This window comes from Bombina bombina, chromosome 1 (genome assembly GCF_027579735.1).
Source record: "Bombina bombina isolate aBomBom1 chromosome 1, aBomBom1.pri, whole genome shotgun sequence".
NCBI lineage: Eukaryota > Metazoa > Chordata > Amphibia > Anura > Bombinatoridae > Bombina > Bombina bombina.
The window spans coordinates 1576340523-1576412611 of NC_069499.1; the positions used below are offsets into that span (position 1 = coordinate 1576340523).

The following is a 72089-nucleotide window of genomic DNA, read 5'->3' on the forward strand; positions in this document are numbered from 1 at the left end:
ACCCCTCTACAAGACATGGTTTGTCCTCATAGACTGTCTTGTGACCCCTCTACATGACATGATTTGTCCTCATAGACTGTCATGTGACCAGTCTACAAGACATGATTTGTCCTCATAGACTGTCTTGTGACCCCTCTACATGACATGATTTGTCTTTATAGACTGTCATGTGACCCCTCTTCAATACATGATTTGTCCTCATAGACTGTCATGTGACCCCTCTACATAACATGATTTGTCCTCATAGACTGTCATGTGACCCCTCTACATAACATGATTTGTCCTCATAGACTGTCAAGTGACCTTCTACATAACATGATTTGTCCTCATAAACTGTCATGTGACGCTTCTACATGGCATGATTTGTCTACCCATTATCATGACATGATTTGTCCCCATAGACTGTCATGTGACCACTCTATATAACATGATTTGTCCCTATAAACTGTAATGTGACCCCTCTACAAGACATGATTTGTCCTCATAGACTGTCATGTGACCCCTCTACAGGACATGATTTGTCCACATAGACTGTCATGTGTCCCCTCTACAAGACATGATTTGTCCCCATAGACTTTCATGTGACCCCTCTACAAGACATGATTTGTCCCCATAGACTTTCATGTGACCCCTCTACATAACATGATTTGTCCCCATAGACTCTCATGTGACTCCTCTACATGACATGATTTGTCCCCATAGACTGTCATGTGACCCCTCTACATAACATGATTTGTCCCCATAGACTCTCATGTGACTCCTCTACATGACATGATTTGTCCCCATAGACTGTCATGTGACCCCTCTACATAACATGATTTGTCCCCATAGACTCTCATGTGACTCCTCTACATGACATGATTTGTCCCCATAGACTGTCAAGTGATCCCTCTACATGACATGATTTGTCTCCATAGACTTTCATGTGACCCCTCTAGATAACATGATTTGTCCCCATGTGACCCCTGTACATGACATGAGTAGTCCCCATAGACTGTCAAGTGACCCCTCTACATGACATTATTTGTCCTCATAGACTTTCATGTGACCCCTCTACATAACATGATTTGTCCCCATAGACTGTCAAGTGACCCCTCTACAAGACATTATTTGTCCCCATAGACTTTCATGTGACCCCTCTACATAACATGATTTGTCTGCATAGACTCTCGTGTGACCCCTCTACAAGAGATGATTTGTCGCCATAGTCTCTCAAATGATCCCTCTATAAGATATGATTTGTCCCCATAGACTGTCATGTGACTCCTCTACATGACATGATTTGTCCCCATAGATTGTCAAGTGACCCCTCTATATGACATGATTTGTCCCCATAGACTCTCATGTGACTCATCTACATAACATGATTTGTCCCCATAGACTGTAAAGTGACCCCTCTACAAGACATGATTTGTCCTCATAGACTGTCTTGTGACCCCTCTACATAACATGATTTGTCCCCATAGACTCTCATGCGACTCCTCTACATGACATGATTTGTCCCCATAGACTGTCAAGTGACCCCTCTATATGACATGATTTGTCCCCATAGACTCTCATGTGACTCCTCTACATGACATAATTTGTCCCCATAGACTGTCAAGTGACCCTCTACATGACATGATTTATCCCCATAGACTCTCATATGACCCCTCTAAAAGACATGGTTTGTCCTCATAGACTGTCTTGTGACCCCTCTACATGACATGCTTTGTCCCCATAGACTCTCATATGACCCCTCTACAAGACATGGTTTGTCCTCATAGACTGTCTTGTGACCCCTCTACATGACATGATTTGTCCTCATAGACTGTCATGTGACCCCTCTACAAGACATGCTTTGTCCTCATAGACTGCCTTGTGACCCCTCTACATGACATGATTTGTCTTTATAACCTGTCATGTGACCCCTCTTCAAGACATGATTTGTCCTCATAGACTGTCATGTGACCCCTCTACATAACATGATTTGTCCTCATAGACTGTCATGTGACCTTCTACATAACATGATTTGTCCTCATAGACTGTTATGTGACCCCTCTACATAACATGATTTGTCCTCATAGACTGTCAAGTGACCTTCTACATAACATGATTTGTCCTCATAAACTGTCATGTGACGCTTCTACATGGCATGATTTGTCCCCCCATTATCATGAAATGATTTGTCCCCATAGACTGTCATGTGACCACTCTACATAACATGATTTGTCCCCATAGACTGTAATGTGACCCCTCTACAAGACATCATTTGTCCTCATAGACTGTCATGTGACCCCTCTACAAGACATGATTTGTCCCCATAGACTGTCATGTGACCCCTCTACAAGACATGATTTGTCCCCATAGACTTTCATGTGACCCCTCTACAAGACATGATTTGTCCCCATAGACTTTCATGTGACCCCTCTACGTAACATGATTTGTCCCCATGATATGTCCCCATGTGACCCCTGTACATGACATGAGTAGTCCCCATAGACTGACATATGACCCCTTTACATACAATGATTTGTCCCCATAGACTCTCATGTGACTCCTCTACATGACATGATTTGTCTCCATAGACTTTCATGTGACCCCTCTAGATAACATGATTTGTCCCCATGTGACCCCTGTACATGACATGAGTAGTCCCCATAGACTGGCATATGACCCCTTTACATAACATGATTTGTCCCCATAGACTCTCATGTGACTCCTCTACATGACATGATTTGTCCCCATAGACTGCCATGTGACCCCTCTACATGACATGATTTGTCCCCATAGACTGTCAAGTGACCCCTCTACATGATATTATTTGTCCCCATAGACTTTCATGTGACCCCTTCTACATAACATGATTTGTCTGCATAGACTCTCGTGTGACCCCTCTACAAGAGATGATTTGTCCCCATAGACTCTCAAATGACCCCTCTATAAGACATGATTTGTCCCCATAGACTGTCATATGACCCCTCAACATAACAAGATTTGTCCCCATAGACTCTCATATGACCCCTCTAAAAGACATGATTTGTCCCCATAGATTCTCAAATGACCCATCTATAAGACATAATTTGTCCTCATAGACTGTCATGTGACCCCTCTAGAAGACATGATTTGTTCCCATAGACTGTCATGTGACCCTTCTACAAGACATGATTTGTCCTCATAGACTGTCATGTGACCCCCTCTACATGACATGATTTGTCCCCATAGACTGTCATGTGACCCCTCTACAAGACATGATTTGTCCCCATAGACTTTCATGTGACCCCTCTACATAACATGATTTGTCCCCATAGACTGTAAAGTGACCCCTCTACAAGACATGATTTGTCCTCATAGAATCTCATGTGACCCCTCTACAAGACATGATTTGTTCCCATAGACTGTCATGTGACCCTTCTACATAACATGATTTGTCCCCATGTGACCCCTGTACATGACATGATTTGTCCCCATAGACTGTCATGTGACCCCTCTACATGACATGATTTGTCCCCCTCTACATGACATGATTTGCCCCCATAGAATTTCATGTGACCCCTCTACATGACATGATTTGTCCCTCATTGGATCACTAGTTTTATTTTCATATGATCCAGACACTGATCACTTTCATGGGATCTCTTATAATACATCTCTAAAACAAACGTGCACAATTTGTCTTCAAATCATTATCTCAGCACAGCAGACATTATCCATTGTGAGAACATTAGACACTGATAGCTTTAACCTGTTATCTTTGCCACAAGCGTTTTGGTCCATGTAGTGGGTGGGTGGGGCAGCAAGTGGGTGACAGTATTGTGTCTTCTGGTGACCATGTAAACAGCAGCGTTCCTCATACTGAGGTCTAGAAGTCACATTCCTGAGCTGAATGAGTAACCCCCATTATATCCCACCCTGATCCCTTTCCTGCGTGTTATTTATAGGCAGAGTTCCCTGGTCTGTGTGTCAGGCCCACACCCAGCCACATAACGTCATGGGGCGTCAATCCTGCAAAAGGGAAACTTTATAGCTTCACACATACACGTTCCTAACCTCAAATAACTCAGCCTGGGACCAGGAGGGACATAAACACAGCTTGGATCTGTTTGTCTGTGAAGTGCTCATTGCTCTGCTGCCTTGTACAGGGAACCCCAGCCTTGGATATCACTAGAACTGAGTGAGTCCTGTCTGCAACTGGTACCAGAACCATAAAACATCTCTTCTGGTGATGGGAACCAGAACTCCTGCTCTCTATATATCATCTCATCTCTCTCTCTTACTATTATCTATTTATAATCTATCTATCATCTATCTATCTATTATCTATCAATAATATGTTATCAATCTATCTATCATTTATCTATATATCATCTATCTATATATCATCTATCAATAGTCTATTAGCTTACTGTATATCTAACATCTATCTATCTATATATCATCTATCAATAATCTATTATCTAACTGTATATCTAACATCTATCTATATATAATCTATTGTCAATCAATCTGTATATCTATCATCTATCAATAATATATTACCTAACTCTATATCAATCTATCTATATATCATCTATCAATAATCTATTATGTAACTGTATATCTATATCATCTATCATCTATCTATCTATATATCTATCATCTATCTATATGTCATCTATCAATAATCTATTATTTATCTTGTATATGTGTTTCTGCTCCCTTTATCTATCCACTTATACAATGTTTTATTTATCATAATTTTTCCTGCTGTTTTGTAATTGTGCAATTTTCGTTTTAAAATAACAGTTAAAAGTATCCTAAAACTACACGGTCTCTATTAAAGCAATTGGTAAAATTAAACGTATATGTGTTTGACTATGAGTTTACCTTGTGCTCAGCACTGGGGGTTTGCTACATTGGTAACATCTATATTGCTGATCTGCAATTACAGTTTAACCCTTCTAATGCCGTGCTGTGGTTAGTAGCTGCTGGGTGTGTCTGGGATGCCATATTTGGGAGGGGGTGCAGTGCTATAATTGCCTGGTATCAAGGGGTATGTTACCCCAGTTGGATTCACACTCTGTACAAAGGGCACATCACTATAAATGTGATAAACTGCTATTATGTTACAGGGGACTCCTAGGTGTTGCTTGACTGTAGACTTAGTACCTAGAAAAATGTTCAAGCTGGCCATATGTAGGTGGGTTATTAACCCCTAAAAATATATAAATACAGCATATGCATTGGTTTTCTTAGTTATAAAACCCCACTATTAAATTATGTCGCTTATTCATCAAAAATTAAATGTCCTCCAAAGCATATAAACAAAGATTTTAGTTGCACAAAATATGTAAATAAATACTCATATATATGATAGTTTTGTAGATTATATATATATATTGCCTATTAGGAATGGGGCCTTTTCATCTATTTATCACGTGCAGGCTGAGTGCTTTCAGGAATGCTCATGCTGGGATCTGCAGACACAAAATAATTGCCTTGCAGTAATTCATCCCATATGCCATTCATAAAAGAACCATGTGTAATAAAAAACATATATTTAATGAGCAGTAACTACAAGCAGCTGTGCATATGCAAAATATTGTTAAGTGGGAAACATTTATAATGATGTTTTTTTACAAACGTATCCAATTTGCAACCAGCAACACACTCCCTGTCCTCTAAAGAGTTAAAATAAAAGTATTAAAACTGTAACTTATTTCTATGCTAAAATGATACATTTGGGGCACTGGCTCCCCCTTGTGTTCAGTGGAATGAACTACACGGCAGACACACCCTTTTTTGGGACTAACTCCGCCACAGTCCCAGCCTCGAGTTTACTCTGCACTTAGCCTGGGAAGGACTAGCGCGGAGCTCTAACTGCTGTGCTTTATTGTTTCCTCTAGGAATACTCCAGACTTGACTGAAAATGCTCCTTTTATTATTGGGAATCATTGTGTTGCATGTGGCAGTCCTAGTGCTCCTGTTTGTGGCTACTATTGTTAGTGTAAGTAAAATATTCTTCTTTTTGTATCTAGTTATATAGCAATATGTGTGTTAGAGACCTATAGAACTGTACTAGCAATATGTGTGTTAGAGACCTATAGAACTGTACTAGCACTATGTGTGTTAGAGACCTATAGAACTGTACTAGCACTATGTGTGTTAGAGACCTATAGAACTGTACTAGCAATATGTGTGTTAGAGACCTATAGAACTGTACTAGCAATATGTGTGTTAGAGACCTATAGAACTGTACTAGCAATATGTGTGTTAGAGACCTATAGAACTATACTAGCAATATGTGTGTTAGAGACCTATAGAACTGTACTAGCAATAAGTGTGTTAGAGACCTATAGAACTGTACTAGCAATATGTGTGTTAGAGACCTATAGAACTGTACTAGCAATATGTGTGTTAGAGACCTATAGAACTGTACTAGCAATATGTGTGTTAGAGACCTATAGAACTGTGCTAGCAATATATGTGTTAGAGACCTATAGAACTGTACTAGCAATATGTGTGTTAGAGATCTATAGAACTGTACTAGAAATATGTGTGTTAGAGACCTATAGAACTATACTAGCAATATGTGTGTTAGAGACCTATAGAACTGTGCTAGCAATATGTGTGTTAGAGACCTATAGAACTGTACTAGCAATATGTGTGTTAGAGACCTATAGAACTATACTAGCAATATGTGTGTTAGAGACCTATAGAACTGTACTAGCAATATGTGTGTTAGAGATCTATAGAACTGTACTAGCAATATGTGTGTTAGAGACCTATAGAACTGTACTAGCAATATGTGTTTTAGAGACCTATAGAACTGTGCTAGCAATATGTGTGTTAGAGACCTATAGAACTGTACTAGCAATATGTGTGTTAGAGACCTATAGAACTGTACTAGCAATATGTGTGTTAGAGACCTATAGAACTGTACTAGCAATATGTGTGTTAGAGACCTATAGAACTGTGCTAGCAATATGTGTGTTAGAGACCTATAGAACTGTACTAGCAATATGTGTGTTAGAGACCTATAGAACTGTACTAGCAATATGAGTGTTAGAGACCTATAGAACTGTACTAGCAATATGTGTGTGTTAGAGACCTATAGAACTATACTAGCAATATGTGTGTTAGAGACCTATAGAACTGTACTAGCAATATGTGTGTTAGAGACCTATAGAACTGTGCTAGCAATATGTGTGTTAGAGACCTATAGAACTGTGCTAGCAATATATGTGTTAGAGACCTATAGAACTGTGCTAGCAATATGTGTGTTAGAGACCTATAGAACTGTGCTAGCAATATATGTGTTAGAGACCTATAGAACTGTGCTAGCAATATGTGTGTTAGAGACCTATATAACTGTACTAGCAATATGTGTGTTAGAGACCTATAGAACTGTACTAGCAATATGTGTGTTAGAGACCTATATGACTGTACTAGCAATATGTGTGTTAGAGACCTATAGAACTATACTAGCAATATGTGTGTTAGAGACCTATAGAACTGTACTAGCAATATGTGTGTTAGAGACCTATAGAACTGTACTAGCAATATGTGTGTTAGAGACCTATAGAACTATACTAGCAATATGTGTGTTAGAGACCTATAGAACTGTACTAGCAATATGTGTGTTAGAGATCTATATAACTGTACTAGCAATATGTGTGTTAGAGACCTATAGAATTGTGCTAGCAATATGTGTGTTAGAGACCTATAGAACTGTACTAGCAATATGTGTGTTAGATACCTATAGAACTTTACTAGCAATATGTGTGTTAGAGACCTATAGAACTGTACTAGCAATATGTGTGTTAGAGACCTATAGAACTGTACTAGCAACATGTGTGTTAGAGACCTATAGAACTGTACTAGCAATATGTGTGTTAGAGATCTATATAACTGTACTAGCAATATGTGTGTTAGAGACCTATAGAACTGTACTAGCAATATGTGTGTTAGAGACCTATAGAACTGTGCTAGCAATATGTGTGTTAGAGACCTATAGAACTGTACTAGCAATATGTGTGTTAGAGACCTATAGAACTGTACTAGCAATATGTGTGTTAGAGACCTATAGAACTGTACTAGCAATATGTGTGTTAGAGACCTATAGAACTGTGCTAGCAATATGTGTGTTAGAGACCTATAGAACTGTACTAGCAATATGTGTGTTAGAGACCTATAGAACTGTACTAGCAATATGAGTGTTAGAGACCTATAGAACTGTACTAGCAATATGTGTGTGTTAGAGACCTATAGAACTATACTAGCAATATGTGTGTTAGAGACCTATAGAACTGTACTAGCAATATGTGTGTTAGAGACCTATAGAACTGTGCTAGCAATATGTGTGTTAGAGACCTATAGAACTGTGCTAGCAATATATGTGTTAGAGACCTATAGAACTGTGCTAGCAATATGTGTGTTAGAGACCTATAGAACTGTGCTAGCAATATGTGTGTTAGAGACCTATATAACTGTACTAGCAATATGTGTGTTAGAGACCTATAGAACTGTACTAGCAATATGTGTGTTAGAGACCTATATGACTGTACTAGCAATATGTGTGTTAGAGACCTATAGAACTATACTAGCAATATGTGTGTTAGAGACCTATAGAACTGTACTAGCAATATGTGTGTTAGAGACCTATAGAACTGTACTAGCAATATGTGTGTTAGAGACCTATAGAACTGTACTAGCAATATGTGTGTTAGAGACCTATATAACTGTACTAGCAATATGTGTGTTAGAGACCTATAGAACTGTACTAGCAATATGTGTGTTAGCGACCTATAGAACTGTACTAGCAATATGTGTGTTAGAGACCTATAGAACTGTGCTAGCAATATGTGTGTTAGAGACCTATAGAGACCTATAGAACTGTACTAGCAATATGTGTGTTAGAGACCTATAGAACTGTACTAGCAATATGTGTGTTAGAGACCTATAGAACTGTACTAGCAATATGTGTGTTAGAGACCTATAGAACTGTACTAGCAATATGTGTGTTAGAGACCTATAGAACTGTACTAGCAATATGTGTGTTAGCGACCTATAGAACTGTACTAGCAATATGTGTGTTAGAGACCTATAGAACTGTGCTAGCAATATGTGTGTTAGAGACCTATATAACTGTAAAAGCAATATGTGTGTTAGAGACCTATAGAACTGTACTAGCAATATGTGTGTTAGAGACCTATAGAACTGTACTAGCAATATGTGTGTTAGAGACCTATAGAACTGTACTAGCAACATGTGTGTTAGAGACCTATAGAACTGTACTAGCAATATGTGTGTTAGAGACCTATAGAACTGTACTAGCAATATGTGTGTTAGAGACCTATAGAACTGTGCTAGCAATATGTGTGTTAGAGACCTATAGAACTGTACTAGCAATATGTGTGTTAGAGACCTATAGAACTGTACTAGCAATATGTGTGTTAGAGACCTATAGAACTGTACTAGCAATATGTGTGTTAGAGACTATAGAACTGTACTAGCAATATGTGTGTTAGAGACCTATAGAACTGTGCTAGCAATATGTGTGTTAGAGACCTATATAACTGTACTAGCAATATGTGTGTTAGAGACCTATAGAACTGTGCTAGCAATATGTGTGTTAGAGACCTATAGAACTGTGCTAGAAATATGTGTGTTAGAGACCTATAGAATTGTAAAAGCAATATGTGTGTTAGAGACCTATAGAACTGTACTAGCAATATGTGTGTTAGAGACCTATAGAACTGTACTAGCAATATGTGTGTTAGAGACCTATAGAACTGTACTAGCAATATGTGTGTTAGAGACCTATAGAACTGTACTAGCAATATGTGTGTTTGAGACCTATAGAACTATACTAGCAATATGTGTGTTAGAGACCTATAGAACTGTACTAGCAATATGTGTGTTAGAGACCTATAGAACTGTACTAGCAATATGTGTGTTAGAGACCTATAGAACTGTACTAGCAATATGTGTGTTAGAGACATATAGAACTGTACTAGCAATATGTGTGTTAGAGACCTATAGAACTGTACTAGCAATATGTGTGTTAGAGACCTATAGAACTGTACTAGCAATATGTGTGTTAGAGACCTATAGAACTGTACTAGCAATATGTGTGTTAGAGACCTATAGAACTGTACTAGCAATATGTGTGTTTGAGACCTATAGAACTATACTAGCAATATGTGTGTTAGAGACCTATAGAACTGTACTAGCAATATGTGTGTTAGAGACCTATAGAACTGTACTAGCAATATGTGTGTTAGAGACCTATAGAACTGTACTAGCAATATGTGTGTTAGAGACATATAGAACTGTACTAGCAATATGTGTGTTAGAGACCTATAGAACTGTACTAGCAATATGTGTGTGTTAGAGACCTATAGAACTGTGCTAGCAATATGTGTGTTAGAGACCTATAGAACTGTACTAGCACTATGTGTGTTAGAGACATATAGAATTGTACTAGCAATAAGTGTGTTAGAGACCTATAGAACTGTACTAGCAATATGTGTGTTAGAGACCTATAGAACTGTACTAGCAATATGTGTGTTAGAAACCTATAGAACTGTGCTAGCAATATGTGTGTTAGAGACCTATAGAACTGTACTAACAATATGTGTGTTAGAGATCTATATAACTGTACTAGCAATATGTGTGTTAGAGACCTATAGAATTGTGCTAGCAATATGTGTGTTAGAGACCTATAGAACTGTACTAGCAATATGTGTGTTAGAGACCTATAGAACTTTACTAGCAATATGTGTGTTAGAGACCTATAGAACTGTACTAGCAATATGTGTGTTAGAGACCTATAGAACTGTACTAGCAATATGTGTGTTAGAGACCTATAGAAAGCAATATGTGTGTTAGAGACATATAGAAAGCAATATGTGTGTTAGAGACCTATAGAACTGTACTAGCAATATATGTGTTAGAGACCTATAGAACAGTACTAGCAATATGTGTGTTAGAGACCTATAGAACTGTACTAGCAATATGTGTGTTAGAGACCTATACAACTGTACTAGCAATATGTGTGTTAGAGACCTATAGAACTGTGCTAGCAATTTGTGTGTTAGAGACCTATAGAACTGTACTAGCAATATGTGTGTTAGAGACCTATAGAACTGTACTAGCAATATGTGTGTTAGAGACCAATAGAACTATACTAGCAATATGTGTGTTAGAGACCTATACAACTGTACTAGCAATATGTGTGTTAGAGACCTATAGAACTGTGCTAGCAATATGTGTGTTAGAGACCTATAGAACTGTACTAGCAATATGTGGGTTAGAAAACTATAGAACTGTACTAGCAATATGTGTGTTAGAGACCTATAGAACTGTACTAGTAATATGTGTGTTAGAGACCTATAGAACTGTACTAGCAATATGTGTGTTAGAGACCTATAGAACTGTGCTAGCAATTTGTGTGTTAGAGACCTATAGAACTGTACTAGCAATATGTGTGTTAGAGACCTATAGAACTGTACTAGCAATATGTGTGTTAGAGACCTATAGAACTGTACTAGCAATATGTGTGTTAGAGACATATAGAACTGTACTAGCAATATGTGTGTTAGAGACCTATAGAACTGTACTAGCAATATGTGTGTGTTAGAGACCTATAGAACTGTGCTAGCAATATGTGTGTTAGAGACCTATAGAACTGTACTAGCACTATGTGTGTTAGAGACATATAGAATTGTACTAGCAATAAGTGTGTTAGAGACCTATAGAACTGTACTAGCAATATGTGTGTTAGAGACCTATAGAACTGTACTAGCAATATGTGTGTTAGAAACCTATAGAACTGTGCTAGCAATATGTGTGTTAGAGACCTATAGAACTGTACTAACAATATGTGTGTTAGAGATCTATATAACTGTACTAGCAATATGTGTGTTAGAGACCTATAGAATTGTGCTAGCAATATGTGTGTTAGAGACCTATAGAACTGTACTAGCAATATGTGTGTTAGAGACCTATAGAACTTTACTAGCAATATGTGTGTTAGAGACCTATAGAACTGTACTAGCAATATGTGTGTTAGAGACCTATAGAACTGTACTAGCAATATGTGTGTTAGAGACCTATAGAAAGCAATATGTGTGTTAGAGACATATAGAAAGCAATATGTGTGTTAGAGACCTATAGAACTGTACTAGCAATATATGTGTTAGAGACCTATAGAACAGTACTAGCAATATGTGTGTTAGAGACCTATAGAACTGTACTAGCAATATGTGTGTTAGAGACCTATACAACTGTACTAGCAATATGTGTGTTAGAGACCTATAGAACTGTGCTAGCAATTTGTGTGTTAGAGACCTATAGAACTGTACTAGCAATATGTGTGTTAGAGACCTATAGAACTGTACTAGCAATATGTGTGTTAGAGACCAATAGAACTATACTAGCAATATGTGTGTTAGAGACCTATACAACTGTACTAGCAATATGTGTGTTAGAGACCTATAGAACTGTGCTAGCAATATGTGTGTTAGAGACCTATAGAACTGTACTAGCAATATGTGGGTTAGAAAACTATAGAACTGTACTAGCAATATGTGTGTTAGAGACCTATAGAACTGTACTAGTAATATGTGTGTTAGAGACCTATAGAACTGTACTAGCAATATGTGTGTTAGAGACCTATAGAACTGTGCTAGCAATTTGTGTGTTAGAGACCTATAGAACTGTACTAGCAATATGTGTGTTAGAGACCTAGAGAACTGTCCTAGCAATATGTGTGTTAGAGACCTATAGAACTGTACTAGCAATAAGTGTGTTAGAGACCTATAGAACTGTGCTAGCAATTGATGTGTTAGAGACCTATAGAACTGTACTAGCAATATGTGTGTTAGAGACCTATAGAACTGTACTAGCAATATGTGTGTTAGAGACCTATATAACTGTACTAGCAATATGTGTGTTAGAGACCTATAGAACTGTACTAGCAATATGTGTGTTAGAGACCTATAGAACTGTACTAGCAATATGTGTGTGTTAGAGACCTATAGAACTGTACTAGCAATATGTGTGTGTTAGAGACCTATAGAACTGTACTAGCAATATGTGTGTTAGAGACCTATAGAACTGTACTAGCAATATGTGTGTTAGAGACCAATACAACTGTACTAGCAATATGTGTGTTAGAGACCTATAGAACTATAATAGCAATATGTGTATTAGAGACCTATAGAACTGTACTAGCAATATGTGTGTTGGAGACCTCTAGAACTGTACTAGCAATATGTGTGTTAGAGACCTATAAAACTATAGTAGCAATATGTGTGTTAGAGACCTATAGAACTGTGCTAGCAATATGTGTGTTACAGACCTATAGAACTGTACTAGCAATATGTGTGTTAGAGACCTATAGAACTGTAATAGCAATATGTGTGTTAGAGACCTATAGAACTGTACTAACAATATGTGTGTTAGAGACCTATAGAACTGTACTAGCAATATGTGTGTTAGAGACCTATAGAACTGTACTAGCAATATGTGTGTTAGAGACCTGTAGAACTGTGCTAGCAATATGTGTGTTAGAGACCTATAGAACTGTACTAGCAATATGTGTGTTAGAGACCTATAGAACTGTGCTAGCAATATGTGTGTTAGAGACCTATAGTACTGTGCTAGCAATATGTGTGTTAGAGACCTATAGAACTGTACTAGCAATATGTGTGTTAGAGACCTATAGAACTATACTAGCAATATGTGTGTTAGAGACCTATACAACTGTACTAGCAATATGTGTGTTAGAGACCTATAGAACTGTGCTAGCAATATGTGTGTTAGGGACCTATAGAACTGTGCTAGCAATATGTGTGTTAGAGACCTATAGAACTGTACTAGCAATATGTGTTTTAGAGACCTATAGAACTGTACTAGCAATATGTGTGTTAGAGTCCTATAGAACTGTACAAGCAATATGTGTGTTAGAGACCTATAGAACTATACTAGCAATATGTGTGATAGAGACCTATAGAACTGTGCTAGCAATATGTGTGTTAGAGACCTATAAAACTGTGCTAGCAATATGTGTGTTAGAGACCTATAGAACTGTACTAGCAATATGTGTGTTAGAGACCTATAGAACTGTACTAGCAATATGTGTGTTAGAGACCTATAGAACTGTACTAGTAATATGTGTGTTAGAGACCTATAGAACTATAATAGCAATGTGTGTATTAGAGACCTATAGAACTGTACTAGCAATATGTGTGTTAGAGACCTCTAGAACTGTACTAGCAATATGTGTGTTTGAGACCTATAGAACTATACTAGCAATATGTGTGTTAGAGACCTATAGAACTGTACTAGCAATATGTGTGTTAGAGACCTATAGAACTGTACTAGCAATATGTGTGTTAGAGACCTATAGAACTGTACTAGCAATATGTGTGTTAGAGACCTAAACAACTGTGCTAGAAATATGTGTGTTAGAGACCTATAGAACTGTACTAGCAATATGTGTGTTAGAGACCTATAGAACTGTGCTAGCAATATATGTGTTAGAGACCTATAGAACTGTGCTAGCAATATATGTGTGTTAGAGACCTATAGAACTGTACTAGCAATATGTGTGTTAGAGACCTATAGAACTGTACTAGCAATATGTGTGTTAGAGACCTATAGAACTGTACTAGCAATATGTGTGTTAGAGACCTATAGAATTGTGCTAGCAATATGTGTGTTAGAGACCTATAGAACTGTACTAGTAATATGTGTGTTAGAGACCTATAGAACTGTGCTAGCAATATATGTGTTAGAGACCTATAGAACTGTACTAGCAATATGTGTGTTAGAGACCTATAGAACTGTACTAGCAATATGTGTGTTAGAGACCTATATAACTGTACTAGCAATATGTGTGTTAGAGACCTATAGAACTGGGCTAGCAATATGTGTGTTAGAGACCTATAGAACTGTACTAGCAATATGTGTGTTAGAGACCTATAGAACTGTACTAGCAATATGTGTGTTAGAGACCTATAGACCTTTACTAGCAATATGTGTGTTAGAGACCTATAGAACTATATTAGCAATATGTGTGTTAGAGACCTATAGAACTGTGCTAGCAATATGTGTGTTAGAGACCTATAGAACCGTACTAGCAATATGTGTGTTAGAGACCTATAGAACTGTACTAGCAATATGTGTGTTGGAGACCTATAGAACTGTACTAGCAATATGTGTTTTAGAGACCTATAGAACTGTACTAGTAATATGTGTGTTAGAGACCTATAGAAGTGTACTAGCACTATGTGTGTTAGAGACCTATAGAACTGTACTAGCAATATGTGTGTTAGAGACCTATAGACCTTTACTAGCAATATGTGTGTTAGAGACCTATAGAACTATATTAGCAATATGTGTGTTAGAGACCTATAGAACTGTGCTAGCAATATGTGTGTTAGAGACCTATAGAACCGTACTAGCAATATGTGTGTTAGAGACCTATAGAACTGTACTAGCAATATGTGTGTTGGAGACCTATAGAACTGTACTAGCAATATGTGTGTTAGAGACCTATAGAACTGTACTAGTAATATGTGTGTTAGAGACCTATAGAAGTGTACTAGCACTATGTGTGTTAGAGACCTATAGAACTGTACTAGCAATATGTGTGTTAGAGACCTATAGAACTGTGCTAGCAATATGTGTGTTAGAGACCTATAGAACTGTGCTAGCAATATGTGTGTTAGAGACCTATAGAACTGTACTAGCAACATGTGTATTAGAGACCTAAAGAACTGTGCTAGCAATATGTGTGTTAGAGACCTATAGAACTGTACTAGCAATATGTGTGTTAGAGACCTATAGAACTGTGGTAGCAATATGTGTGTTAGAGACCTATAGAACTGTACTAGCAATATGTGTGTTAGAGACCTATAGAAATGTACTAGCAATATGTGTGTTAGAGACCTATAGAACTGTACTAGCAATATGTGTGTTAGGGACCTATAGAACTGTACTAGCAATATGTGTGTTAGAGACCTATAGAACTATACTAGCACTATGTGTGTTAGAGACCTATAGAACTGTACTAGCAATATGTGTGTTAGAGACCTATAGAACTGTACTAGCAATACCAGCACTATACAAGCTGCACATAGGTATATAACTGTACTAGCAATACCATCACTATACAAGCTGTACACAGGTATATAACTGTACTAGCAATACCAGCACTAAACACGCTGTACATAGGTATATAACTGTACTAGCAATACCAGCACTATACAAGCTGTACATAGGTATATAACTGTACTAGCAATACCATCACTATACACGCTGTACATAGGTATATAACTGTACTAGCAATACCATCACTATACAAGCTGTACACAGGTGTATAACTGTACTAGCAATACCAGCACTATACAAGCTGTACATAGATATATAACTGTACTAGCAATACCATCACTATACAAGCTGTACACAGGTATATAACTATACTAGCAATACCAGCACTATACAAGCTGTACATATGTATATAACTGTACTAGCAGTACCAGCACTATACAAGCTGTACATAGATATATAACTGTACTAGCAATACCAGCACTATACAAGCTGTACATAGGTATATAACTGTACTAGCAATACCAGCACTATACAAGCTGTACATAGGTATATAACTGTACTAGTAATACCATCACTATACAAGCTGTACACAGGTATATAACTGTACTAGCAATACCATCACTACAAGCTGTACATAGGTATATAACTGTACTAGCAATACCAGCACTATACAAGCTGTACATAGGTATATAACTGTACTAGCAATACCATCACTATACAAGCTGTACATAGGTATATAACTGTACTAGCAATACCATCACTATACAAGCTGTACATAGGTTTATAACTGTACTAGCAATACCAGCACTATACAAGCTGTACATAGGTATATAACTGTACTAGCAATACCATCACTACAAGCTGTACGTATGTATATAACTGTACTAACAATACCAGCACTATACAAGCTGTACATAGGTATATAACTGTACTAGCAATACCATCACTATACAAGCTGTACACATGTATATAACTGTACTAGCAATACCAGCACCATACAAGCTGTACATAGGTATATAACTTTACTAGCAATACCTTCACTATACAAGCTGTACATAGGTATATAACTGTACTAGCAATACCAGCACCATACAAGCTGTACATAGGTATATAACTTTACTAGCAATACCTTCACTATACAAGCTGTACATAGGTATATAACTGTACTAGCAATACCAGCACTATACAAGCTGTGCATAGGTATATAACTGTACTAGCAATACCATCACTATACAAGCTGTACACAGGTATATAACTGTACTAGCAATACCAGCACTATACAAGCTGTACATAGGTATATAACTGTACCAGCAATACCATCACTATACAAGCTGTACACAGGTATATAACTGTACTAGCAATACCATCACTATACAAGCTGTACATAGGTATATAACTGTACTAGCAATATGTGTGTTAGAGACCTATAGAACTATACTAGCAATATGTGTGTTAGAGACCTATAGAACTGTACTAGCAATATGTGTGTTAGAGATCTATATAACTGTACTAGCAATATGTGTGTTAGAGACCTATAGAATTGTGCTAGCAATATGTGTGTTAGAGACCTATAGAACTGTACTAGCAATATGTGTGTTAGAGACCTATAGAACTGTACTAGCAATATGTGTGTTAGAGACCTATAGAACTGTGCTAGCAATATGTGTGTTAGAGACCTATAGAACTGTGCTAGCAATATATGTGTTAGAGACCTATAGAACTGTACTAGCAATATGTGTGTTAGAGACCTATAGAACTGTACTAGCAATATGTGTGTTAGAGACCTATAGAACTGTACTAGCAATATGTGTGTTAGAGACCTATAGAATTGTGCTAGCAATATGTGTGTTAGAGACCTATAGAACTGTACTAGTAATATGTGTGTTAGAGACCTATAGAACTGTGCTAGCAATATATGTGTTAGAGACCTATATAACTGTACTAGCAATATGTGTGTTAGAGACCTATAGAACTGTACTAGCAATATGTGTGTTAGAGACCTATATAACTGTACTAGCAATATGTGTGTTAGAGACCTATAGAACTGTGCTAGCAATATGTGTGTTAGAGACCTATAGAACTGTACTAGCAATATGTGTGTTAGAGACCTATAGAACTGTACTAGCAATATGTGTGTTAGAGACCTATAGACCTTTACTAGCAATATGTGTGTTAGAGACCTATAGAACTATACTAGCAATATGTGTGTTGGAGACCTATAGAACTGTACTAGCAATATGTGTGTTAGAGACCTATAGAACTGTACTAGTAATATGTGTGTTAGAGACCTATAGAAGTGTACTAGCACTATGTGTGTTAGAGACCTATAGAACTGTACTAGCAATATGTGTGTTAGAGACCTATAGAACTGTGCTAGCAATATGTGTTAGAGACCTATAGAACTGTGCTAGCAATATGTGTGTTAGAGACCTATAGAACTGTACTAGCAACATGTGTATTAGAGACCTATAGAACTGTGCTAGCAATATGTGTGTTAGAGACCTATAGAACTGTACTAGCAATATGTGTGTTAGAGACCTATAGAACTGTGGTAGCAATATGTGTGTTAGAGACCTATAGAACTGTACTAGCAATATGTGTGTTAGAGACCTATAGAACTGTGCTAGCAATATGTGTGTTAGAGACCTATAGAACTGTACTAGCAATATGTGTGTTAGAGACCTATAGAACTATACTAGCATTATGTGTGTTAGAGATCTATAGAACTGTACTAGCAATATGTGTGTTAGAGACCTATAGAACTGTACTAGCAATATGTGTGTTAGAGACCTATAGAAATGTACTAGCAATATGTGTGTTAGGGACCTATAGAACTGTACTAGCAATATGTGTGTTAGAGACCTATAGAACTATACTAGCACTATGTGTGTTAGAGACCTATAGAACTGTACTAGCAATATGTGTGTTAGAGACCTATAGAACTGTACTAGCAATACCAGCACTATACAAGCTGCACATAGATATATAACTGTACTAGCAATACCATCACTATACAAGCTGTACACAGGTATATAACTGTACTAGCAATACCAGCACTAAACACGCTGTACATAGGTATATAACTGTACTAGCAATACCAGCACTATACAAGCTGTACATAGGTATATAACTGTACTAGCAATACCATCACTATACACGCTGTACATAGGTATATAACTGTACTAGCAATACCATCACTATACAAGCTGTACACAGGTGTATAACTGTACTAGCAATACCAGCACTATACAAGCTGTACATAGGTATATAACTGTACTAGCAATACCATCACTATACAAGCTGTACATAGGTATATAACTGTACTAGCAATACCATCACTATACAAGCTGTACACAGGTATATAACTATACTAGCAATACCAGCACTATACAAGCTGTACATATGTATATAACTGTACTAGCAGTACCAGCACTATACAAGCTGTACATAGATATATAACTGTACTAGCAATACCAGCACTATACAAGCTGTACATAGGTATATAACTGTACTAGCAATACCAGCACTATACAAGCTGTACATAGGTATATAACTGTACTAGTAATACCATCACTATACAAGCTGTACACAGGTATATAACTGTACTAGCAATACCATCACTACAAGCTGTACATAGGTATATAACTGTACTAGCAATACCAGCACTATACAAGCTGTACATAGGTATATAACTGTACTAGCAATACCATCACTATACAAGCTGTACATAGGTATATAACTGTACTAGCAATACCAGCACTATACTAGCTGTACATAGGTATATAACTGTACTAGCAATGCCATCACTATACAAGCTGTACATAGGTTTATAACTGTACTAGCAATACCAGCACTATACAAGCTGTACATAGGTATATAACTGTACTAGCAATACCATCACTACAAGCTGTACGTATGTATATAACTGTACTAACAATACCAGCACTATACAAGCTGTACATAGGTATATAACTGTACTAGCAATACCATCACTATACAAGCTGTACATAGGTATATAACTGTACTAGCAATACCAGCACTATACAAGCTGTACATAGGTATATAACTGTACCAGCAATACCATCACTATACAAGCTGTACACAGGTATATAACTGTACTAGCAATACCATCACTATACAAGCTGTACATAGTTATATAACTGTACCAGCAATACCATTACTATTCAAGCTGTACATAGGTATATAACTGTACTAGCAATACCAGCACTATACAAGCTGTACACAGGTATATAACTGTACTAGCAATACCATCACTACAAGCTGTACACAGGTATATAACTGTACTAGCAATACCATCACTATACAAGCTGTACACATGTATATAACTGTACTAGCAATAACATCACTATACAAGCTGTACACAGGTATATAACTGTACTAGCAATACCAGCACTATACAAGCTGTACACAGGTATATAACTGTACTAGCAATACCATCACTATACAAGCTGTACATAGGTTTATAACTGTACTAGCAATACCATCACTATACAAGCTGTACATAGGTATATAACTGTACTAGCAATACCAGCACTATACAAGCTGTACATAGGTATATAGCTGTACTAGCAATACCATAACTATACAAGCTGTACATAGGTATATAACTGTACTAGCAATACCAGAACTATACAAGCTGTACATAGGTATATAGCTGTACTAGCAATACCATAACTATACAAGCTGTACATAGGTATATAACTGTACTAGCAATACCAGCACTATACAAGCTGTACATAGGTATATAACTGTACTCGCAATACCATCACTATACAAGCTGTACATAGGTATATAACTGTACTAGCAATACCATCACTATACAAGCTGTGCACAGGTATATAACTGTACTAGCAATACCATCACTATACAAGCTGTGCACAGGTATATAACTATGCTAGCAATACCATCACTATACAAGCTGTACACAGGTATATAACTGTACTAGCAATACCATCACTATACAAGCTGTACATATGTATATAACTGTACTAGCAATACCATCACTATACAAGCTGTACATAGGTATAAAACTGTACTAGCAAGACCAGCACTATACAAGCTGTACACAGGTATATAACTGTACTAGCAATACCATCACTATACAAGCTGTACACAGGTATATAACTGTACTAGCAATACCATCACTATACAAGCTATACATAGGTATATAACTGTACTCGCAATACCATCAGTATACAAGCTGTACACAGGTATATAACTGTACTCGCAATACCATCAGTATACAAGCTGTACACAGGTATATAACTGTACTAGCAATACCATCACTATACAAGCTGTACACAGGTATATAACTGTACTAGCAATACCATCACTATTCAAGCTGTACATAGGTATATAACTGTACTAGCAATACCATCACTATACAAGCTGTACACAGGTATATAACTGTACTAGCAATACCAGCACTATACTAGCTGTACATAGGTATATAACTGTACTAGCAGTACCATCACTATACAAGCTGTACATAGGTATATAATTGTACTAGCAATACCAGCACTATACAAGCTGTACATAGGTATATAATTGTACTAGCAATACCAGCACTATACAAGCTGTACATAGGTATATAACTGTACTAGCAATACTATCACTATACAAGCTGTACATAGGTATATAACTGTACTAGCAATACCATCACTATACAAGCTGTACATATGTAAATAACTGTACTAGCAATAACATCACTATACAAGCTGTGCACAGGTATATAACTGTACTAGCAATACCATCACTATACAAGCTGTACACAGGTATATAACTGTACTAGCAATACCATCACTACAAGCTGTACATATGTATATAACTGTACTAACAATACCAGCACTATACAAGCTGTACATAGGTATATAACTGTACTAGCAATACCATCACTATACAAGCTGTACACATGTATATAACTGTACTAGCAATACCAGCACCATACAAGCTGTACATAGGTATATAACTGTACTAGCAATACCTTCACTATACAAGCTGTACATAGGTATATAACTGTACTAGCAATACCAGCACTATACAAGCTGTACATAGATATATAACTGTACTAGTAATACCATCACTATACAAGCTGTACACAGGTATATAACTGTACTAGCAATACCATCACTACAAGCTGTACATAGGTATATAACTGTACTAGCAATACCATCACTATACAAGCTGTACACAGGTGTATAACTGTACTAGCAATACCAGCACTATACAAGCTGTACATATGTATATAACTGTACTAGCAATAACATCACTATACAAGCTGTACACAGGTATATAACTGTACTAGCAATACCAGCACTATACAAGCTGTACACAGGTATATAACTGTACTAGCAATACCATCAATATACAAGCTGTACATAGGTTTATAACTGTACTAGCAATACCATCACTATACAAGCTGTACATAGGTATATAACTGTACTAGCAATACCAGCACTATACAAGCTGTACATAGGTATATAGCTGTACTAGCAATACCATAACTATACAAGCTGTACATAGGTATATAACTGTACTAGCAATACCAGCACTATACAAGCTGTACATAGGTATATAGCTGTACTAGCAATACCATAACTATACAAGCTGTACATAGGTATATAACTGTACTAGCAATACCATCACTATACAAGCTGTACATAGGTATATAACTGTACTAGCAATACCATCACTATACAAGCTGTACATAGGTATATAACTGTACTAGCAATACCATCACTATACAAGCTGTGCACAGGTATATAACTGTACTAGCAATACCATCACTATACAAGCTGTGCACAGGTATATAACTGTACTAGCAATACCATCACTATACAAGCTGTACACAGGTATATAACTGTACTAGCAATACCATCACTATACAAGCTGTACATAGGTATATAACTGTACTAGCAATACCATCACTATACAAGCTGTGCACAGGTATATAACTGTACTAGCAATACCATCACTATACAAGCTGTGCACAGGTATATAACTGTACTAGCAATACCATCACTATACAAGCTGTACACAGGTATATAACTGTACTAGCAATACCATCACTATACAAGCTGTACACAGGTATATAACTGTACTAGCAATACCATCATTATACAAGCTGTACATAGGTATATAACTGTACTAGCAATACCATCACTATACAAGCTGTACATAGGTATAAAACTGTACTAGCAAGACCAGCACTATACAAGCTGTACACAGGTATATAACTGTACTAGCAATACCATCACTATACCAGCTGTACATATGTATATAACTGTACTAGCAATACTATCACTATACAAGCTGTACACAGGTATATAACTGTACTAGCAATACCATCACTATACAAGCTGTACATAGGTATATAACTGTACTCGCAATACCATCAGTATACAAGCTGTACACAGGTATATAACTGTACTCGCAATACCATCAGTATACAAGCTGTACACAGGTATATAACTGTACTAGCAATACCATCACTATACAAGCTGTACACAGGTATATAACTGTACTAGCAATACCATCACTATACAAGCTGTACATAGGTATATAACTGTACTCGCAATACCATCACTATACAAGCTGTACACAGGTATATAACTGTACTAGCAATACCATCACTATACAAGCTGTACACAGGTATATAACTGTACTAGCAATACCAGCACTATACTAGCTGTACATAGGTATATAACTGTACTAGCAGTACCATCACTATACAAGCTGTACATAGGTATATAACTGTACTAGCAATACCATCACTATACAAGCTGTACATAGGTATATAACTGTACTAGCAATACCATCACTATACAAGCTGTACATAGGTATATAACTGTACTAGCAATACCATCACTATACAAGCTGTACATATGTATATAACTGTACTAGCAATACCAGCACTATACAAGCTGTACATATGTATATAACTGTACTAGCAATACCATCACTATACAAGCTGTACATAGGTATATAACTGTACTAGCAATACCATCACTATACAAGCTGTACATAGGTATATAACTGTACTAGCAATGCCATCACTATACAAGCTGTACATAGGTATATACCTGTACTAGCAATAGATACCAGCACTATACAAGCTGTACATAGGTATATAACTGTACTAGCAATACCATCACTATACAAGCTGTGCATAGGTATATAACTGAACCAGCAATACCATCACTATACAAGCTGTACACAGGTATATAACTGTACTAGCAATACCATCACTATACAAGCTGTACACAGGTATATAATTGTACTAGCAATACCAGCACTATACAAGCTGTACATATGTATATAACTGTACTAGCAATACCATCACTATACAAGCTGTACATATGTATATAACTGTACTAGCAATATCATCACTATACAAGCTGTACATAGGTATATAACTGTACTAGCAATACCATCACTATACAAGCTGTACATAGGTATATAACTGTACTAGCAATACCAGCACTATACAAGCTGTACATAGGTATATAACTGTACTAGCAATACCATCACTATACAAGCTGTACATAGGTATATAACTGTACTAGCAATACCAGCACTATACAAGCTGTACATAGGTATATAACTGTACTAGCAATACCATCACTATACAAGCTGTACACAGGTATATAACTGTACTAGCAATACCAGCACTATACAAGCTGTACACAGGTATATAACTGTACTAGCAATACCAGCACTATACAAGCTGTACACAGGTATATTACTGTACTAGCAATACCAGCACTATACAAGCTGTACACAGGTATATAACTGTACTAGCAATACCATCACTACAAGCTGTACATAGGTATATAACTGTACTAGCAATACCAGCACTATACAAGCTGTGCACAGGTATATAACTGTACTAGCAATACCATCACTATACAAGCTGTACATAGGTATATAACTGTACTAGCAATACCATCACTATACAAGCTGTACACAGGTATATAACTGTACTAGCAATACCATCACTATACAAGCTGTACATAGGTATATAACTGTACTAGCAATACCATCACTATACAAGCTGTACATAGGTATATAACTGTACTAGCAATACCAGCACTATACAAACTGTACATAGGTATATAACTGTACTAGCAATACCATCACTATACAAGCTGTACACAGGTATATAACTGTACTAGCAATACCATCACTATACAAGCTGTACACAGGTATATTACTGTACTAGCAATAACAGCACTATACAAGCTGTACACAGGTATATAACTGTACTAGCAATACCATCACTATACAAGCTGTGCATAGGTATATAACTGTACTAGCAGTACCATCACTATACAAGCTGTACATAGGTATATAACTGTACTAGCAATACCATCACTATACAAGCTGTACACAGGTATATAACTGTACTAGCAATACCAGCACTAAACACGCTGTACATAGGTATATAACTGTACTAGCAATACCAGCACTATACAAGCTGTACATAGGTATATAACTGTACTAGCAATACCATCACTATACAAGCTGTACATATGTATATAACTGTACTAGCAATAACATCACTATACAAGCTGTGCACAGGTATATAACTCTACTAGCAATACCATCACTATACAAGCTGTACATAGGTATATAACTGTACTAGCAATACCATCACTATGCAAGCTGTACATAGGTATATAATTGTACTAGCAATACCATCACTATACCAGCTGTACATAGGTATATAACTGTACTAGCAATACCAGCACTATACAAGCTGTACATAGGTATATAACTGTACTAGCAATACCAGCACTATACAAGCTGTACATATGTATATAACTGTACTAGCAATACCATCACTATACAAGCTGTACACAGGTATATAACTGTACTAGCAATACTATCACTATACAAGCTGTACATAGGTATATAACTGTATTAGCAATACCAGCACTATACAAGCTGTACATAGGTATATAACTGTACTAGCAATACCATCACTATACAAGCTGTACATAGGTATATAACTGTACTAGCAATACCATCACTATACAAGCTGTGCATAGGTATATAACTGTACTAGCAATACCATCACTATACAAGCTGTGCATAGGTATATAACTGTACTAGCAATACCATTTCTATACAAGCTGTACACAGGTATATAACTGTACTAGCAATACCAGCACAATACAAGCTGTACACAGGTATATTACTGTACTAGCAATACCATCACTATACAAGCTGTACACAGATATATAACTGTACTAGCAATACCATCACTACAAGCTGTACATATATATATATCTGTACTAGCAATAACATCACTATACAAGCTGTACACAGGTATATAACTGTACTAGCAATACCATCACTACAAGCTGTACATATATATATATCTGTACTAGCAATAACATCACTATACAAGCTGTACACAGGTATATAACTGTACTAGCAATACCAGCACTATACAACCTGTACATAGGTATATAACTGTACTAGCAATACCATCACTATACAAGCTGTACATAGGTATATAACTGTACTAGCAATACCATCACTATACAAGCTGTACATATGTATATAACTGTACTAGCAATACCAGCACTATACAAGCTGTAGATAGGTATATAACTGTACTAGCAATACCATCAATATACAAGCTGTACATAGGTATATAACTGTACTAGCAATACCATCACTATACAAGCTGTACATAGGTATATAACTGTACTATCAATACCAGCACTATACAAGCTGTACATAGGTATATAACTGTACTAGCAATACTATCACTATACAAGCTGTACATAGGTATATAACTGTACTAGCAATACCAGCACTATACAAGCTGTACATAGGTATATAACTGTACCAGCAATACCAGCACTATACAAGCTGTACATATGTATATAACTGTACTAGCAATACCATCACTATACAAGCTGTACATAGGTATATAACTGTACTAGCAATACCATCACTATACAAGCTGTACATAGGTATATAACTGTACTAGCAATACCATCACTATACAAGCTGTACATAGGTATATAACTGTACTAGCAATACCAGCACTATACAAGCTGTACATAGGTATATAACTGTACCAGCAATACCATCACTATACCAGTTGTACATAGGTATATAACTGTACTAGCAATACCATCACTATACAAGCTGTACATAGGTATATAACTGTACTAGCAATACCATCACTATACAAGCTGTACATAGGTATATAACTGTACTAGCAATACCATCACTATACAAGCTGTACATATGTATATAACTGTACTAGCAATACCAGCACTATACAAGCTGTACATAGGTATATAACTGTACTAGCAATACCATCACTATACAAGCTGTACATAGGTATATAACTGTACTAGCAATGCCATCACTATACAAGCTGTACACAGGTATATAACTGTACTAGCAATACCATCACTATACAAGCTGTACATAGGTATATAACTGTGCTAGCAATACCAGCACTATACAAGCTGTAGATATGTATATAACTGTACTAGCAATACCAGCACTATACAAGCTGTACATATGCATATAACTGTACTAGCAATACCAGCACTATACAAGCTGAACATAGGTATATAACTGTACTAGCAATACCAGCACTATACAAGCTGTACATATGTATATAACTGTACTAGCAATACCATCACTATACAAGCTGTACACATGTATATAACTGTACTAGCAATACCATCACTATACAAGCTGTACATATGTATATAACTGTACTAGCAATACCATCACTATACAAGCTGTACATAGGTATATAACTGTACTAGCAATACCATCACTATACAAGCTGTACATATGTATATAACTGTACTAGTAATACCAGCACTATACAAGCTGTACATTGGTTTATAACTGTACTAGCAATACCATCACTATACAAGCTGTACATAGGTATATAACTGTACTAGCAATACCATCACTATACAAGCTGTACATAGGTATATAACTGTACTAGCAATACCAGCACTATACAAGCTGTACATAGGTATATAACTGTACTAGCAATACTATCACTATACAAGCTGTACATAGGTATATAACTGTACTAGCAATACCAGCACTATGCAAGCTGTACATAGGTATATAACTGTACCAGCAATACCATCACTATACCAGCTGTGCATAGGTATATAACTGTACTAGCAATACCATCACTATACAAGCTGTACATAGGTATATAACTGTACTAGCAATACCATCACTATACAAGCTGTACATAGGTATATAACTGTACTAGCAATACCAGCACTATACAAGCTGTACATAGGTATATAACTGTACTAGCAATACCATCACTATACAAGCTGTACATAGGTATATAACTGTACTGCAATACCATCACTATACAAGCTGTACATAGGTATATAACTGTACTAGCAATACCAGCACTATACAAGCTGTACATAGGTATATAACTGTACTAGCAATACCATCACTATACAAGCTGTACATAGGTATATAACTGTACTAGCAATACCAGCACTATACAAGCTGTACATAGGTATATAACTGTACCAGCAATACCATTACTATACCAGCTGTACATAGGTATATAACTGTACTAGCAATACCATCACTACACAAGCTGTACATAGGTACATAACTGTACTAGCAATACCATCACTATACAAGCTGTACACAGGTATATAACTGTACTAGCAATACCAGCACTATACAAGCTGTACATAGGTATATAACTGTACCAGCAATACCATCACTATACCAGCTGTACATAGGTATATAACTATACTAGCAATACCATCACTATACAAGCTGTACATAGGTATATAACTGTACTAGCAATACCATCACTATACAAGCTGTACATAGGTATATAACTGTACTAGCAATACCATCACTATACAAGCTGTACATATGTATATAACTGTACTAGCAATACCAGCACTATACAAGCTGTACATATGTATATAACTGTACTAGCAATACCATCACTATACAAGCTGTACATAGGTATATAACTGTACTAGCAATACCAGCACTATACAAACTGTACATAGGTATATAACTGTACTAGCAATACCATCACTATACAAGCTGTACATAGGTATATAACTGTACTAGCAATGCCATCACTATACAAGCTGTACATAGGTATATAATTGTACTAGCAATACCAGCACTATACAAGCTGTACATAGGTATATAACTGTACTAGCAATACCAGTACTATACAAGCTGTACACAGGTATATAACTGTACTAGCAATACCATCACTATACAAGCTGTACATAGGTATATAACTGTACTAGCAATACCATCAGTATACAAGCTGTACATAGATATATAACTGTACTAGCAATACCATCACTATACAAGCTGTACACAGGTATATAACTGTACTAGTAATACCATCACTATACAAGCTGTACACAGGTATATAACTGTACTAGCAATACCAGCACTATACAAGCTGTGCATAGGTATATAACTGTACTAGCAATACCAGCACTATACAAACTGTACACAGGTATATAACTGTACTAGCAATACCATCACTACAAGCTGTACATAGGTATATAATTGTACTAGCAATACCATCACTATACAAGCTGTACATAGGTATATAACTGTACTAGCAATACTATCACTATACCAGCTGTGCATAGGTATATAACTGTACTAGCAATACCATCACTATACAAACTGTACATAGGTATATAACTGTACCAGCAATACCATCACTATACCAGCTGTACATAGGTTTATAACTGTACTAGCAATACCAGCACTATACAAGCTGTACATAGGTATATAACTGTACTAGCAATACCATCACTATACAAACTGTACATAGGTTTATAACTGTACTAGCAATACCAGCACTATACAAACTGTACACAGGTATATAACTGTACTAGCAATACCATCACTATACAAGCTGTACATATGTATATAACTGTACTAGCAATACCATCACTATACAAGCTGTACATAGGTATATAACTGTACTAGCAATACCATCACTATACAAGCTGTACACAGGTATATAACTGTACTAGCAATACCATCACTATACAAGCTGTACATAGATATATAACTGTACTAGCAATACCATCACTATACAAGCTGTACATAGGTATATAACTGTACTAGCAATACCATAACTATACAAGCTGTACACAGGTATATAACTGTACCAGCAATACCATCACTATACAAGCTGTACACAGGTATATAACTGTACTAGCAATACCAGCACTATACAAGTTGTACATATGTATAACTGTACTAGCAATACCATCACTATACAAGCTGTACATAGATATATAACTGTACTAGCAATACCATCACTATACAAGCTGTACATAGGTATATAACTGTACCAGCAATACCATCACTATACAAGCTGTACATAGATATATAACTGTACTAGCAATGCCATCACTATACAAGCTGTACATATGTATATAACTGTACTAGCAATACCAGCACTATACAAGCTGTACATAGGTATATAACTGTACTAGCAATAGATACCAGCACTATACAAGCTGTACACATGTATATAACTGTACTAGCAATAGATACCAGCACTATACAAGCTGTACATAGGTATATAACTGTACTAGCAATAGATACCAGCACTATACAAGCTGTACATAGGTATATAACTGTACTAGCAATAGATACCAGCACTATACAAGCTGTACATAGGTATATAACTGTACTAGCAATAACATCACTATACAAGCTGTACATAGGTATATAACTGTACTAGCAATAGATACCAGCACTATACAAGCTGTACACACAAATATATAACTGTCACACATGACACTTATTAGGAATTGGGATTTGACAATATTAATTTACAAGAAAACAATGAGGACTTCTTAAAGGGACACTAAACCCGAAAAAATTATTTCATGATTCAGATAGAGAATACAATTTTAAACAACATTCCAATTTGCTTCTATTATCTAATTTGCTTCATTCTTTAGATATCCTTTGTTAAAGAAATAGCAATGCACATGGGTGAGACAATCATACGAGGCATGTATGTGCAGCAACCAATCAGCAGTTACTGAGCATATCTAGATATGCTTTTCGGCAAAGTATATCAAGAGAATGAAGCAAATTAGACAATAGAAGTAAATTAAAAAGTTGTTTAAAATGGCATGCTCTATCTAAATCATGAAAGAAAAAAATTGGGTTTAATGTCCCTTTAATCTGGTAGAAATCCCCACTGTCTGCTATAGTCATCAGCTAGTAAAAGAATTCAGGAGACTAGTAAACATTAGAGTTGATTAGTAACTTTGTATTCTCTTGACTAGTAATTTTTTTCAGCATGAAAAGTAAACTTTAGGTTTGTGTTATTATAATCTGTAGACAATATACGCATCATTTATTCTGTTACCTTTATACCAATAGCTGCAGTCAAGACAAAATATATTAACCAATATGTGTGTAATTGTCAAAATGCTATGTTATAGTTTTTCTGCTGATTCACCAGTAGTAACCAGCTAAGTTTTGTTTTTTTGCCAGGAAATGTAAAAGTGTTATATTTTCTAACAGTAAATTGGAGTTAGGATATGTGTGTGGGCGTTTAATTGCACTAGAATAGGAGAACAATGTGTATAAATATATTATTTATAATATAGAGGACACAAAAGGGAAAGCTGTGTGCTGCTTAAACATTATATCCTACAGCTCCATAATCATAAGTCAGGCAAGAAACTGTAATTTGTTCATAAGGATTGGTATAAAATATTCCTTTACATATTCTTGCTGTTAATATAGTAAAGCTAAAATGCAAACAAAAAGAATTTGTGGCTACTGCCCCATGTGGTCAGTTTTTTTTTGTCTCTTCTGCAGCTGCAGATGTAGGGCGGGCACCATAACCTGAAACCCTACACAGTACAGCTGTCCCAAAACTAAGTCTGCTGCTAGTTTGTGTGAAATGAGATTTTACATTAATTGGTCTGGAGAAAGGGAGGAGGTGTATGATCTGGTATAAGAAAAGAGGAGGGTGTATATGATTTGGTATTAGGGAAGAGGAGGGGGTGTATCATCTGTTATTAGGGAAGAGGAGGGGTTGTATGATCTGTTATTAGGGAAGAGAAGGGGTGTATCATCTGTTATTAGGGAAGAGAAGGAGGTATATCATCTGTTATTAGGGAAGATAAGGGGGTGTATCATCTGTTATTAGGGAAGGGGAGGGGGTGTATCATCTGTTATTAGGGAAGAGAAGGGGGTGTATGATCTGTTATTAGGGAAGAGGAGGGGTTGTATGATCTGTTATTAGGGAAGGGGAGGGGGTGTATCATCTGTTATTAGGGAAGAGGAGGGGGTGGATGATCTGTTATTAGGGAAGAGGAGGGGGTGGATGATCTGTTATTAGGGAAGAGGAGGGGTTGTATGATCTGTTATTAGGGAAGGGGAGGGGGTGTATCATCTGTTATTAGGGAAGAGGAGGGGGTGGATGATCTGTTATTAGGGAAGAGGAGGGGGTGTATGATCTGTTATTAGGGAAAGGGAGGGGTTAAATGTTTTGGTATTAGGGAAGAGAAGGAGGTGTATCATCTGTTATTAGGGAAGAGGAGGTGTATGATCTGTTATTAGGGAAGAGGAGGGGGTGTATGATCTGTTATTAAGGAAGAGGAGGGGGTGAATAATCTGTTATTAGGGAAAAGGAGGGGGTGTATGATCTGTTATTAGGGAAGAGGAGGGGGTGTATGATCTGTTATTAGGGAAGAGGAGGGGTTAAATGATTTGGTATTAGAGGGAAGAGGAGGGGGTTAGGATCTGTTATTAGGGAAGAGAAGGGGGTGTATGATCTGTTATTAGGGAAGAGAAGGGGGTGTATGATCTGTTATTAGGGAAGAGGAGGGGCTGTATCATCTGTTATTAGGGAAGAGAAGGGGGTGTATCATCTGTTATTAGGGAAGAGAAGGAGGTGTATGATCTGTTATTAGGGAAGAGGAGGGGGTGTATGATCTGTTATTAGGGAAAGGGAGGGGTTAAATATTTTGGTATTAGGGAAGAGAAGGGGGTGTATGATCTGTTATTAGGGAAGAGATGGAGATGTATGATCTGTTATTAGGGAAGAGAAGGAGATGTATGATCTGTTATTAGGGAAGAGGAGGGGGTGTATGATCTGTTATTAGGGAAGAGGAGGGGGTGTATGATCTGTTATTAGGGAAGAGGAGGGGGTGTATGATCTGTTATTAGGGAAGAGGAGGGGGTGTATGATCTGTTATTAGGGAAGAGGAGGGGTTAAATGATTTGGTATTAGGGAAGAGGAGGGGGTTAGGATCTGTTATTAGGGAAGAGAAGGGGGTTATGATCTGTTATTAGGGAAGAGAAGGGGGTGTATCATCTGTTATTAGGGAAGAGAAGGGTGTGTATCATCTGTTATTAGGGAAGAGAAGGGGGTGTATCATCTGTTATTAGGGAAGAGAAGGGGGTGTATCATCTGTTATTAGGGAAAGGGAGGGGTTAAATGATTTGGTATTAGGGAAGAGGAGGGGGTTAGGATCTGTAATATTGCCCAGTGCTTTGTGAGAATAGATGTAGGGTGAAAGCAGTGCACAAACTGCTTCATAAATCTTTTTGCTAATCTAGGAAAAAAATATTTTGACCCTCGTTAATATGTATCATTAAAAACATCAACTTCTCCTTGCATGGATATTAACCCTTAAAGGGACACTGATCCCAAATGTTTTTCTTTCGTGATTCAGATAGAGCAGCAATTTTAAGCAAATTTCTAATTTACTCCTTACTCTTGCTCTCTTTATTTGAAAAAGAAGGCAGCAAAGCTTTTTTTTTTGGGGTTCAGGACTCTGGACAGCACTTTTTTATTGGTGGATGAATTTATCCACCAATCAGCAAGGACAACCCAGGTTGTTCACCAAAAATGGGCTGGCATCTAAACTTACATTCTTGCATTTCAAATAAAGTTACCAAGAGAATAAAGAAAATTTGATAATAGGAGTAAATTAGAAAGTTGCTTAAAATTTCATGCTCTATCTGAATCACGGTAAAGAAAAAAAAATGTGTTCAGTGTCCCTTTAAGATGCCCAATGCATTGCTGACATTTCAGGACTCATGTTTATTGGTTAATGGGCAGTTTACTGTGTAATTGTTCCCTGGCTGTGTACTGGGAAGATTAAATGTCCTCTGGCAGACTGAACATTGCTGGCATGAAATGAGAGTTGCAGACATTAAAGTCATTTTTTATAAATGCACAGTATAGCTTAGACATTATGTGTAAAGGATTTGTTGTAGGATACATGTTTTAAAAGGATTTAAAGTTGTCATTTAATTGTATTAATGTGCTGTCTAGTGTCTGCTTTACTTCTTGAAAAGGCTTTTCACTATATGTGTCATCTCTTTTACTGAGGACATTTGGGGACAGATATTGGCAAGCTCCTGTACTGATCAAGCAATTACTGTGTATGTTGGCGAGCCATTGTTATTAGATTTTCATGTAATTTTTAGTAACTGACACACAAGCTAGCTCTCCAAATACTAGTAAGTCAGCCCCATAGAGTATGTTGTGTTTTTTTACTCACTTTTTGAATTTGTCGTGACTCGTGAAGCTAGGAGACTGTGTGCATTTAGGGTGCACTTATCCAAGCAGGGGTGGTCAACCTTGTCACTCCAGAGGTTTTGGAACTACATTTCCCATGATGGTCAGACACTGGGCATCATGGAAAATGTAGTTTCAAAACTTCTGCCACGCCAAGGTTGAGCACCCCTCGTTTATACTGTAGATTTAATCTATTTGCTGTATATAACATTTTTTCTGTTGTTAAAGGGACATCATTTTATAAAACAAGTTGGGATAGAGACAAAATATAATAATATGTACTTTAATTAGTTTACCTGCAAATTTATACTGCAGTGCCTCGCCATTAACCCTTTCTTTTTAGTTTCTGAATTGTAAAGCTCTATCTCCCCCCACACATTTCTTTCTATGGCTGTATCTATATCTATTGTTGCTTTGGTAGAATACAAAAATGCATAGGGATTATCTGCTGGAGCATGCCTAGAAGCTGTAAACTCAGTTGAAATACAATGCCTGTGTCTAAACACTGATAAGGTGGGTGGAGTTGGCTGCTCCAGGCAGCTTAGCTATGTAATTCATTTTGCTTATTTTTGAAAATTATTTTAAAATACTTGCCAGCAATTTTTAAACAATTTTTTATGCAAACTATTTTTAATTAATTAGCCCTTTTAGGATATGAACAGATCTCAACCTGTTTTATGTCCCTTTAGAATAACTTGTACATCAGGGGTCGACAAATCTGTTTAAAGTTTTGGAGCCATTAAGAATATTTAGGAGTCAGACATAATTTTAGGAGCCAGACAGTGGTATTTGTATACAGATATTGGGAGAATAACCCAAAAAGTTAGGAGCCAGGGGTATTAGTCTAGGAGTCAGTGGCCGAGCCCTGTTTTTGTTCCATATAAAACATATTTCATAAAAAGTTTAAATTTTGTTTTTTTTAGAAAAGGATGTTGTCTATAAACTTATTTTTTTTTCATGTGTTATTTGTAAAACGCTTTTATTCATCTACCAATCCAATTGTTAAATTTGTCCCCATCATATAGTAAGCATTGGATACCTAGGTATACATTCTGCAAATAAATGTTAAATTCAGTTTCACTTTAAAAAACGATTTTACTTAAAGGGACACTGAACCAAATTGTTTGTTTTGTGAGTCAGATAGAGTAGCAATTTTAAGCAACTTTCTTATTTACTCCTATGATCAATTTTTCTTCATTCTCTTTCTATCTTTATTTGAAAAAGAAGGCTTTTTTTGGTTCATAACTCTAGCCAGCAAGAACAACCCAGATTGTTTACCAAAAATTGGCCGGCATCTAAATTTACATTCTTGAATTACAAATAAAGATACCAAGAGAATGGAGAAAATTTGATGATAGGAGTAAATTAGATAGTTGCTTAAAATTTCATGCTCTATCTGAATCACGAAAGAAAAAAAATTGGGTTCAGTGTCCTTTTAACATTTTGCATTAAAAATAGTCATATCATGTTTAACTGCTGCTGTTTCATACACTTGATCTGCATTATACAGTTCTAGTTAAAGTAAACTATTTTTCTGATATTAGGTAACTGTGGCCAGAATATTCTGTAAAATGTAAATATTAATCCCATGAATTATACTGCTCTAACATCTGACCAATACAAATGGTTAACACACATGTTTATTGATACACAGCACAAAATGAGCAGCAATCTTGCAATATTTACCCATAGCATAGCGTATAGTATAGTATAGTATAGTATAGTATAGTATAGTATAGTATAGTATAGTATAGTATAGTATAGTATAGTATAGTATAGTATAGTATAGTATAGGACTATACTACTTCATTTTGAAGCCAAATTGTCACAGACAATGAGCATCCTTTACTGATTCAGGATAAAATTGCACCTGAACTGGATGCAGGTTGGGTTAGTTTAGAGTTAAAGAGATATTAACATATTATGTGCATAGCAGATATCAGAAAGCATTGGTTTTCTGCATAAAAATAAAACCATGACAAACGTTTAAAACGTTTTTTGGCAAAATTTGTAAACTTTACAAATTCAGGACAGTCTAGGGATACACCCCTTGAAAACTTAGTTTTTATTGTTGCAGCCAATCAGAAGCCAGATGTAAATGAGCTAAGCAGTCACAGTATAACATAGCAGGTCATACAAAATGCAGCATAGTTACGTACTTCTGGTAGTGGCAGAAGCACAGTATTCAGTAATAGATTAGATGACAATCATGCACACATTATACAATAAATGTATACTGCATTTTTCATGTTTGATTTTGTGTTTAATACCCAAGTCAGAGCTCCCCAGAGGAGAGATGCAGGTTCTTCCTGGTTAGTTTCAAAGTAAAGACATACAGATATAAGTAACTATTAGTCTCACAGATGATCCCTTGCCAGGTCTGCCATGTGCCCTCTCGCACTTCCTAAACTGTTCCCTCCCACTCCTGCACAAATTCCTCTCCTGGTATTTTGCAAAAGGTTAAACACCCCCCCCCCATAATATCCCTATCCATTATTAGTCTACAGAACAGTCTGCCTTGCGGTATGAAGGTCTCTCACATCTGCAGAGCTGCTCTAACTCTATGGACATTATTTTTTCTCCATCAGAGCTGGTTGGTTGGCAATGGCTACTCGGCAGATCTGTGGCAAAACTGCAGCGGAACCGCTACAAGTACCTGGCAGTGTCTCTCTGCTTCCAATAATGGTGAGTAATGGATATATCTATGTACATACGTACTGTATACATATATACTCACACTTCTCATCTATCTATCTCTCTATTATCTATCTATCTATCTATCTATCTATCTATCTATCTATCTATCTGTATGTCTATCTGTCTATCATCTATCTCTATCAGTCTGTATGTCTGTCTGTCTTCTTGTCTGTCTGCTTGTCTCTCTATATAGTAATGAGGACATAAGTATTATAAGCAATACACTGCCCCCCTGAAAAGAGAGAGCACCTGTTATTTGATACCTCATGGAAGGGGCATTTTATATCATGCACAGGGGGTTGAAAAGTATAAGTTGATAATGAAATAAAAATAGATTGTATAAACACTGCATAAATATTTTAAATGTTAAAATATAGATAGCTGGATACTATTTTATGACTTTCCAATGTTTTAATAGGTGTAGTTCTGACTTTTTCTTTACTTTCTTCACATTAATCTCTTAAATGTAACCAGTACTGCTTTACAAGTCCTGATTGGCTAGTGAAACCCTTTTGTTAAATAAGGGAGGGCGGAACATATCTGTTATGTATGATAATGTATGATAGGCTGATGCCTATCTTGTATTATGGGGACATAGTATATGCACCTGCTCCGCAAACTCACCTTAATAAACTAAATACGTTATATAACTCGTTCTGCCGCTTTGTGCTACAATGTAACTACAAGACCCACCATTGTGACATGCTAAAAGAACTAAACTGGCTGTCGCTGGAATCCAGACGCACCCTCCATCTTTCCTGCCTTGTCTTTAAGAGCCTTTCTGGGAAGCTCCCACCCTACCTCAGCAGAATGCTCTCCCCTGCTATTCCCACCTCCTATAACCTCCGATCCAATAACAGCACATTATTTAGCTTGCCTCAATACAAAAAGAAAGCAGCTCGATCCTCCTTTTCCTACAGAGCACCACAATTATGGAATAACCTCCCGCACACTTTCAAACCTTCCCCAAGCCTAATATCCTTTAAGAGATCCCTCTCTACATATCTAAAAACAGAATGCTCCTGTCATGGTTGATTAAATATTTTGTACCTGCTCTATGTTAAATGTTTGCATATATTGTGTATTATTATTGTTTTTGTATTTTATTGTACCCTATTGTAACAATGCAATGTTTTGTGGTCCCAGGACATACTTGAAAACGAGAGAAATCTCAATGTATCCTTCCTGGTAAAATATTTTATAAATAAAATAAAATAAATAATAGAGCATATTCCATTTGGGCTCAGTTGGGGATATTATTACTGCCCACTTTTTGTTGCATATAAATACAGGGAGGCTATAGTTATTATAAATACTTGTAGCACAATGACAAAGCTATAGTTCTACTGGAACCATTTATCTCATTTGGGATAGGGTGGTGTTTGTTAAATCAAACAGATAAGATTCAAGCATTTGATAGTGTCCTGTCAGTATCACTGTAATCAGCTGAAATGCTTATATATATACAGTATATAGTAACTATTTTTCCTTTATCTATGAGAAAACCACTTCAAAATAACAACCAAGATGTGTGTTTATAGTACCCCCTACTGGTGAATCAAAAGTACTACATCATGCACTAATTACACATGTCCTAAACGTTTTAGGGACATACCATGCAGGATCAGTGATGAGTATTTTTTAGTAATAATCTGTCTCCTAACATTTTTGATTATTCTCCATGTTTTAATAAGGGACATGAAACCCATTTCTTTGATTCATGGTTCAGATAGAACATAACATTTAAACAACTTTCTAATTTACTCCTATTATTAAATTTGATTCATTTTTTGGTAACCTTTGCTGATTGGTGGCTGCACATATAAACCTGTTGTCAATGGCTTATTGATGTGTTCAGCTAGTTCCCAGTAGTGCATTGCTACTCCTTCAGCAAAGGATACCAAGAGAATGAAACAAAAATTATAATACAGGTATAAGTAAAATGGAAAGTTGTTTAAAATTGTGTTTCATATCCCTTTAAAATTACATTAAACCTTGTCAGACTTCCAACAAAAAAATTGTGGTAGAATTTTTTCTGTTTCTTGCTCAGTCCGAGATTTGAAATAAATGTGTCAACCCCTTGTGCTAAGCGATGCAGTTGCTTTACAGTAGTTCTGCACAGGATGTGGCCACGGCACTGCTGCTGCTTTGTAGGTCCTTACTTAGCTATTTACATATAACCTGTGATTGGTTAGGAAGGCAGGGAGTTGTATACAATGTAAGCAATTTGTGTTATCATTCCCACTGCTAAGCATAATAAAAAAAAGGTCTTTATAAAACATTTCTGTAGCTATTTCTTTATGTCTTCATATAATACAACTTCATTATTAAGTTAACTGTTAGCATTTATTTACATTTCCAAGGCCCCGGTCACCAAACCAGTTACTCCAGCAGTCTGTGTGCACCTCTCTGGCAGCTAAGAATACAAGAGATGTGTCATTTAATATTACAGCTGCTCCAGGTAGGCACAGAGCTTACATAGGTGAATAGCTCCATTTGCTTGTTTATTTATTTTGCATCATTCTAGAAGCTCTGCTCGCAGACAGTTGTCTTTCCTTATTTCAGCAGCGTTGGCATGGAGATAGATGCCTAGGGCAGTATGGCTTAATACCTTGGTCAAGCCATCTGGCATTCACCGGATTAGGGACTTGCAACAACAGGGAGACAGATACAATAGAAAGTAAAAGTAGGGTGGCTCTTAAAGGTTGCCTTAATTAAAGGGATATTAAAGTAAATTGTGTCAAATAGTGGGTATTTTAAATCTATTACACTATGGTTTTTTATTTTTGTTCTTTAAAGGATGCAATGATTTGGTTTGGTGTTGGAGTGGCATGTCACTGCACTGTGCAGTAGAGCAGTAGGTTTCTTATCATTCAGTGGAGCAGACTGTCCCAAGGCATAAGATTGGCACCACTATGAGTTTCTTGTTATTTTTAATACCATTTTAAACACCTTAACTGTTTAAGCAAATTTGAGATTAACATCCCTTTAAATTTGAAGCCAAAGATCTGCCCAATTCACTCTCTCTAGAGAGAATCTTTATAGGACTTCTGTCCTGTTTATTAGCTCTGGTGTGTTATACATAAGCTGTGAATACATGTTACTGTCTCACAACGTCTTTTCACTGTCACCTTTCTTATGAATTTGTGCAGCAACCTTTCTCAGCCCTGTGACTCTAAACAGGACTGGCCAATATAAGTGCCGTCTTCTTGGATGACATAAACGCTGATCTTTCTCTTGTTTCTCCAGAATGGCTCCAGGCTGTGCAGGCGATGATGATCCTTTCAATTATCTTCAGTGTCCTGTCTCTGTTCCTGTTCTTCTGCCAGCTCTTCACACTAACAAAGGGCGGGCGCTTCTATCTCACTGGCATCTTCCAGGTCCTTGCAGGTATGTAAAATAATCTGTATTTCCTGCTATTATCTCCACACGTACCTAACTGAAAGCTGTTTACCAAGGTGTGAAGGGTAGGGTCAGGAATGTGCACGTCTTGAGCACTATATGGCAGCAATGTTTGCAACGATATTACACTTATAGTGCACGTGCACACTCCTGTGCCTACCCCAGTTAGTTCTCATGGAAAGGAACTATGTTTAACAAAGGAGGCTAAAGAAAAAGAAGTAAATTGGAAAGTTTTATTTAAATTTGTGCACTGTATGAAAGTTTTATGTAAATTACCTTATCCCTTTAAGTTTAAACGTTAGAAGGAAATATGGGCAGATGTGATTGGTCCTTAACTGTTAACAGAATGTAGGTTTTTATAGGTGGAAACACTTGTAAAGCAGCAGTATATTTTAGCCTGGTCCAACTAGGGCTGTGCCTAGGGCAGCAGGATAGTTTTATGGCATGGCACCTTAACATTCTCTAAATTATTTATTTATTGGTTCCATGAGAAGTCAGTGACCCCTGGTTATCTTGCAAGGGTGCATGACCCCTCCGTGCCCTCTGGCCTTTTATTGTGGTACTTGAATGAGGCTAATTTCAGCTGATATTATTGTTGTTGGGGCATTATGGGGAACAGCAGATTTATATTTCAGTGCCTAGGGCAGCACAAAATAGGCAGCAGGGTAATTATAATTGATATAATATTTGACAGAGCTGATGGGGCCTATTTATCAAAGGTCTTGCGGACCTGATCCGACAATGCGGATCAGGTCCGCAAGACCTCGCTGAATGCAGAGAGCAATACGCTCTCCGTATTCAGCATTGCACCAGCAGCTCACAAGAGCTGCTGGTGCAACGCCGCCCGCTGCAGACTCGCGGCCAATGGGCCGCCAGCAGGGAGATGTCAATCAACCCGATCGTACTCGATCGGGTTGATTTCCGGCGATTCCTGTCCGCCTGCTCTAATGAGGCAGACAGGAATCGCCGGAAATCATGAGGCGGACAGGGTTATGGAGCAGCGGTCTTTGTGACCGCTGCTTCATAACTGGTGTTTCTGGCGAGCCTGAAGACTCGCCAGAAACATGGGCTCCGTTCAGAGCTTGATAAATGGGCCCCGATAAATCATCTGCTACTTGTACTGAGTGGAAATAAACCATGAAATGATTCTAAGATTCAGGTTTTTATGAAGTGAATGTCTAAAGCTCTGAGCCGCATTTCAGTCCGGAGAATTAGAACCCTATTCATGTTGTGTTTGGCATCACGGCTGGTTTGATCTCCGGATTACCATCTTGCCGTGCTGTTACATTTCGGGATGGTGACTCACGCAGGGATCTGTAATCCCACAGCTGATTATTCACATGGTCTGACTCACAGGCTGCGCAGTGCTGTATACACAACAGGACAACCAGCTATTTCTCCGCATGAAAGGCGAGGCTGTGTCTTATTAAAGAGGCATCACACACATTGCTGTTTAAACATTATACAAGTTTATTATTATTATGTTTATTGGGAAATATACGTTTTCATTTCCTGTGAGTTTTCATCACCTTCTTAATAGGGATATGTGTCAGGGGGTTTAAAGGGACATCATGATGACAGGGTGTGCAATGAAAAAAAATTCTCATGATGCCCTTTGTTGAAGAGTGAACCAAGGTGCAACAATTTATAACATTGCTACAAACACTGTTGCAAACATGTGCACGCTCCTGAGCTCTTAGCCTACCTAACCTTACTCTTCAACAAAGGATACCAAGGTAACAAAGCACATTTGATTACAGAAGTAAATTGGAAAGGTAATTTTTTTTTTTTTTTAAATTGCACACTCTATTTGAATCATGAAAGTCTAATGTCGACTTTACTGTCCCTTTAAAGTTTTTGTAATATATGTGTTTAATGATTTGCATTGAAAACAGTTTAAAAGCATTAAAAACTTTGAGCCAAATGTCTATTGTTTGCCCCTGAGCTATAGCCCATACAAAGCCTTGAGTGTCTTTATCTCATCGCCTTTACTGTGACTACAAATGTCAGATTTATATCACAGCAAAAGTGAGGAAATGATGAGAATACAGAGCAACATTCATCATTATAGAGAAACACTCGGTTTAATAGCCTGTTATATATGTCACATAATTATACTGAAAGCCCTTACAAGATTCCATTATGTTTCCAATTCTTTATTTAATCCCAGTTTGTATCAATACTTGACAACTGTCCCGATTTTCCCAGGACAGTCTTGGTTTTTTTCCTTCTGTCCCATGGTATAAATGTCCTAGGAGTCTGCCCTGAGCTGTGAGCTTGACTAGAATGCCTGACTGTGAGAATAGGACTTAAAGGTCTTAGTATTATGTATATATTTGTCTGCACCATGTGACATCCGAGTCTACTGCGCTTTAACATAGATCAGCAGAATAATAACATGATGTATCTGGTGAAACTCTTGCAGTTTACAGATTTGGTTGAATAATATTTTAGGCATGTTTTTGTGCAGTTTGCTTTGGATGTTTTGGGGGGTCAATACCCCACTAATCTACCCCTTTTAATGGTTTGCTGCTTTATGTGTTGGCAAGTAATCAAATACTGCTCCTGACTGTCTCAGCAGCTGTGACAATGCATTATAGTTACTGAATAAGAGTTTAACTTTTGCAGGGGTGAAACAGTTACAGATGATCATTCATGTAATAATGAAATGCTGTGATTAAATAGAAAATTACATTAATACAGTTTATATCACATACAATAGTTTGCAGACTTTTGCTGCTGTTGGCAGTAAGTTAAACACATATCTGCAGTCACCATATATATGTGCACCACGTTAATCAGAGTAAATGTTCATCTGTCCTGCCCCGCGACCGTAGGTGCTGCTGGCACGACAATTGCTTTGTCTTCCATCACTTGCCCTTGACACAGACCGTCTTGTTTTTTTGTAAATGTCGGTGCACTGAAAGTGGGAGTTCTGGGCTCTGCAATACAATGACGCTTGCTGCGCTATACCCACTCATGCATATTATGGGAACAAAGCGCGCCTTGTAAAAGCACAGCGTTATCAAAGGCTTCGGATATGTAGGTGTCCTGTAGACTGTTCCGAAACACAAGAAAGGAATTGATAATGTAGCAGAAAAGAAAAGGGTCTTTATTTAGCAAATACTGAGGTGGATAATAAACAACATTAATTTCAGCCTTTTGGGGCTTCTCTGAAGTTGTGAAATTCTTTAGTCAGCAAGTGAAAAGCAGAAGATGAAAGGGACGAGGAGGATTTATTGTAGCAAAGGAAAAAAAGACAAATTGAGATTTTGTTTTACACATTGTTAAATAACGAGAAAGACATTGTTTTGATTCAGACAGAGCGCACAATTTCCAAAAACTTTTCAATTAATTTCTTGTCATATTTACTTTTTTCTCTTGGTCTCATTATTTGTTTTAAACTATCCCTTTAAAGGAAAATAATTCTGTTGCAATTATCTCCCAGTTGTGGGGCAAGTTAGTTCATTGCCATCATTAGATATCCGCATTCAAACATCGATCTGACACACTTGAAGTCTGTCCTCCAGTTCACACTGTGACCCTCATTTATCATATTGTGTTTAGACAAGGTTCCCAGGTAGGGAACCTGGCCAGTCATATTAGGGACAAGCTGGGTCAGAAAATTGTGCAAGCAATAGCTGCCCCCTACTCTCATGTAACCATTTGCCTGAGAGCAGCACTTGTCTTCCCGGATGAACGAGTCTGGGATGTTTCATATTTACCCCCAATGAGGGGTTAGAGAGGCTTTGTACAAACTTCTTGTTGGGCACTCAGAAATCTAATGCCAAATATGGTTCTGTTACACTAAAGCACCAAAATGTTATTAACCCTACAAAACCCAGATCACAAATATACTGTGTTAAAGAATTCCTATAGACTCTAAAGTCAGGTGACTTGCAAGTACAATAGTATTATCTTTTAAATATCTAATGATACCTCACTTACAATAGATTTCAGTTTTTACAAGGAGACCTTTGATTAGTTTTTATTTAAAACATAAATATTAACACAAACATTTTCTTGTAACATATTTGTGTCGATATGCTTGTGGATCAAAATATTAAACACCATGTTTAAAAATATATCTAAATTGTTTAAAATATTAACTGTTGTTTTAATTGTTTTAACCAGGACAGTCCCAGGAAAACCAGGACAGTTGACAATTATACAAACTAGGAAATAGTTTAAAACTTGGCAGCCCTTCAGCTATTGTACAGAATATAAATTCAGAATTGAATCCACTTGGCATGAATATAACAGTTTGTTTATGGGAAGCTAGACTTTATATTAATGCTTCCCATGTCCTGTAAAACTTGGCTCTGTGGTCCATTCTAAATACATAATGTGCTCCCCAAGCAGCTACAGTAAATGGTGTAGTAAGCCAAATACCCATTACACACTCTAGAACTACGGATGAAAACATTATGCAACTGACCTTCCGTGTTGTATAAACCCATTAATGATTTTTGATCAGAGGAATCTAAATTCACATGATGAATAGGCTAAGCCAAACACCAATCTATATTCACATGAAGAATAGACTAAGTAATGACAAACACCAGCTGCCAAAAGGAAGCAATCAAAGGCACTCGCACAACCAGTTTAGGAAGCTTGTACCAGTTGGCATTGAGTTTGGGGTAAATATCTCTGCTAGATTTGCCTCTTATAAAACCAATAAGGCGGAGCTTGACAAATTTGTTCAAAATCTAGGAGTCAGAAACTTTTGGGCATTAGATATTATCACAATAAATGCTAATTTGTATTTCACAGCTGTAAGGCCTAGAAAGGATCCAGGCACACCAAGCTAAATATTAGGTACGGCTGGTGTGGGTGTCTTGGGGACTATAATTTTAAACCTTGATATATTAACACATGACCTTAAAGGGACACTCAGGTCAAATTAAACTTTCATGATTCAGATACAACATGTAATTTTAAACAACTTTCCAATTTACTTCCATTAAAAAAAATGTGCAGTCTTTTATATTTACACTTTTTAAATCACCAGCTCCTACTGAGCATGTGCAAGAATTCACAGACTATACGTATATGCATTTGTGATTGGCTGATTGCTATCACATGGTACGGGGGGGGGAGTGGAAATATACATAACTTTGAAATGTGTTAGAAAAAAACCTACTACTCATTTGAAATTCAGAGTAAATGCTATTGTATTGTCTTGTTATATTGCATTTGTTGATTAAGCAAATCTACTGTGTTTACTGGTCCTTTAAGAGGGGCTTTTGTGTTTTATTGGGGACAATTAAATAAAATATCTTGCAAATATTACACACCAAAATAAGTCATCCCTAGTTTTAAAACTTGGAAGTTTCCGGTGAATAAAGAGTTAGGTCAGCTGAATCCATGGGAACTGTTCTGACCAATGATAGTTTGTTCTTTTTTTTGAAAGTTCCATTCAACTATCAATAATAAGGGTGGACTTAAAGGGACACTAAACCCAAACAATTTGAAACAACATTCCAAATTACTTCTATTATCTAATTTGCTTAATTCTTTAGATACCCTTTGTTGAAGAAATAGCAATGCACATGAGTGAGCCAATCACACGAGACATCTGAGCAGCCACCAATCAGCATCTACTAAGCCTATCTAGATATGCTTTTCAGCAAATAATAACAAGAGAATAAAGCAAATTAGATAATACAAGTAAATTAGAAAGTTGTTTAAAATTGCATTCTCTTTCTAAATCGTGAAAGAAAAAAAACGGGTTTCATGTCCCTTTAAAGCAACAGTCAAATCAAAATTAAACTTTCATGATTCAGATAGGGCATGCAATTTTGAACAACTTTTCAATTTACTTTTATCATCAACTTTACTTTGTTCTCTTGGTATTCTTGTTGAAAGCTAAGCCTAGGTATGCTCATATGCTAATTTATAATTCCTTAAAGGCTGCCTGTTATCTCAGTTCATTTTGACAGTTCTTCGCAGTTATACACTGCTATTTCATGTGTGCCAAATAAATAACATTGTGCTCACTCCCGTGGAGTTATTTATGAGTAGGCACTGATTGGCTAAAATGCAAGTCTGTTAAAAAAAACTGAGATAAGGTGGCAGTTTGCAGAGGCTTAGATACAAGGTAATTACAAAGGTAAAAGGTGTATTAATATAACTGTGTTGGTTATGCATAACTGGGGAATGGGTTATAAAGGGATTATCTATATTTTTAAACAATAAACCACTTCATGTAGACTATCCCTTTAAGTGAAATGTTTACAGCAATATTTCACCACAATTTAACTAAACTAATGAATGTTTTGTTCTCCTCAGGACTGTGTGTAATGTCTGCTGCCTCCATCTTCACGGTGCGGCACCCGGAGTGGCAGATATCTGCTTCCTCTAGCTATGGTTTTGCCTACATCTTGGCGTGGGTGGCTTTCCCTCTTGCCGCTGTTAGCGGTATCATCTACATCATCTTGAGAAAGCGTGAATAAACAAATAAGTGACGTACATCGAGGGAGAGAAAAACCAAAAAAACAAAAATGAAAAGGGGAATAAAGAGAATCGAAAAACCAAACATTACAATCAGCCTCCCCTCACCAAATGAGAGAGTGGTGGGGGCAGGTTCCTGTGTTAATTGAAGATGTAAATAGTATCTATGGTTTAAAAACCTATTTATAACACTTTTTACATATATGTACATAGTATTGTTTTGCTTATTTTCTGTCATTAAGCTAAAAAAAAGTACTTGTGTCTACTGCAAATATATAAACATGTTGTGGACATATCTAAAACAAAGCAAGATTCTTTATGTGTGCCTTACAGCTGAAATCAAACAGTCTTAATCAGATTGCAGTCATGCGTTTGTGTAGCCGGGGTAAGCACAGTTGGCCTTCCTTGTCAGAAACAAAATGGACGCCGCTGCAACGAGAGAGGCATATCGTAGCAGCTGTTTTTGACATGAAGATGGGCACAACATTTCTTTGTGAGGCCTCCAGGTCTATACACATGAGAGAGGCTAGGACCTGGTGGCCATTATAGCAGTCTGATTGGACAGCAGCAGTTTCTATAGGAGGGCGATTTTAAAAATGGCTGCTGATAAGTGCACTGATACTGCCAAATACAGCAAATATGTTTAGGGAGAAAACTGCCATAAAAACATGGTGGTTTAACGCCTTTTTGGGCATTTTAAAGAAAGCAACATTGTTCAATATGGTCCATCTGCCTTTATGGGGCCCACAACAGATTACAAAGCTCACTCACTGAATGCACCGTCATGGGTGCCCAGTGTCTGCTGTGCCATAGCTTTCAGTGCAGTATTTTGTGGTTCCTAAAGGGGGTGCCTGTATTTCTTGATTTACCTATTTTCTGCCAGAGGTTCCCCGTCCCGCAAGCTGGCCTATAACAACTGGATATAACTTGTTCCAAACTAAGAACTGACAAAGAAAATACAGATCTGTTTAAAAGATTACAGTTTTTATTTTTATTTTAACCAATGCGCATGTATTATACGTATATATAAATGTATATGAAAAAATATAAGGCAGCCAAATTTGTTTACCAAAATGTTTTACTGATGTAGAAATTAACTTGTTTTTAATGAATCCTGGCTGAAAAATATAGCAAATATATTATAGTTTGATTTAGTCCCCACCCTATGTAGGTTAAAAAAACACAGAAGTGGTGCTATATTATTAATGTTTTATCATTCCTTATATTTTAACTGCTGTGTAACTTCTGACCCAGTAACATTTTTTTTTTGAGAATAAAAACATGAAAACTCTGCTTTTACGTGACTGTTTTTTTGTTTTTATTATAAGTGATGTTAAACAGTAAATACACACTAAACATAATGATGTATTCAAAAGCAAAGATTATCTAGATGTGTTTTTACAATTATATTAGAGGGTTTTAATATTAAAGGGATACTAAACCCAATTTTTTCCTTTTGTGATTCAGATAGAGCATGCAATTTAAAGCAACTTTCCAATTTACTCCTATTTGCAATTGTTCTTTGTTCTCTTGCTATCTTTATTTGAAAAAGAAGCCATCTAAGCTATTTTTTGGTTCAGACCCTGGACAGCTTTTCTTTATTGGTCGGTTAAATTTATCCACCAATCAGCAAGAACAACCCAGGTTGTTCACAAAAAATGGGCCGGCATATAAACTTACATTTTTGCTTTTCAAATAAAGATATCAAGAGAATGAAGAACATTTGATAATAGGAGTAAATTAGAAAGTTGCTTAAAATTGCATGCTCTATTTGAATCATGAAAAAAAATGGGTTCAGTGTCCCTTTAAAGATATGTGTAAAGGTTTAGTTTCTATAAAGTAATGGGCACTGCCAGGTTTAAACTAGTTTTCTATTTATTACTGCTTGTTTAAACACTGCTCTATGGAATCCCTTATTTTACTGCCTGTTTCATATCTGTCCCTAATTGTTTTGAGCAGGGAAAATAGATAAGGGGAAACTTAAGTTCAAACATGGCAACACATTACTTTATAGAAACTCAGTGGAATTTAGAAAAAAGGGAACAAAATAAATATTAAACGTATATTGCAATCTCATACTGTTTTTCCTTTAAGTTGCTGAAGGCATATTGGGTGTGACATTTCAATAGCAATCTATTTTAAAGTCATTAGATTCTAAATGTAATTATTAGGTGGAATATCTGCTTTACAACAAAAAAACTGACACATTTTAGGGAATAAAAACACAATATGATAATAGCAACTGTTAATTAATTAAATACATAGGCCTCCATTAGATATGCAGCGTCGCCCGCAAAATCCTCCGCCACCAGTTTTTACGCGATTTTAGTATTACATACACGGCGTAGCATACAAGCTCGCAATTATTACTCCCATAGGCTAACATGGGACCACATCGTAAATCGGTATCCAATATCCAGCGAAAGGCCTTACGTGGTGAAAATGGAGAAATCTTACTCCATTTTTACCTCGCCATAAAAGGCAGCCGTAGCAGGGCTTGCGCTGAGTATGGGAGCACCGTAACTCCTGAAAATGCCTAACGCATGCGCAATGTCTATCTACCTGTCAACCGCAATCCCCACCGCAATAACTAATAAAGTCTATTAACCCCTAAACTGCCATAGCCCACAACGCAAGTAATAACTAAATTATTAACCCCTAAATCCGCCAACCCCAACATTGCAAACTACCTCTTAAAACGATTAACCCCTAATCCGCCATTAACCCACAACGCAATAAACCTATTCAAGTATTAACCCCTAAACCACCATAGCCCACATAGCCTATTAAATGTATTAACCCCTAAACCTAAGTCTAACCCTAACACCCCCCTAAATTAAATATTATTTAAATAAATCTAAATAAACTTACTATTATTAAAGGGACAGTATACACTCATTTTCATATAACTGCATGTAATAGACACTACTATAAAGAATAAGATGCACAGATACTGATATAAAAATCCAGTATAAAACTGTTTAAAAAACTTACTTAGAAGCTCACATTTTCATATAACTGCATGTAATAGACACTACTATAAAGAATAAGATGCACAGATACTGATATAAAAATCCAGTATAAAACTGTTTAAAAAACGTACTTAGAAGCTGTCAGTTTGGCTCTGTTGAAAAGGTAGTTGGAAAGCCCACTGCAAGTGGGAAATATCAGACACTCCCCCCTCCCCCTTCTTTTGCATATGAAAAGACCCTTTACACAAACAGGAGCAAGCTGGAGAAGATGGCTGATGGTATTCAAATAAAACTTTGGGACTTGGTTAGGAGTCTGAAAATCAGAGCAATGTTATTTAAAAATAAGCAAAACTAAACATTAAAAAAAAAACTTGATGGGCTGTATAAATAGATCATCTACAAAACATTTATGCAAAGAAAAAATGAGTGTATAATGGCCCTTTAACTAAATTATTCCTATTTAAAACTAAATACTTACCTATAAAATAAACCCTAAGATAGCTACAATATAATTAATAATTACATTGTAGCTATTTTAGGGTTTATTTTTATTTTACAGGCAACTTTGTATTTATTTTAACTAGGTAGAATAGTTATTAAAGGGACATTATACACTCATTTTTTCTTTGCATAAATGTTTTGTAGATAATCTATTTATATAGCCCATAAAGGGTTTTTTTTTAAATTAATGTATAGTTTTGCTTATTTTTAAATAACATTGCTCTGATTTTCAGACTCCTAACCAAGCCCCAAAGTTTTATGTGAATACGCTCGACTACCTACTCCAGCTTGCTCCTGTTTGTGTAAAGGGTCTTTTCATATGCAAAAGAAGGGGGAGGGGGGGAGTGTCTTATTTGCCACTTGCAGTGGGCTTTCCAACTACCTTTTCAACAGAGCCAAACTGACAGCTTCTAAGTATGTTTTTAAACAGTTTTATACTGGATTTTTATATCAGTATCGGTGCATCTTATTCTTTATAGTAGTGTCTATTACATGCAGTTATATGAAAATGAGTGTATACTGTCCCTTTAAATAGTTAATAACTAATAACTTCCTAGCTAAAATAAGTACAAATTTACCTGTAAAATAAAACCTAACCCAAGTTACAATTACACCTAACACTACACTATCATTAAATAAATACATTAGAATGTATAGGGGAAAGCACACCAAGTATCAGCAGAAAACACATGAAAATTAAATGTATGACAACAAATGCAAGAAGCATGACAGGTAAAATGGGGGAGCTGACGCTCTTAGTTGCAGAAGAGGACTATGATGTTATCAGTATAACTGAAACTTGATGGGATGATTCACATGACTGGGCAGTTAACTTAGAGGGGTACACTTTTATTTAAGAGGGACAGGAATAATAAACAGGGTGGAGGAATCTGCATGTATATTAAACCTAATCTTAAACCTACAATAAGGGAAGATATTTATGATACAAGTGACAAAGTAGAGACCCTGTGGGTTGAAATAAAGAGTGGGGGGAAAAATCCTAAAAAAACTATTACTAGGAACATTAGTGACCTGGAGGAAACTCAACTACTAATGTAAATAGGTAAGGCTGCTAATAACAGTGCTGTAATTATGGGAGATTTTAACTACCCTGATATAAACTGGGCCAATGAAACTAGTAATTCAGCTAAGGGGGATAGATTTTTAAATGTTCTCAGGGATAACTTCTTGTCACAATTAATAGAGGAGTCAACTAGGAGTAAAGCTATATTGGATTTAGTGCTATCAAATAATACAGATATAATATCAAACATAGAAGTCAAAGAACATTTGGGTAACAGTGATCAGAACATGGTCACATTTGAAATCTCTTTTCATATGCAGTGTCTTAAAGGTTTAATTAAGACTTTTAACTTCAAAAAGGCAAATTTCAACGATTTAAGGAAATCATTAAATAATATAAGTTGGGACAATGTATTCTTTAATAAAAATACAGAGGATAAATGGATAATATTTAAAACTTTGTTAAATAAATATACATATCAACAAATACCATATGGTTATAAAAATTAAAATAAAAAATCAAAGCCGTTGTGGATAAATAAAAAATGTGTTAAGAGAAATTAGGAAATAAACGTAGGGCATTTAAATTATTCAAAGAATAAAATACAGACTCAACATACAATATTTATAAGGAATGTAACAATGCATGCAAAAAAGCAATCAAATTAGCCAAAATTGAAAATGAAAAATTAATTGCAAGTCTAACCCTAAAAGGTTCTTTAAAGGGACAGTACACTGTAAAATTGTTTTTATATTAATGTATTTTCAATGACTTGACCAGCTGCAGAGTATAAAATGTAGGAGAAATTGCATTTTTCGGTTTATTTGTATATTTGAAGTAGCTGGTTTTGTGCTTCAGGTAATATCAGATCTCATTATGTTATCACTTTTATGTATACAGACTTGCTTCCTTATATTATATTTGTCTAGAAAACCAAAGCTCAATACTTAGAGAGAACAATGGAAAATTATAATCTAATTACTGAACTATCATGCCCCCACTGAGAATGTAATCTCTTCTGCTGGCTGTGTTCACTTAGGCTATTCTATAGAATATACTCCAGTATAGAAACTTTCAGTATAGGTTGGGAAACCACAAGCTAAATCAGCTATTTCAAATGCCAAATTATGGGTAAAGGAGCAACTTGTAAACAATTTAAAACATTCCAGCAGGTAAAATGAATCATTGGGAACAATTTAAAGGGGAGACAATTTTTGGGTGAACTGTCCCTTTAAGTACATAAATAGCAAAAAATCTAAGAAGGATAATATAGGTACATTAAAATGCATGGAGGGTAGCATGATAAATAATGACATGGAGAAGGCTGAGGTACTAAACCAGTTTTTTTCTTCAGTATACACAAGAGAGGAACCATTGGATGATACCTTGGAACAAAATAGAACATGCCAGTCCATACCATTAACTGGGTTATGTTTAGAGGATATCAGGAAAAACCTGGATAATATTAAGGTAAATAAAACTCCAGGCCCAGATGGAATACACCCAAGGGTGTTAAGGGAACTTAGCACTGTTATAGACAAACCTCTACTCTTAATTTTTCAAGACTCATTATCCTCAGGCATGGTACCCCAGGATTGGCTTAAAGCTGATGTGGTGCCACTCTTCAAAAAGGGAAGCAGGGATGATCCAGGAAGCTATAGACCAGTTATAGTTATAGTGGGGAAGATATTTGAAGGGATTATAAGGGATTATATTGATGTGAATATTCGTGTAAACAAGATTATGAGTTCTTTTAGATCAGATTCATATTTGTTTATGTATAGGCCTTTCTTAAAGGGACATTTTTTCCATTAGAGCATTTTATTTGAAAACAAATGTTTTTTTCCAGTATGTGTTTGTTAAACCCCCACCAAAGGGTTAAAAGACAACACCTTGTGTGTTTCCATGACCTGAACAGGACATAGCTGGTGATTGGTGGATATGTACATATGCCTATTTTAATTGGCTCATTAGGCATTTACTTTGCAGAGACAATAATACGTTGTGACAGGAATTTGAAGGGATACTGGAAAAAATGTTTGTTTTTAAATGTATTACATGTTCCTGTCCTGAATAATTCAGCATTTTCTTCTGATACTTTAAGAGGCCTGTTCCTCTCCACCAATAAATCAGAGGGGCAGCCGGTGAGGATTAGTAGGTAGTACACAACTAATACTGCAGTATTAGGTTTATTTGAATGTAAACAGCTTATAGGTAACATTTGTGAGGCATAGATTTATTTTGGTTCAGAAATATATTATTATAATAGTCTAAGATTATCAATACCTTTCTCATATTCCGGACTGGATTTCTTCCCGGCATGAACCCTGCCTGATCTATGTGTATCATTGTTCCCACCAGTCTTTTAAATCTCTCTGCAACCAGCGACATCAGAATTTTATAATCATTTGGCCTATAAGAGCCCTTCTCTTCTGGGTCTTTGCCTTTCTTATGTATTAAAGATATAATAGAGTCAGCAAAATACGACTCCATCTTCTTTTTTATAGTAATAATGAAATAACTTGACTAAGGTGGGGACAAGTACTGTTTGAATGGATTTATAAAATTCTATCAGGGAGCTATCTGGTCCTGGGGCTTTGTTCTTCTTAGTTTTTTGAAAACAAAATCAATTTCTTCTACTGAGAAATCTTCATTAAGTTGTAATAAATCCTCCTGGGAAATTTTGGGGATATTTAATTTCTACCAAAATATTTCCATCTTCTGGATGTTTATCTGATCATCAGCGTACATTTTCTGATAATAACTAAAAAAGTACTTCCTATTCTCAGATGAAGTTGAACACAGAGTATTTCCCATCCTAATAGCAGCTACTGTGTTTTTACTTTTCCTATTTTTAACAATTCTCACCAAGTAGCATGCGGAAGTCCCTTGAAAACCTTGAAAGAATACTCTTGCTTTCAGATCCTCTACTGTCCATTTTTGCTTCAGAAAAATTTCCCTTTCTTGCTTAGCATTATTATATTTCTTCCCAATTTAACTTAGTTTGAGTATTAATATAAAGCTTAAAGGACCAGTCAACCTAGTAGATTTGCATAATCAACAAATGCAAGATAACAAGACAATGTAATTGCACTTAGTCTGAACTTCAAATGAGAAGTAGTTTTTTTTTCTGACAATTTTAAGTTATGCCTTTTTCCACTCCCCCTGTACCATGTGACAGTCATCAGCCAATCACAAATGCATATACGTACCATGTGACAGCCATCAGCCATTCACAAATGCATACACACTTATTCTTGCACATGCTCAGTAGGAGCTGGTGACTCAAAATGTTTAAATATATAAAGACTGTGCACATTTAGTTAATGGAAGTAAATTGGAAAGTTGTTTAGAATGGCATGCTCTATCTGAATAATGAAAGTTTAATTTTGATTGAGTGTCCCTTTAAACATATTTTTGAATTGATTTGCTAATTGTAACTATCTAGCCTTCTTTTTCTTTTGACCAAATAAGTCTTGATCTCTCCTCTGAGAACGTCTTTAGCCGCTTCCCAGAATATTTTTTTTTTTTTTTAAATAACCAAAATTGTTCTTATAATATACCCTCCATCTATCAGCTAGCCAGTTTTTAAAATGTATATTATTACTCAAATATTTAGGGAAATGAAAAGTATTTAAACGTCTATCTACTTCTGCAATCACTTTTAAATGTGATTATCACGTGGTCTGAAAGTAAGATATCTAAAATATGCGACTCTACATCTAGACACATAATTGTGTCTTCTATTAAAAATAAATCTATCCATATATCCCTAAGCTTAGGAGCCTTTGTTGAATTTCATTAGTTTAATTTATGATAAACCTAGATCACAGTTGCTTATTAATGGAGAACTCTCTCAATTTATAACACGATATTAAGGATGCCCCCTATCTCCTCTACTATTCAACATCGCCCTGGAACCTTTAGCTGTTTTTTTAAAGGGATAGTAAACACCAAAAATTTTATTGTTTAAAAAGGATAGATAATCCCTTTATTAACCATTCCCCATTTTCCATAACCAACACTATTATAGAAATATACTTTTTACCTTTGTAAATACCTTCAATCTTTTGACAGACTGGCATTTCAGGCAATTAGTGCTGACTCTGAAATAACTTCACGGGCATGAGCACAGTGTTATCTATATGAAACACATGAACTAACGCCATCTAGCTGTGAAAAAAACTGCCTTCAAGGGTTTAGAAATTAGCATATAAGCCTACCTAGGTTTAGCTTTCAACTAAGAATAACAAGAGAACAAAGCAAATCTGATGATAAAAGTAAACTAGAAAGTTGTTTAAAATTAAAAGCCCTATCTAAATCATGAAAGTTTAATTTGGACATTACTATCCCTTTAAGGCAGGAAATAAAAGGAATTAAGTTGGGCAGTAAAAAGCTAGCTCTCTCTTTATATGCGGGTGATCTTATATTATTTTTGAGTGATACTAGACATGATATTCCTAAATCTCTAGAGATAACTATAGCTCGTTTTCCGGGTACAAGATTAACTCTAAAAAGTCTGAAATACTCTGGATTTTTAAATCTTTGGACAGTTATTCCTTTCATCCTTTCAAAGTAGTAGATTATATTAATGATTTAGGAGTTAAATTAAGTAAGAATCCGAAAGACTAGTATAAACTTAATTTTGATAGCTTTTTTTCTAATGTTTCATCACAGTTGAATAAATGGTTGGTTTACCCCCTTTCTTTATCAGCAAAGATTATAGTAGTAAAAAGGAAATTTATGCTTACCTGATAAATTGATTTCTTTTACAATATGCTGAGTCCACGGGTTTCATCCTTACTTGTGGGATATTATCCTCCTGCTAACAGGAAGTGGCAAAGAGCACCACAGCAGAGCTGTTACATAGCTCCTCCCCTAACTCCTCCCCCCAGTCATTCGACCGAAGGTATAGGAAGAGAAAGGAAAAGCTAAAACGTGCAGAGGTGACTGTAGTTTTGAAAAAAATAAAATAAATCCTGTCTTAAAATGACAGGGTGGGCCATGGACTCGGCATATCGTAAATGAAATCAATTTATCAGGTAAGCATAAATTTCCTTTTCTTTTACAAGATATGCAGAGTCCACGGGTTTCATCCTTACTTGTGGGATACCAATACCAAAGCTTTAGGACACGGATGAAAGGGAGGGACAAGACAGGAACCTAAATGGAAGGCACCACTGCTTGAAGAACCTTTCTCCCAAAAATAGCCTCAGAAGAAGCAAAAGCATCAAATTTGGAAAATTTGGAAAAAGTATGAAGGGAGAACCAAGTCGCAGCCTTACAAATCTGTTCAACAGAAGCATTGTTTTTGAAAGCCCATGTGAAAACCACAGCTCTAGTAGAATGAGCCGTAATTTTTTCAGGAGGCTGCTGTCCAGCAGTCTCATATGCCAGGCGGATGATGCTTTTCAGCCAAAAAGAGAGAGAGGTAGCCGTAGCTTTGTGACCCCTACGTTTTCCAGAATAAACAACAAAAAGAGAGGATGTTTGTCTGAAATCCTTGGTCGCTTGTAAGTAAAACTTTAAAGCACGGACCACATAAAAGTTATGTAATAGACGTTCCTTCTTAGAAGAAGGATTAGGACACAAGGAAGGAACAACAATTTCCTGATTAATATTCTTATCTGAAACAACCTTAGGAAGGAATCCAGGTTTAATACGTAAAACCACCTAATCAAAATGGAATATAAGATAAGGCAAATCACATTGTAAAGCAGAATGCTCAGAAACTCTTCGAGCAGAAGAGATAGCAACTAAAAATAAAACCTTCCAAGATAACAGTTTAATATCTATAGAATGCATGGGTTCAAACGGAACCCCCTGAAGAACCTTAAGAACTAAATTCAGACTCCATGGTGGAGCAACAGATTTAAACACAGGCTTGATTCTGATTAAAGCCTGACAAAAAGACTGAACGTCTGGGACATCCGCCAGACATTTGTGTAATAAAATTGACAAAGCAGAAATTTGTCCTTTTAGAGAACTAGCAGATTATCCTTTTTCCAATCCTTCTTGGAGAAAGGACAAGATCCTAGGAATCCTAATCTTACTCCATGAGTAACCCTTTGATTCACACCAATAAAGATATTTACGCCATATTTTATGGTAAATCTTTCTAGTGACCTGCTTGCGAGCCTGAATCAGAGTATCAATGACTGACTCAGAGAATCCCCGCTTAGATAAGATCAAGCGTTCAATCTCCAGGCAGTCACCTGCAGAGAATTTAGATTTGGATGTTGGAACGGACCTTGAATGAGAAGGTCCTGTCTCAATGGTAGTTTCTGCGGTGGCAGAGAAGACATGTCCACCAGATCCGCATACCAAGTCCTGCGTGGCCATGCAGGTGCTATTAGAATTACTGAAGCTCTCTCCTGTTTGATTCTTGCAATCACACGAGGCAGGAGAGGAAAAGGTGGAAACACATAAGCCAGGTTGAACGACCAAGGTACTGCTAGTGCATCTATCAGTACAGCCTGGGGATCCCTTGACCTGGACCCGTAGCGAGGAAGTTTGGCATTCTGTCGAGATGCCATCAGATCCAATTCCGGTTTGCCCCATTGATGAATCAATGATGCAAATACCTCCGGATGGAAAGTCTGACAACTTAGTAAATCAGCCTCCCAGTTCTCTACTCCTGGGATTTAGATTGCTGAAAGATGGCAAGAGTGAATCTCTGCCCATTGGATTATCTTTGATACTTCTATCATTGCAAGAGAACTTCTTGTTCCCCCTTGATGATTGATATGTGATACAGTCGTGACATTGTCCGACTGGAATCTTATGAACTTGGTCAGGGCCAGCTGAGGCCACGCCTGAAGCACATTGAAAATTGCTCTCAGTTCCAGAATATTGATTGGCAACTGAGACTCCATTGGAGTCCAGGTTCCCTTAGCCTTCAGGGAATTCCAGACTGCACCCCAGCCCAAGAGGCTGGCATCCGTTGACATGATTACCCATGCTGGCCTGCGGAAGCACATTCCCTGAGACAGATGATCCTGTGACAACCACCAAAGAAGAGAGTCTCTGGTCTCTTGATCCAGATTTATCTGAGGAGATAAATTCGCATAATCCCCATTCCACTGTCTGAGAAAGCATAGTTGCAGTGGCCTGAGATGAAAGCGAGCAAACGGGACGATGTCCATCGCTGCTACCATTAATCCTATGACTTCCATACACTGCGCCACTGATGGCCGAGGAATGGACTGAAGAGCTCGGCAAGTATTCAGAATCTTTGATTTTCTGACCTCCGTCAGGAATATTTTCATGTCTACCGAGTCTATCAGAGTTCCTAAGAATGGAACTCTCATTTGTGGAACAAGTGAACTCTTTTCTATATTCACTTTCCAACCGTGAGTTCTTAGAAAGGACAGCACAATGTCCGTGTGAGATTTGGTCAGATGATAAGTTGACGCCTGAACCAAAATATCATCCAGATAGGGCATTACTGCTATGCCCCTCGGCCTGAGGACCGCTAGAAGGGACCCTAGCACCTTTGTGAAATTTCTTGGAGCTGTGGCCAACCCAAAGGGAAGGGCCACGAACTGATAATGCTTTTCCAGAAAGGCAAACCTTAGAAACTGATGATGATCCTTGTGGATAGGAATGTGAAGATACGCATCCTTCAGGTCCACGGTGGTCATGTATTGACCCTCCTGGATCATTGGTAAGATTGTTCGTATAGTCTCCATCTTGAACGATGGGATGCTGAGAAATTTGTTCAGGAACTAAATCCAAAATAGGTCTGAAAGTTCCCTCTTTTTTTGGAACCACGAAAAGGTTTGAGTAAAACCCCTGTCCCTGTTCCAGTTTTGGAACTGGACAAATTACTCCCATGGAATAGAGGTATTTTACACAATGTAAGAACGTCTCTCTTTTTGTCTGGTCTACAGACAAACGTGAAAGATGAAATCTCCCTCTTGGGGGAAAATTTTTGAATTCCAGTTGATACCCCTAGGTCACAATTTCTAATGCCCAGGGATCCTGCACATCCCTTGCCCAAGCCTGAGCAAAGAGAGAAAGTTTGCCCCCTACTAAATCCAGTCCCGGATTGGGGGCTGGCCCTTCATGCTGTTTTTGTAGCAGCAGCTGGCTTTTTGGTTTGTTTACCCTTATTCCAGGTCTGATTAGGTCTCCAGACAGACTTGGACTGAGCAAAATTTCCTTCCTGCTTATTGGTGGAAGGGGATGCAGAGGGTACTCCTCTGAAATTTCGAAAGGAACGAAAATTATTTTGTTTACCCTTCCTAAGAGGTTTATCTTGAGGTAGAGCATGGCCTTTACCTCCAGTAATGTCCGCAATGATTTCCTTCAATTCAGGGCCAAACAGAGTTTTACCCTTGAAAGGAATAGTTAACAGTTTAGACTTTGATGATACATCAGCAGACCACGATTTTAACCATAACGCTTGGCGCGCAAATATTGCAAAACCTGCAGTTTTTGCTGCTAATTTAGTAATCTGAAAAACAGCATCAGTGATAAAAGAATTAGATAGTTTGAGAGCTTTAATTCTGTCCAAAATGTCATTTGCCAAGAGTCCTTAATGGTATCTGATATGGGAAACATTTTCTTAAAATTAGGAGGGGGAAAGAACAGTATACCTGGTCTATTTTGTCACCACTATCACTTTACCCTTCCTATTACTAGCATAGGCAAAGAGAATGACTGGGGGAAGAGTTAGGGGAGGAGCTATGTAACAGCTCTGCTGTGGTGCTCTTTGCCACTTCCTGTTAGCAGGAGGATAATATCCCACAAGTAAGGATGAAACCCGTCGACTGCATATCTTGTAAAAGAAATTAATTATTTTCCCCCGTCTACTATTTCTTTTGCAGACTTTACCATTGCTTATTACACAAAGGGATATTGACAGATTTAAGAAAGCATGTAACTTGCTTTTATGGAATAAAAGTAAAATACGCATGGGGACGGGACTTGCCCTGCACCTGAGCGGTTGCATATTACAGCAGCTCCGGACTTGTACCACAATTCTATACATCTTTGACCATTCAAAGCACCCTAATTTGCACCAAATAAGAGGGTGATACCCTATAGGAGTGTAAGAGATCATTTGGACATAGACAATAGCTTAGGTGAAGGAGACTACCATCCACTGCCTCTTAAAGTACTGCGGACCTCGCTATAGAGCGGCCATCTTAACAAACATGTGGCAAGTCTAACTAAGAACAAGAGAACGTTTTATTTAAGCAATCTGACGCAAACCCTCATTATGGAGGATATAACTGCAACTCTGTGTGCCCTAATCTCTGACTTTAAAGACCGACTGGTGCAAAAGATCGCTTATGCACTAAGTAATACTGATCCAGTGGGCAGGTACTCTGCTAATGTTGAGCCGGTGACAGTCACTGAAGTCAAGTGCGTGGAGTCACACAGTCTTATATTCTGCTCCCTGGACCAAAGCCCTGCATCAACAACCGCCTACTATGGCTCTGAGGTTATCTCCCCATCTCTTAATGCTTATAATATGGAGTATGTGGCTGGACCCCAGAAGCAAGAAGCATACTACATACATGAGCAGAGGGAGGTACTTATGGGATCTGATGTCCCCACACTTTCTCCTGTCCGAGTATGCAGTGCTGTTGGAGGCGATGCCGTGCTGAGACCTACTGTACATATGCTGAGGAGGCAGGAGAGTCCCACTCTGGATTAACCTGGAAAGCAACGGCAAGGCAAAATAAGCTACCTATACCATCCGCAACTGGACAGAGACACTACCCGGAGAAAACATTTTGATGCGCTTGGGAAAGCTATTACTAGCCAAAGGTACAAGAGTCTTGCTCTTCAGGGAGTACAAGTTAGAACCCCACCAGAAACTCCTTTGGACAAGTCCCTCATATACATCGGCTTGATAAGCCGGAGATCGGGAGTCAGCTAGAAGTGAGGCTCCTTACAGTTCTACACTGATAATTTATTGAGGACGGAACTAAAAACCACATTGATATTTACACTATGAAAGAGTTATCACCCCTATATACTTCAAATTGACTACGTTTGTGTAATGTGCTGATAATGAGTTCTGTTTTTGATGTCTCAGTTCTAGAGCTCCCTTCAATTTGTTATAAAGCATTACTAGTTCATGAGTTATCTGTTTGTCATTGGTATCGAGGGCCTATCCATGCAAGAGTATTTGTGATAAAACTTGTTTTATGTATATGTTCACTACCCAGCTCAGTTTGTTCATTGGGTTATCTTATAATGTTTATGTTTTTGTAATAGTGATGATGTTGATTCGAGTTGTAATATATGGTATCCTAATACTCTTACACAGAACACTTCAAATCCAACTGTTTACTGTATATGAGGGTCTTGCTCAGTATTACTAGGGTTAGCCACACAAGGTAGGTTTCGGAGCTCAGTGCTCTAGATAAATCTGAGAACTTTAACATTATTTTGGAGGGCCATTAGGACTGATATTAGCTATACAGTAGAACCTATAGGATTCATAGCCGTGCCAATATTGTATACTGTACTTATAAATCTCCCTAGTGAATAATATAAACGCTTCTTGGAAATATGTGCTAAAATTTCATTTACTCTCTTTTCTCGCATGAGAATAAAGACACTTCAGACTTGATAAAAGGTTTGATGCTGTAACAATTTGTAGGGTGTATGTTTGTTAAAACTTATATAGTTACCGAGTCTGTTTGACATGAAATCTTGGTTTATATGAAATGAAGAAAAAGAAAAGCGTTAAAAGGGACATTAAACCCACATTTTTTCTTTCATGATTCAGATAGAGAATACCATTTTAAACAACTTTCTAATTTACTTCTATTATCTAATTTGCTTCATTCTCTTGATATTCTTTCCTGAAAAGCATATCTAGATAGGCTCAGTAGCTTCTGATTGGTGGCTGCACATAGATGCCTCATGTAATTGGCTCACCAATGTGCATTGCTATTTCTTTAACAAAGTATATACAAAGATTGCAGCAAATTAGATAATGGAAGTAAATTGGAATGTTGTTTAAAATTGTATTCTCTATCTGAATCGTGAAAGAAAATGTTGTGGTTTAAATGGCCCTTTAACCCTTAGTCCAGCACAAACCCATACACTGTACTTAAAGACAACTACTTGGAGGATGGGTGGATATATGAGAGACACAATACAGCGGTCAATTAGTTATAATGATATATTACATGCATATGTATATATATATATATATATATATATATATATATAAATAAAACTATAACTCCAGCAATGCTAGACTTTAATAAGTCAAAGGTGAGAACTTTGTCATCTGTCGTGGGGTATAGGACCCATACCCTTGTGACAAAGCTATAATATAATACACTGGACCAGTGTTTTTCAACCAGTGTGCCGTGGCACACTAGTGTGCCGTGAGAGATCCTCAGGTGTGCCACGGCAGACTGACAACAGTGTGACATATTTTTTAAACTTTGCTTGTTTTTTACTCCCAGTGCAGGGGTAGTTTTTAGGAGGCATGGCATAACAGCACAATACATACAGTATGTGTGTGTATGTGTATATATATATATGCTGTATTAGGCTACAATATGTGATTTTTTTTAAATTTTGGGATGGTGGTGTTCCACAGGATTTTTAATGTAAAAAAGTGTGCCACGGCAAAAAAAAGGTTAAAAATCACTGCACTGGACTACCTCACCTATATAATATTTTTCATAAAACTCACTGGGAATTCTTTATTCCTTGAAGATACTATATTTGTGGTTAAGTGCAGACTCTTCCTTATCTGGGTACACTATGTTCACACCTTAATAGCTAAGGATCTACCTAATTCTAATATGTACTTATTACCACAGCCCCCACATTACAGGTGTACCCCAGGATACTTTGCTTTAATTTTAAATGCCATATATCCTCAAAATTCCTACTAGTACTAAATATATTTGTGTTACTTCACATTTAGCAAACAACCTTCGACTGAAAATAATAGTCTAATAGTTAAGGTTCCAATATCTTTCCCTACTCATATCTGAATAAGAACCCTACCTTCTGACTGCTATCCTCCCCCCACATGGTTTACTTTCTAAACATAAGAAAATGCATCTTACGACCTATCTTCCCCAACAATCATTAGACACCAAAACTATACCACAGAGGCAACGACCTATAAATTACCTCCCAGGTGATCCGATCATTCTAAGCAAAGCTATATTGTTTTTTTTGTTTGTTTTTCCACACTAACCACTATTCCAATCTAAACTTGGTCTATATCTACCCTACATATCACCATATCTAGTTTTAGTACAATTTCAGTTTGCCTCTGCTGTTCCACAAATATCCCATATCCCTGAAAATTATTCCCACCTTCTTTTGCCCTTAATGACCATGGCCCAAGAGGGGACGTTAAATAAACTGGGAAATAGATACATTTCAATATAAAAGAGGTTTAATAATGATTTTATTTGTCACATGTTTACAAATTGATATGTTTGTGTATTGAAAAGTTCTATCTTATTTTTATGATATACTGTTTACAAAAAGTATTGTTGCATTATTTATTTATAACATTTATTCATTTATAAAATATTTTACCAGGAAGGATACATTGAGATTTCTCTCGTTTGGGCATTAGTTGCTTCTACCTATTTTTATTTTATATTTTTTTTACACTACATACTGAAACTCTTGTATACAAGATAGACTTTATTGACTGATACGCAAGAATGCTTTTTTATATGCTCAAGCGTAAATTTACATTGTAACCCTGCATTCATTTGTATATTGTATAACCTCAATAAAAATACAATAAAAAAAAAGTAAAATACGCATTGCACAAGATAGATTAATGCAGCTGAAAAAGTTTGGTGGATTGTCTTTGCCAAATATTACATTTTATAATTAGACCTCATTGGTCAAATTTGCAATTGATTGGCTTAAAATACTCTACATCTACAAGTTTAAGTTATAGTTTTTAGATTTCATTGCATTTATCGATTTTAGGGAACGCAGATTTTCTGCCTGGGCTGTATAACTCGATCTTCAAAATTGAATATTTAAATGACCTCTCCTATCTGGTACAGTTTAAACAAGAAAATGTTAATACAATTCAGACATACTGTATGAGGGAATTGCGTCTAAATTTTTGCTTTCTGCAAAAGATTTCTTTGCTTATCTACAAATTAGGAGCTACTTTATGCAAATGGTACAAATATATGGGTATGAATGGAATCAGGTGGAGATCAAGTTGGGTATTAAGATATATAGAGCAGGAGTATGATCAATTGCATTTTGGTATAAATTGTTATTGGTTAGGACTGGTCAGGAGCATCTGAATTAGATTACGGACAATCTCTGTAGATATTTCCCTGAAATAGAGACTCAAGATGTGGTAAAGAGTTATAATTTAGCTGAACAGGATACAACCTCAATTAGTTGGAAATTGATGAATAATTACTACATTACTAGGGATGGGCGAATGTTTCTAAAAATTCGAAATTTAAAACAAATTTTTATACATTCGTTCATTCAAATCGAATTTCAAATTTTTATATAACATTATAGCATTCTATTTTCGAATTTTCTTTTTCGAATTTTTCAATAAAATTCAAAAATATTTGTTTGAATAATAGAATGTTTAGCTATGTATTCATTCAATTTTGAAATATAATATTCAAATTCGAATGTGACATTTAAATTCTAAATAGATTTTCTAGTCTACAACTGTGTTTAAAAAATGTAATATTCTAATTCAAATGCTACATTCGAATTTGAATGTCACATTCAAATTCGAAACAGTATTTCTAGTCTATGTGTTTTTTAAATGTAATATTCAAATTAGAATGTGACATTCGAATGTCACAATTAAAATTCGAAATAGTTTTTCTAGTCTAATACTGTGTTTTTTAAATGTAACATTCGAATTTGAATGTCACATTTGAATTTGAATGTCACATTCAAATTCAAAATAGTATTTCTAGATTACAACTGTGTTTAATAAATGTAATATTCGAATTTGAATGCTACATTCGAATTTGAATGTAACATTCAAAATCAAAATAGTATTTCTTGTCTAATACTGTGTTTTATAAATGTAATATTCAAATTTGAATGTGACATTCGAATTCGAATGTGACATTCAAGTTCAAAATAGTATTTCTAGTCTAATACTGTGTTTTATAAATGTAATATTCTAATTAGAATGTGACATTCAAATTTGAATATGACATTCAAATTCGAAATAGTTTTTTTAATCTACAATCGTGTTTCATAAATGTAATATTCAAATTCGAATGTGACATTCGAATGTGACATTCGAATTTGAATGTGACATTCGAATTCTAATGTGACATTCAAAAACTGTAAATAACATTCGATAATAGAATTTTTAAGAATATTCGTTCTTATCAACATTCTATTATGAAAATCAAATTTCTACAATAACATTCGTTCTAACATTCAAATTCAAATATAAACACATTTGCCTATCCCTATACATTACTCATTCTAAGATAGATAAATGGAACAAAAAGGGGAATTTAAGTTAATGCATTGTATGTTGTCATGTCCTAAGGTAAGGCAATTCTGTTTTAGATTGACCTATTGGTTGAATACATTTCTCAATAAAAAATTTTTTTTATCATGCAAGCATGCAAATTTTTATATGATGATAGGTCAATAACTGGAGAAGCGCCTGATAAATACTATTATTCTGGCGGCACGTAATTTATTGCTTAAAATCTGGAAAGCTTCGGAAGCCTGTAGTATTAAGGAGTTGATTATCAAATCCAAATGCAAAACACAATTGAATGATATGATTTAAAAGTATCTTCTGAGGTTCAATTTCGCAGCTTTTTCAATAAATGAAAAATAATCATCTTATCTTGGCCTTTAATAGTACAGATTCAATTCATCGCACCTATAGTAAAGGCCCCACTTATGCACATAATGATTGGGACCTAGATATTTGAATAATAGGAGATAAAAGTAAGCTGAATTTAGGACGTAGGAAGAGTTAATAAGGAAAGAGTCGTTATTCGATCTCCGGGGTGCCGGGGAGAGAGAATATCATTAATTGTTCCCTTTCCCCTCCGCCCCCCCCCCCTTTTTTAGGTTTTGTTTTTTGTTAGTAAGTTTCAAGCTGAATTAAACTGTGTTTATTAGTAAAGTTATACATTTTTGTTGTGTCATACGCTGTGCGTGGCAGGGTATTATTGTTATTATAAAGGAAAAAAAGACGTAATGACATTTCTTTTTATGCAACAAATGCAGGCATTTTCTGTTGGTCATATAATAATACAAAAAACAAAGAGGCGCCCATGTGTGTATCGATCTTCAACAGTCAGTGGTCAAAGGACACTGGGAATGAGGGTACTCACATTTAGGAAAGCACTCACTTATGCTATTAGAGGCACACTTACAACTCTTAGCCTGTCAGCTAGCGGCATCCAGACACTCCAACTGTCCAGTAGCTGCAGCTTTCTTCCCCAAGAATCAGCTCCAATATTATCATCATGCCTGATGAAACGGCTGAGTCATACGCTGAGAAACGCGTTGTATTCTAATTGGAGACATTTATGTTAAATGTACTCCGTAACAGTTATAGAGTTAATTTGTTGAATTTTATTATGTTTTTATTCTAATAAATGTTTTTAACTGTTAACTATTGGATCTGATTCTTGGGGAAGAAAGCTGCAACAACTGGACGGTTGGAATGTCTGGATGCCAGCTAGCTGACAGGAGTCACCCCTGTCACCCCCTGATAGCGGCCCTGGTTGTCAGTGTGCCTCTACTCATTCCCAGTGTCCTTTACTGCTGACTGTTGAAGATCGATACACACATGAGCGCCTCTTTGTTTTTTGTATTATTTTAGTGCCTTTTTTTGTGAAGTTGGAGAAGATGGCAGCCTGAGAAAAGGTCTAAGGAACTGTTTCCATTTCATCTACTAGTTGGATTGTTGGAGTGCTGACCTTAACTTTTATGTGACTGGGTTCACATGGTTTATGCATATATATATATTTATTTATTTATTTATTTCTCTGTTTGTATATATATTTATATATATTTATTTATCTGTTTGTATATATATTTATATATATTTATTTATTTATTTATTTATCTGTTTGTATATATATTTATATATATTTATTTCTCTGTTTGTATATATATTTATATATATTTATTTATCTGTTTGTATATATATTTATATATATTTATTTATTTATTTATTTATTTATCTGTTTGTATATATATTTATATATATTTATTTCTCTGTTTGTATATATATTTATATATATTTATTTATCTGTTTGTATATATATTTATATATATTTATTTATTTATTTATTTATTTATTTATCTGTTTGTATATATATTTTTTCTCTGTTTGTATATATATTTATATATATTTATTTCTCTGTTTGTATATATATTTATATATATTTATTTCTCTGTTTGTATATATATTTATATATATTTATTTCTCTGTTTGTATATATATTTATATATATTTATTTCTCTGTTTGTATATATATTTATATATATTTATTTATCTGTTTGTATATATATTTATATATATTTATTTCTCTGTTTGTATATATATATTTATATATATTTATTTCTCTGTTTGTATATATATTTATATATATTTATTTCTCTGTTTGTATATATATTTATATATATTTATTTCTCTGTTTGTATATATATTTATATATATTTATTTCTCTGTTTGTATATATATTTATATATATTTATTTCTCTGTTTGTATATATATTTATATATATTTATTTCTCTGTTTGTATATATATTTATATATATTTATTTATCTGTTTGTATATATATTTATATATATTTATTTCTCTGTTTGTATATATATTTATATATATTTATTTCTCTGTTTGTATATATATTTATATATATTTATTTCTCTGTTTGTATATATATTTATATATATTTTTTTCTCTGTTTGTATATATATTTATATATATTTATTTATCTGTTTGTATATATATATATATACATTTTGATACATTTCAAATAATTTGGACAATATATATAGCGCCCCCTACGTTTTGGTATTTCTGTTGGTCATATTAGTCTGGGATACCATTGAATGTTAGTATGGTGACATTTGTATTTTCTGATGGATATACTATGATGGTACATGTATTTGTAATGATTTTGTGTTTGCATGATTGTAAAAAAATAAATTACAATATGCCTGTAAATATTTCAGTTTTATATCAATTAAAAAAAAAAAAAAACATTTGTGAGGCAAAAACTTGTAGGTCTATTTTATTTTTACCCTAATAAAAAAGCGTGTTTGTGAGGTTCCACATTTTTTGTAAACCAATAGAAACAAAATGTAACAAACCACTTTGTAAAGTTTTTTAATATTCTGTTTTTCTAAATGTTTTGGAAATCAAGATCAATGTTACCTGATGTGTCCAATGCTATTGTTATTATGTTTAGTCCTTAAAATGTTTATACCCACTGCAAGAACAAATGGTTAATATTAAAGAACTCTGAAATTCATGATCCTGCAGCCAGTTTGCAAGAAATTAGGTAGTTGATGAGGCAAAATGAAAATTTTTCCTTTCTAAATATAAAACCTATAAAATAAATATTTTTCACTGAGCACTGACACATTTGTCATAAACTAAGACAGAGGAAATAAAACAATGCTTAAGTAAAATTGCTAACTAGAACTATAGCTAGACATGAGAAGGGACCTTTTAACAAATATTGGATAAGATCCATTTCTTATCCCACACAGGAAAATTCATTATGTCAGCAGCTAGAAACACATGTTCACAGCGACAACACAATGTGACATAAATACTTAAAGGGACAATGGAATCAAGCAATGTGCTGGGAAGAGTTCAGTGTATTCAAAGAAGCTACATAAACACCGCTACAATTGAGCAGGGCTCTATCTCTCTCCCACCTGCACTGGAAGTTTGATTTCTGCTGATGCCTCTTATTTACATACATTTTCTGTAGCCAATGCTGCTGTACTCACATTTAAAGGGACAGTCTACACCAGCATTTTTATTATTTAAAAAGATAGCTAATCCCTTTATTACCCATTCCCCAGTTTTGCATAACCAACACAGTTATATTAATATACTTTTTACCTCTGTGATTACCTTGTATCTAAGCCTCTGCAGACTGCCCCCTTATTTTAGTTCTTTTGACAGACTTGCATTTTAGCCAATCAGTGCTGGCTACTAGGTAACTCCACGTGCATGATTATTATTATTATTATCGGTTATTTGTAGAGCGCCAATAGAAACAATAGAGGAAGGTCTTGCTTGCTTGTATAAAAACGGATTCTTTATTGAGCATCAAAAAGATAAAATCATCATCAGGAACAGTGAATTACAAAGTGCATAAGGGCGTAGCACCAAACGGTTGACATGTTTCGGCCTAGGCCGTAATCATAACCTGAGGTGCTACACCTTACAAGGTGTATAAAAAAGTGTATTCTAAATTCTGATTGGTTAAAACATTAGATAGCAAGAAACGCCCTCAAACGCTAATTAAAGGAGAATTAACCCCATATGCTGCTTAAGCTAGAGTATATCACCCAATAGTGTGCACAAACCGTAAGCATGGAAGCAAATTAATTGATACATTCAAGCTAAGCACAATCGCAAAAAGCATAGGTAATTAAATCATGCTAATAAATCTGTATTAATACTGCAAAGGCTAACCTGATTTGCATAACAATATGGGATTGAGTAAAGAAAATAGTAACAATAATTATAACTATAAATTATAATTAAAATAAAATTAAAAGGGGGAGCTGGCAACTAAAAAATGGGCCCACAAATTAATGAGATCATATTTGGAATTCAATCCTTGAGGTATTCTGGTTTTCAGAGTGAAAATCCAGAACACCTCCCGTTTAGCTAGCAGATTATCAATATCTCCTCTCTTAGGTACCATAACCTTTTCAATGGCTGTCCGTCTGATTAAATTCAATTCAGAATTATGTTTTGTTGCAAAATGTTGTACTAGGGGAGTGGTGGATGTCCCTCTAGATAAAGTAGACATGTGCTCTCTAATATGTGAGTTAATGTCTCTAGATGTTGAATGTTACATAATGTGCAGGTGATAAGATAAATCACTTGTGTGCAAGTGCAAGTTTTTATAGGGTATGTTTGACCACTAGACTATAGTGAATGTACGAGAAGCACATGAGCCTTAGCAGATTAATTTATTTATTGACAAACATACAGATATCGTAGTGAGGGGTATATACCCCTGGGTAAAACAGTAGAGACAAAAAAAAAAAGGAAAAAATGTGCAGAGCAACTAGTGAACGGCTTATGTATTTCGGCCTAAGCCTTACTCATAGCCAGAAAAAAAAAAACGCACGGAACTAACGTGCTTTAAAACCTTGCCCTAGCACTTATTGGCCACCAGGATACCATCCCTTCTAATGCCCCCCCAATCATTCACATAGAATCACATACACACCCAGGGGAGTGCCCGCCTACTAATAATACGTCATTACAGCGGGTACCCACCCACCCCGGAAGGAGTGTGCTAAAGGAGCCATCATCACAAATTCATGCTTTGAGCCGTTAATCACCAGTACTGTATAGTCATATAACAAGTTTGACGGATTTTTATTTAAGTGTATACTTTATTTGGTGCTTTGCTCACGGTGTAGGCATTATGTTTCTGCTGTGGATGCAAACAAGGGTGTCTGCATTATGATTTTCTATTGCAGCTCTACTGATCACCCCGCTAAGTGTTTGTCTCTTTGACATTACCATTTGTAACACGGCGGAACATTTGTGACGATGGCTCCTTTAGCACACTCCTTCCCGGGGGGGTGGGTACTCGCTGTGATGACGTATTATTAGTAGGCGGGCACTCCCCTGGGTGTGTATGTGATTCTATGTGAATGATTGGGGGGGTGTGTGGTTGTTTTCACTCACCGAATTGGCCAGCATTAGAAGGGATGGTATCCTGGCGGCCAATCAGTGCTAGGGCAAGTTTTAAAGCATGTTAGTTCCGTGCGTTTTTTTAGTCTGGCTATGAGTAAGGCTTAGGCCGAAACGCGTAAGCCGTTCACTAGTTGCTCTGCACATTTTTTCCTTTTTTTTTTGTCTCTGCTGTTTTACCCAGGGGTATATACCCCTCACTACGATATCTGTATGTTTGTCAATAAATAAATTAAAATAAATTAATCTGCTAAGGCTTGTGTGCTTTTCGTACATTCACTATAGTCTATCTATGCAACTTGGCCTGAGTGAGCACAGAGTATCTGGCAAAGGGCTGCAGGGGTGGCTGTTTCACTGGAGCGCTGTCTGGACATGAGACCGGAGTTTACCCAAACATTAGGACGGCTGGGAGCACAGGGATTCCTCTCATCCTGGCATGAATTGAGGTCTG

The 72089-nt window shown here is 36.2% G+C and overlaps 1 protein-coding gene across 1 annotated transcript; it reads left to right on the plus strand.

Annotated features, from left to right (window-relative positions):
- The first annotated feature begins 4005 nt into the window (after positions 1-4005).
- PMP22 (peripheral myelin protein 22) lies at positions 4006-48538 on the plus strand. The gene is made up of 5 exons (XM_053710169.1): positions 4006-4153; positions 5865-5965; positions 37276-37372; positions 40634-40774; positions 47078-48538. The coding sequence occupies exons 2-5, from the start codon at positions 5888-5890 to the stop codon at positions 47239-47241; spliced, it is 480 nt and encodes a 159-aa protein (XP_053566144.1). The 5' UTR covers positions 4006-4153; positions 5865-5887; the 3' UTR covers positions 47242-48538.
- Positions 48539-72089: the final 23551 nt, after the last annotated feature.

Excerpts from the sequence above, each read along its gene's own strand:
- PMP22 (XM_053710169.1), top strand. The coding sequence starts at position 5,888 with ATGCTCCTTTTATTATTGGGAATCATTGTGTTGCATGTGGCAGTCCTA. Across the intron at positions 5,966-37,275 it reads TTGTGGCTACTATTGTTAGT|AGCTGGTTGGTTGGCAATGG; the intron begins GTAAGTAAAATA and ends TTTCTCCATCAG. Across the intron at positions 40,775-47,077 it reads CATCTTCCAGGTCCTTGCAG|GACTGTGTGTAATGTCTGCT; the intron begins GTATGTAAAATA and ends TGTTCTCCTCAG.